Source organism: Malania oleifera, chromosome 12, assembly GCF_029873635.1.
Source record: "Malania oleifera isolate guangnan ecotype guangnan chromosome 12, ASM2987363v1, whole genome shotgun sequence".
NCBI lineage: Eukaryota > Viridiplantae > Streptophyta > Magnoliopsida > Santalales > Ximeniaceae > Malania > Malania oleifera.
Window position 1 is genome coordinate 23,502,644 of NC_080428.1, and position 72,089 is coordinate 23,574,732.

The following is a 72,089-nucleotide window of genomic DNA, read 5'->3' on the forward strand; positions in this document are numbered from 1 at the left end:
AAGGCGCTGTAGACTAACCCTTGCGGATTCACAGACAGGAGAGGAAGACCGAAGGAGAAAAAGACGATAGGTAAAACCAATGAACTTTCTCCTCTTATGTTACATTTCCGTCCCCCTTTCCCTAATCGGCCTCTGTTGGTTTATTTGACTTTATTTCACTTTTCTTTACTTTAAATAACTTCCTTTTAACCCATAAAAAAAAAAATTCATAAAAGACACAAAAATTCAGAAAAATTTTCAAAGAAAATTCAAAAATTTTTAAAGCTTTGAATCTTATTTACCTTTGAAAATTTTTGAAGAAAATCCAAGAAAGTTTCCAACATGTTTGGCAAAGGTTAGATTTGTTTCCCTACATTCAAGATTTTCAAAAATACATTCTAAAGGCATATCTTTAAAACCATGACTTTCGTGATTGTTGTCTAAAATTCTGTTGTATTCAGAAGGACATTGGAAAATCCCGGAAAATCATTGGTCTCGACCAAGACCTTAAACTGGTTTTTCCCCCCTAAACTGGTCAACGTTTGACCGGCTCACCATTCCCAAACTGGTTCACCCCAGTTTTCTCCATTTCGCTTGTATATTATTGTTGTATCCATAAAATTCACAAAAATCATGAAATTTTCAAAAATTCCAAAAGTATTTTCACATTTTGGTTTCAATTGATTTCATTTGTGTTATTTTGAAAGTTCGGGAAAAATCACAAAAATCATTTTCACACTTAGGAAAAATCACAAAAATATCTTTTTAGGCACAAGAAAAATTCATTCCAATCCCGAACAAATCTCAAAAACCTCCCGAAATAGTATTTTTGATACTTAAAAAAAAAAAACCTATAGATTTCAAAATCCCCGAGAGCGTATTTTGTATTATATTTTCGATTTTCCTTCCCGATGATTGCGACCAAGAGCATTGGCTCTTTGGGGTATTGGATTGCCCCGGTTCTGAGGGAATACCTATATAGTATTTTTATTTTTATTTTTACTTTTGAAAGGGAGTAATCTTTAAAGGCTTATTACATTTATTTCGGGAAAACTCGTTATTAATCTGGTACCGTTTGTAAGAACGGGCGTGTAGGGGGTGCTAATACCTTCCCCTTGCGTAACCATACTCCCGAGCCCGACTTTGGTGACGCAGACCGATTCTACCCCTAACGGGGTAGCAATCAAGTGTTCTAACCACACTTCAAAAGGTTAGTGGCGACTCCAACACACATCATTTTCCTCGAAAATTCATATTTTCAAAATACACATTCATTTTTCCCAGTTCGCAAGCCGAACCCATTTTTAAACCAGAGATTGGTTCTCTGGACCGGATCCGGGACGTCGCGACAATGCCAACAATAATTTATCACTAAATAATAAATTAGATGGGATTTTGTGTAGTTTTATTGCCAAACAAGCATGTCTCCAACAAATATTTGCAACTTGTGGACTTCGGAGTCTACTAGCCCATGACACAAAGCCTAAGTAGGTTTAATTGCGTGAAAAGATGCTCGTGCTCTCAATTTAAGTGTCCTTAGCTAGTGCATGGGTTTCATTCATTAAGTCCCTCAAGTATTGAATCACTAACATGAATTTTGAATTTATACATACATACATACATACACACATGTATATATATAAAGCCTAAGTAGGTTTAACTATGTGAAAAGATGCTCGTGCTCTCAATTTAAGTATCCTTAGCTAGTGCATGGATTTCATTCATTAAGTCCCTCAAGTATTGAATCACTAACATGAATTTTGAATTTATACATACGTACATACATACATACATACATATATATATATATATATATATATATATATCAAATTAAATGAAATGATATAAATCTTGAGATCTTAGCAAGTTGAGGTAGGTGTGCAACATAGTACATATTGTTGCAAAGACTAAGTTCACACAACATGCCTTGACACTGTGATGGCATCAAGTCTCAGTTGGTTAAGCCAATGACACAATTTGAATTCATTAGTTAATCCTACTAGTGTGTTTAAAGTAGTATAACATACACAAGCAACAAATGACATATACAATGCAACAATTTATAGGAGCAACACCTCCCAACCTTATTCTTATTCCAAGACAAAGATTACACACACATTACAAATGTAGGAAAACCATAGATGAATAACCTCAAGTGCCCCATGTGACTCAGATGTCATACTAATATAATTGACACCTCCAATTGTCTAGAGTCTATGATTAACAACCTCAACTATCTAAGTTGTGTTGTACACAATCAACATTTGTCAACCAAGCATAATTGACCTGGTCTACAATCCTAGCTAGAAAGATTGCCATATATAAACCCATGAGCTGTCCCTTTAGACAAGCTTGCATATCAACCCCTATGAGGAAAACTACTGCCTTACCTTAATCAACATGTCAGCCCTGTAGCCTTTATCATTGACACTACGTACAACATGGAATTCAACCACTTCTATCATGCATGATTTCCCCTTAACCATGACTTATCCCACGCACCAAGAAGCACCATATGTCATAAGGCATTTGATATATACCCGAGTTAACCATCTGGCAGTGTCAACCAAGACTAGTCATTATAACAACTCGTCAAAGATCATGGCCCCAACCATTTCCATCTCTGACCATATCAAGTAGACAACATCTATGTGGTCCCCTTTAACAACATAGATTGTCAATTCACCGAATGTCTAGATAGCTTATGACTAACCATCTCTACCTTGACACATAACTAGACAACACTATGTATATTGAAGGGTCCGACACACATTAGGACATAAATGCATCATAACAACTTGCAACTGACTTGAAAGCCATGCTAATATATATATTATAATATATTTATTCTTTATAATTAAATTGAATTACTTTGAATCAAACCTAAATAAGAACTTGCAACTAGTTTAGTACAAAATAGTTTCAAAATTTAAATTCCTTAACACCCACCCCAAATCCCAACTGAGTGCCCTCCTCCCACCCCCCCCCCCCCCCCCCCCCCCCCCCCACAAAAAAAAATCGTGGCCCACTGAAAAAACTATACCAAATAAAAATAAAATATTCCTAAAAGCATGAATGTTGAAACAAATTCATTCTTAGGGTCGGAACCTCAAAACTATTATGATTAAAAAATTTAAATTATTTTTAATATTTGGTTATAAAGAATAAGTAAAAAAATAAATGAAATATATAAACAAAAAACATTAATTTGGAACATAACATTTACTTTTTAAAACTTTTATATTAAAAAATGTTATCTTTAACAATATTTGATATAAAGAAAAAAATATATAACAAAAATAGGTTTTCAGATTTTTTTTCCCCCCTTTTCTCAGCAAAATCCTTCATTAGGGGCCCTATAAAAAACCTTGGATCCCTAGTGGCAGGAATATTTACTCATTTTAAAAGCTGAAATGCCATAAACAACAAAGTGAACTCTATCCAAGTGCCGTTGGACGCTACAGAGAGAAAGGGAGAGAGAGAGAGAGAGAGAGAGAGTGAGGATTATTTCAATACAAGAAAAAAAGAATTAAGAATAGAGATATTACTTCAAAAGCATATGAAATTAATTAATAAATCCATTTATTCATCATATAATAAGAGTAATGATACTGAACAACAACAGAAGCAACCTAGGCAGTGAATTGGTCGGCCAAGAGGCAGACATTTTAGAACGTTCCATATGGTGCCTTTCAATGTATCGACAACCTTTTTTCTTTCTCTTTTTTTTTTTTAAATATCTTTATTGCAAAAGCTAAAGCAAAAGTCCCACACCATCTACTCATCCATCAAACCTCCATTATCTTTTACTTTCGTTTTGCTTTTCAGATTTTATTGGTTCTTTCCTCCCGGTGAAATGCTCAAAATAAAAGAACCAAAGCCAGCTGCCTCGGTCATCATCATTCAACATAAGCCTACTAACTGCTTAAACTATGCACATTGCCACATACTCATCTATATATATATATATATATAGAGAGAGAGAGAGAGAGAGAAAATCGAATGAAGATTTATATGCCATATCAGTTAGCATATATATATATATATATATGGAGAGAGAATCAAATGAAGATTCATATACCATATCAGCTAGCATGCCTTCCAGAAATAATGCTGCATCTGTTGTGAAGCTCTCAAATGCCATCAATCCACAAATTTTTGTCCCGTATATAAATAATAAAGGTGGACTTGAATCATGTTGAGAACTTTTAGCATCAACATTACAGGCTGCTCAAGACCCCTGTTCTAAGCAGAAGCCTCTTCAGAAAGCTTAGACCTCGCATCCGTTGCCTTTTTCAACCCACCGGATAGTAGCACAAAACCTGGCCTGCACTGTCAATCAAAAAAAATAATATTTGAGTAAAACATGTAAAAATAGGACTAGTTATATGTCAGGTTACGATATAGCCAATAATCCAAAGAGAAAAGTATATGTTGGAAGAATCATTGAAGGTTACAAGAGAATCTACACCTGCGGACATCCTGGACATCTTTTGTGGGAGACAAGCACTGAACAAACAACGAACATCTCTCTAACTACTTTACCATAGAACCCCATCACATTAACTTATATGCTAAACTGTTGATCCTCCCGTCAAATGTGAAGAAAGTCAAAATATTGTTTTCGCAATCTGTGATTTGAGAATTTATTTACATACATACCCAAAAAAAAAAAAAAAAATGCCATACAAAAATAAGTACGGCTCTTTGTGATGATGCTAATCCAGCAGTTCCACATGTCTAATAGACAAACTTTGATTACCATCAAATCAACTGCCTAATGAATAATTATTAGAAAACAATCATCTTAAACAGTCGAATGACATCTAGCAAGAATCATAAAAGCTAGAAAACTTGTTCAACCATGAGTATCAACAGTCAACCAAGGTGAGCTAATAGATATGATACTACAATATACTGCAAATATTCAACTTCTGTCCCACAGAAGGGATGGAATCTTTAAAGTTTTGAATCCACCCACCTAACTGGTTTTCAATACTTGACCAGTTAACCCAATTTGGTTTTGGCAAAAGTAAATTTCTGAAGAGAGGTCCCATAGCTCCTTACAAACCAAGCTTACCTGAAAATTGATTTATCAAACTTACATATGGTAATGTCGTAATTTAACAATATACTGATATATGGTTACCTTGAAATCAAGCACCAACTCAACTAAAACATCCAAAGACATTTTTTTACAGGATTCGATCAAATTCAATTTTTATGTCTTCGACTTTCATTTAATTCAAGTTTGAATGCCTAACCATAGAACCTACAGTTATGATTAATAAGAAAGTAAAGGGCTAAAAAGGAAAAGGTGCAAAGGATCTAAAGGGGAAGGAGAGAAAGTGCGCTTTCCTTTCCATCCTCTCCTGATTGGTTGAACAAATAACAATGGAAGGAAAACCTTTTTCACTCAATTTGAATGACAAATCTCTTTCCATCCATTTTTCTCCCATTTCCTCAATTTTCCACCATATCAATTGAAGAAGAACTTTATTACGCCACTTTTCCATTGTCCCTTTCCCCTCCTAGGCTTCAGATCAACAAAGTATACCTGCATTCATGGTTCCCTCACTTACGAATTTTCAGCTCATTTTAGTCATAGGCAGCATTGCCATTTTACATACCAACTGGAGTCAGTTTTGTGAGCATTGACAAATAAAAGTGGCTAATTCTTAATGTTTTCATGAAATAAAACCTGAGAACATTATAACTTAAACTATCGGCCAAACCTCATTTTTCACTCAGGATCAGCCTAACCGAATCATAACTAGTTTAGCTCTTCAAACCACTAAGAGAAGAATCCTTTCAGAGGAAAGAACCAGTCCACTTGTTCCCAAATGATACCTTTCATCTAGGTCAGGTTACCCCATTAACATTACCTGACAAACATTTACTCCTTAAATAATTTTTTTTTTTCTTGAACCTAATGTTTCCTTTTTGCTCATTTAAAAATCTACAACCTAGAATAAGAAACATAAGATTCCTGTAATATGTCAAAGTTAATTCCTTGCAAGTTTAAAACTATATCATCCTTTTTTACAGCAGCCCAAACTTTTAATCTCACCTGTCTGCTCTGGTGGTGGTGGTTGGGGTGGGGGGGGGGGGGGGGGGGGGGGGGGGTTGGGATAAGATGCATCCTAGGATAATTTTCATGAAGTGTAACTTTCTTGAAAAAAGTCAATTCTAATAGAGCGCACAACTCAAAACAGAACAAAGGCAAGATATAAGACATTGCTGAAATTTTTTATTAGGAAATATGCGAATAAATAAAGCTGGGTTGTCTACTTTTCCATATGAATATAATAAAGCTAGAAAAAAGCCAAAAAATGTTATTTTCTCCTTAACTTTAGTCTCTAAGCAAATTATAAATGAGCACTACATAATTCATGGATGATATTAAATTCTGCCCGAAAGAATGGTTAAATTGGAAAAAAGAAAATGCCGAATATGTATTACGGCACATGACTATCACTGCAGGAAACTGCAATCCTAACCAGCCCCTGTATAAAAAATAAAAAGTTCATAAATCTCCATGAAAAAGGTCCCAAGCCAAAAGATGGCAAAACATTACAATGATATAGCCAGAATAAAATGAAAAAATAAAAAGATAGAAGTTCAAATATAAAACTTGAGGGTTTAATTCAAAACATAGTGAAACCAAATCAATCTATACCATATCATAGAAAGGCAGCAATTTTGCCATCTTTTGCTATGTGTCCTTCCCCCTACAAGTGTGGCTGCAAAATATGGATGCATAAGGAATGTGAAGTTGTCTCTCACAGACTTTACAAAGCTGCTGGATCTCCTTTCCATGCTTCGCTTCCCAACCTCATCCCTCCTTAATGCTATGAGTCTATTCCTCTTTCCACCCATCCCTAACGCCACAGATTCTGGAAGATTTTCTTGAATTTTTTTCTCTACAAGAAAGTAAGAAGAAAAATCTCTGGGGAGAAATATGCTTCAATTCCAATAATTTGGATATGCCCTGAGTTTTGTGATCTCACTGAACTACCAAGCACACATTCGGTAGCTTAGACAATGTTGGGTTCTCATTTTGTTAAGTTTGACTTAAATTCACTCATCAAGAAAACAAACCCATGCAAAGCTGGGGACACCATATGGTACAATAAACAATTAGAAGCAGCAGAAATCCATCAATTAGAAACCATATATATGCCAAACAACATGATTTTCACATTACAAAGTGATGGAGGACCATCTACATCCCATAGGCCTACCATTCAGCACACATATTTTCGGTGTAGGTTTAATAAGGTTTAGGAAATAGTGTTTATATGACAACCTCTTTGTATTATTTAGTGACTTCCTTTAGTATTTTGTAATTTTGATTTTAGTTGGGATATTTTTGTAAATATGTGTTCTTAGTAGTAGTGGTTTAAGTGCTGGAAATACAAGTTGATGTACAGTTATTGTTTGAATCAGATTGCAGTAATCCCCACCCTTCAATCTGACACAAGCCGGAAAACCATCACTGGAGAAACATCGCCCCATGCGCCGGCGACATGCCAGTGGAAATTTCCAAACTGCTTTCTGCTTCCAAATTTGCAAGAAATTACCTCCAGCCATGATAACTTGTGCTTTCCCTTGAGACATTGAAGCAAAATTAAGAAAAATTCAAGTGCTAGTGCAAGTTACATGTTTGAACTTTAAGAGATTGAGTGGTTAGCTTGAGATATTGGACTCCAATGCAAATTTTAGAATTTTGAAGCCTTGTCAGCATTCATATTGAGGCCCAACTGCTCTTCGAAGGTTGTTTCTTGAGGATTTGAGAATAGGAAGTTGAGAAATCACTTACCATGAATTTGATGGTCAACTCAACTTGTGCTCAAAAAATCTTTCGTGAGCTAACCAACTTCTCACATTTTCTTGACTAACATTTTTATGATTAGGGAAAATTTGTGATTGCATAATTCCAAGTTTCTTGTTACCATTTAAAAAAGAAATGCTCTTTTTCTTGTAAATTCTCCATGTTTATTCATCATTTGAATCCTTGTTCATACATGTACCTAGTTCATTCCTTGTTACATGTCATGTAAGACCATGTCAATTCATATGCACTATGTTCAATAGCTTCATGTGTGTGCATTTTAGTAATTTTAGGATTCATAACACCTGTAGTCAAGTTTAGCCTTTCTAAACATCCTTGCACCATATTGTGTTAACCATGGTTACCGACAAAGAAATTGAAACCAATCCCACTGAACTTGCACCAAATGTTACCCAATCCTTGTTTGTCCAATTAGACAATCTTCAGAAGTTGGTGAACAAAAATTTGAGCACCTTGCACAACAATTTTCCCAAGTCATGAAGTTGTTAGGTAAACACCCTATTGTAGAGGACATAGCACAATCAGTTAGGCTCCCTAATGAATCCCTATATTCAATAGGGTCAATTGAGGGTATTTTTCCTACTCTAGGCATTCCTCTAGCACCTAACAATATGAGTCAGGCTCCAAAACAAACCGATAGATCAATTCAACCCCTCTAGCCTCGGGTCAATCTAGAGTCTAGGTTAGGGGAAGGTAACTTTGAGCAGTTCAGTGATGTAGGATACCAACCTAACCCTAAGCATGCTCCACATTCCCCTAGGAAAGGTTGGGAGGACTATGTAGATGCTACAGAAAGGGGCAAGGTAGATGTGCATGCCTATAATGGGAAATTAGACCCAAGTAGACTCAGTATCCAAGATAAATGATTTCTTTAATATGTACCATTTATAGGTTGAATACAAAGTTCGGTTTGCCAAGATGAAACTAGTAGGACCAGCAAAGAAGTATCAGAAAACTGTGAAACAAACTTTGGAAAGGTTAGGAGGTTACCTGGTGGGAAGCGAGGAGACAAAGATTGAAAGAAAAGCACATCCCTCCTTCCTTTAAAGGCCAGTTGTTCTAAAAGCTTTTGAACCATAAACAAACAACTACTATAGCCAGCCACATTGGTTGATTTGAGGAGTTGATGCTTAGGAGTGATATTGTTGAGGTCACACCTCACATTGTGGCTAGGTTTGTGAATGGTATTAAAGAAGAAGTTCGACGAGAGGTTGAATTGTTCTCAGTAGAGCCTTTAGAGGTAGCTTATCAGAAAGCTCTTGCCATCGAAAGTACCTTAAGAACTCCCATAGGTCTTCATCTCAAGTGAGTGAGTCTTGTCAACCCAAATCCTTTCCTTAGTCTAGGTCACCCATCCCTTAGTCTACCCATAGAGAGAGTTCTACAAAGCAATAGTCACATCACGTTGTTCACTCTAGTGGACCTTGTATTCCTTAGGCTAGTAGCTCATCTATGTAGTGTCATCATTCCCACACTAAAAGGTCATATTGCTGCCCGTTGTCACTAACAAGTCTTAGCTTTAGAGTGTTAAACTGATGATCTCATTGTAAGCATCCAGCTGTATATGTTGATGAGTACTTGGGAGATGAGGGTGAGTTTGTTGATGATTTTGAGTAGGATAATTGCCATGCTAGTGTGGTTAGGTGTGTCTTATCCACTACCATGGATAGTGAGAAGTGTCAACGGACCACTATTTGTGTCTTATGACTCTTATCCACTACCATGGACAGTGAGAAGTGGGAAAGGACCACTACTTTCCACACTTTCACTCATTGTGGAGATAGGACATGTAAGTTATTGATAGGGGTAGTAGCATGAATGTGATGTCCAAGGCTACTCTAGGAAGATTGAACTTTAAAGGAGAGCCACACCCTCATCCTTTTAAGGTGAATTTGTTAAATAGGACAAATCCACCAATTACAGAGAGGTGTCATTTCCATACAAGAGATTACAAGGAAATGGTCTATTGAGATGTACTCAATATGGATGTGGGCCATGCCCTATTAGGGTGATCGTGGTTATATGATCATGATGTGACCAATTATGGTAGGGAAAACTATGTGTTTACGCACAAGGATAAGAATATCATCTTAACCCCTACTAAGCCCACTCCCAAGGATCCTAAGTTAAAGGAACAAGGTAGCCCTTGAAGTCCCATTTCAAAGAAGCCTTCACTTGCTTGATCATAGGGTTTTTGAGCAAGAGCTCAGGAAAAAGGGTACATTTTAGCAGTCATTGCTCAAGAGGTTCCATCTAAGGATCAAGAGTTTTCATGTGAATTCTCACCTGAGGTAGGAGAGTTGCTAGTTGAGTTCTTTAATGTTGTGCCCAGTGAGTTAGCTAGTGAGTACCACCTACGCAAGACATTTAGCAATATTATTGATGTCATTCCAAGTTCACAATTACCTAATTTTTACCACATTATAGAGGATGAAACCTAAATAGCTTTAGTCCTTGTGTTGTACTAGCTCTTCTAACCCTGAAAAAGTGTGCATCTTGGAAGATGTGCATGGATAGTAGAGCCACCAACAAATTCACCAAGTTCCCTATCCCTAAACTTGAGGATATTCTTGACATGTTAGCTAGCTCTAGTTGGTAATCCAAGATTGACCTGAGCATTCAGTATCTACAAATTAGAATTAGACCAGAAGATGAGTTGAAAACAGTTTTTAAGACTCAAGATGGTTTTGAGTGGTTTGTCATGCCATTTGGACTCCCCAATGCCCCCAACACCTATATGAGGGTTATGGCACATGTTCAACAAACATTCATAGGAAAGTACTAAACAGTCTAGTTTGAACATATTCTAGTCTACAATAAAACCAGGAGGAGCACTTGAAACATCTTCACGAGGTTCTTGTCACCTTAAGGGAAGTGACATTTTTTTCTAACCTCAAGAAGTGTAGCTTCGTATAGTCTAGTGTGCTCTATTTTGATTTTGTAATCTCCACGCAAGGAATAGAGATTGTTCCAAAAAAGATTAAAGCCATTAGAGAGTCGCCTAAGCCTAACACTGTTATCGAGGTTTGTAGTTTTCATGGCCTTCCTACTTTCTATAGGTGGTTCATAAGGAATTTGGCATCATCATGGCTCCTATCATTGTGTTGTTTGAAGAATAAAGAGTTTCACAGGACCACATCGACTGCTAGAGCTTTTAGAGAGGTTAAACAGAAGATGACTGAAACACATATACTTAGGCATCCAAACTTTAGTAGTGTATTTTAAGTGGCTTGTGATGCCCTTGGGGTAGGCAAAGGAGGGGTCTTAAGTTAGGAGGGACATCCTATAGCATTTTTCAGTGACAAACTCTCAAATGCTAAATAAAGATATAGCACAAATGATAAAACGTTTTTTATTATAGTGCTCTCTCCAACGTTGAAGACACTACTTGTTACCTCAAGAGTTTGTACTCTTTTCTCACCACCTTGCTTTGTGATATCTAAGCTCACAAAATAAGTTGAGTGTGAAGCATTTTTGTTGGGTAGAGTTCCTCAAAGAGTACACTTTGTTCTTGAGCATCATTTCAGTGTTGATAATATAGTGGTAGATGGCCTAAGTAGGGTAGTCATTATTCTGCATATCTTGAGAGCAAAGATCATTGGGTTTAATTGTCTAAAGGATGAGTATTCTACTTGTCCTAATTATAGGCTCATCTTTTAGGAGGTGAGTGAGGGACACTGTAGAGATTTTGTAGATTCCGTCATCAATGACAGATACCTGATTAGAGGTACTAGATTATGCATTCCCCGTACTTCTTTTATAGATCTTTTAGTTTGGGAATTGTATACCGGAGGGTCAGTTGGTCATCTAGGGAGGAATAAAACCATTGCCTTAGTTGAGGATAGGTTTTATTGGCCTTGCTTAAAGATGGATGTTGCTAGGATAGTGTCTTAGTGTCGCTCGTGACAATTAGCCAAATCTAAGAGACACAATAACGACCTTTACACCCCTCCCTCTGCATCGCCACACATACCTTGTAGAGACTTAAGTATGGATTTTGCTCTTGGACTCACCAGAATAGCCCGAGGACATGATTCAATAATTGTTATTGTTTATAAACTCTCCAGATGGCACATTTTATCCCATGTATAAAGACTCGTGCACCTCATGTAGCTACATTGTTCTTTAGAGAGGTCATCAAATTGCATGGGTTGCCAACCTCCTTAGTGTTTGATAAGGATATTAAGTTATCTAACTATGTTTGGAAGATGCTTCGGAAAATGTGTGGGATTGTTGTTTTCTTCCATTTACTACCCCATATTGATCGTCAACTTGAGGTTGTTAATCATAGTGTTGGTGACCTACTTAGGTGTGTTGTGGGAGAAAAACATGACAATTAGGACCTGGTGCCACCTACTGCTGAGTTTGCTTATAATAATTCTGTGAATAGGTCCACAAGTAGAAGTCCTTTTGAGTGTGCATTTAGTTACAAATCCCATGCACTCATTGATCTTGTTCCTTTGCCACCAAATGCTTGTATTCAAAAGCCTGTTGAGTCTTTTGCTCATTACATTCATGAGTCGCATGCTAAGGTTAGGCAAAAACTTGCAATGAGTAATATGGATTACAAACTTGCTGCAAATGTGCATCATAGAGCTAGATATTTTAATATAGGTGATCGTGTCATAGTTCACATAAGACCTAAACGCTACCCTAGAAATTTATTTATAAAGCTCCATGCTCCATGCTCATGCCATTGGCCCTTTCTCATCCTTAATAAACTTGGACCTACTGCATATTTACTTGATTTGCCTATTTATATGACCATTAGTCCAATTTTTAATGTAAAGGATTTGACACCTTACCTAGGCACTTTTGAGCCTTTTGGTTTGCCATTTGGTGCTCAAGCAAGTTTAGCAACTCCTCCAACTCCTTCTATTTCTCAACCACATTAAACAATGGAGTCTTTCTTGCATGATGAGTTTGTGACATATCCTCACAACGGATTTCGTCACCACTTTAGGATTTGACACCTTATCTAGGCACTTTTGAGCCTTTTGGTTTGCCATTTGGCACTTGAGCAAGTTTAGCAACTCCTCCAACTCCTTTATTTCTCAACCACATTAAACAATGGAGTCTTTCTTGGTGATGAGTTTGTGACATATCCTCACAACGGATTTCGTCACCGCTTGGTTCAGTGGAGAGGTTGTCCCAAGTTGGATGCTACATAGCTTGCTGAGGATGATGACCTTGATAGCGCTCCTAATTTTCTAGGGTCATATTTGCAGTCCCACTCTTGAGAGTGGAGTTCCTTTCAACCAAGGGAGAATGATGGAGGACCATCTACATCCTATAGGTTGCCCATTCAGCACACCTATTTTAGGCATAGGTTTAACTAGGTTTAACAAGGTTTAGGAAATAGTCTTTGTATCAAGACCTATTTGTATTATTTAGTGGGTACCTTTAGTATTTTGTAATTATGTGTTTAGTTGTTAATTTTGTAAATATATCTTGTTAGTAGTAGTGATTTAACTGTTGGACATGCAAATTGATGTACGGTTATTTGAGATTGCAGTTTCCCTCTCTCTCTCTCTCTCTCTCTCTCTGGTTCCTGCCATTCTTCTTCTTCTTCTTCCTCCTTCTTCCTTCTTCTTCTCACCTCTGCTCTGTTCCTTCCCCATTCTTCTTCATCCTTCTTCTTCTCACTTCTGCTCTGTTCCTTCCCCATTCTTCTTCTTCTCTCTCTCGGGTCCCTGTCGTTCTTCTTCCCCTGCTTCTTCCTTCCTTCTTCTTCTTCCTTATTCTTCACACCTCTGTTTTGTTCCTTCCCCTTTCTTTTTCTTCTCTCTCTCAGGTTCCTACTTCTTCTTCTTCTTCTTCCTACGTCACAAAGTCCATGAATTATGAAGTACGGACAGTAATTGTTAAATTGACACCACATTCTAACTGTAAACACAATGATCTCCTCCAAATCAGTAATTAAATCATGACTGTTAGGCTTCATTACAATTTTAAAATGCTTTGAATTATCACAAAAGAAGACAGATATGCTAAAATGGCATTACTTGCTTTGCATGTAAAGCACCCAAATTCACAAGTATTTCCATGTTTAAAATTTAGAAGATTTATTTTAGCAAATGATCTTTCTCAACATTAAGGCAAAGAGATTAATATTTTAAACTAAGCAGAATAAAGCTCTTAGTTTGGAATGCAAACCCACAAGTCTTTTTAGCATTGTCATGACAATGGGTAAGACTAGATAGAGGTATAAGAAAATTAAAGAAAAACACCAAAATCTAGACTGAAACTGAAGCATTTTCCATTTCAGCTCAGTTCTTCGGTTTCAGTTTTTTTATTTTTTAAAAAATCCATGTTCTGATGAGGACATCTACATCCTTCAGACTGCCCATTCAGCCCAGCCATTTTATGTGTAGATTTAGGAAATTGTGTTTGTATTAGGATTTTCTTTGTACTGTTTAGCAACTTTCCTTGGTATTGTGTAATTTCATGTTTAATTGGGGTTTTTATGTAAATATATGTTAGTAGCTGTAGTGGGTAAAAGTGCTGGACATCTACGTTATTGTACAACTAATGTTCTGAATCAGATTGCCAGTGCAGTTTCCCTCCCTCTCTCTCTCTCCCCCGCAGGTTCCTGCTGCTTCTTCTTCGTCTTCTTCCCTCTTCTTCTTATTTTTCTTCTTTCTTCTCGATCTTCCCTTCCCATCTGTGTTTTGTTCTGTTCTCCCTCTTTCTGTTTCTCTCGTTGTTGTTTTTGGTGTTCTTCTTCTTCTCTCCCTCAATTCTGTGTCTCACTTTGTTTCTCTTGTTGTCCTACATCAAATTGGCATCAGAGCAAACCACAATCACCACACAGCCACTGTTCATCAGCATGCAACTTTTCCATGATATGACAGTTGTCCCGCTGGTTTCAAAACCATAATTTCCAGGCAGAACTTCACTGAAGCTCTCTTGATACTCCGACACAGGCATTGGAATCCCCATCCCTCAAATCTACCACCAACTTGAGCCCCATGCGCCAGCAAACTGCAAGTGAGACATCTGCCAGAGTCTTCTCCTGCTTCTAGATCTGCAAGAAATTGCTTCTGGCCTCGAACTGTTGGGTTTTCCTTGATATTTTGAAGGAGAATTTAGGGAAAATTCAAATCTAGCCTATGAAACATGTTTTGGAGGAAAATCTCAAAGCCAACATTGGGTTTAGATCAAAGACTTCAAGAATTCAAAGTTTTAAAGTCTAAAGGAAGTCTTATGTAAGTACTTCAATTTAAAGTTCAATATGAATACATTAAAGCTCTTTATGAATAATAAAGACCTAGAGACTTATTTTTAAAACCTTGAAAAATGTTTTTCCAAGTTATAAATTAAAAGGCCCAAAGAGCAAAAAGAGTTTTTGAAATAAAAGTCTTAAAAAACAAGTTTTCCAAATGCTCAAGCGACAGACCTTTTTATTTTTTTTTAAGATTGGCAGATAGAAGGGTGCCAGGTGCCTCAACTTACCCTGGCAGACGCCTAACCTTGTCAACTGAAGCAACTAACCTTGTTTTGCCAGGAAACTAACTGTACACTAACTTTTTAAATAAAACTGGATTTGAACTAGACAGACGCCTGACCCTTTTAAGACAGACCACCTCCATTCGAAACTTTTTAAAAGATCAGTGCGGGAAAGTTTCTAAATTTGGTTTCTTGGGATCCAAGCTTCGTGCAAACCTTGGAAACACTCCAAATAAACTTGGTGAACAAGGAATACACTTTTTTAACTCTATATATAACCCCCAAGGCAAAAATTTTAAAATACGAAGAAATTATTCAGTGATTAAATACTCTTAAGTGCTCTCAATTCTTAAAGGCTATCTTGCTCACATCTTGCTGATATTCTCTACTGAATTTTTTCTGAAATTCTCACACCGAAATTGAGCATAAATTTTGAATCTTTCAATTGTAGAAAGAGCATACCGGTGATAAGTGTACTTTGAGCTTCAATTTCATTGCATATTGATATTTACTTTGAAGTGTAATCTATGCTTAAAATTGTACTAATCTACTCTTTTGAGAGTGTCATTGTACACCAGATTGTTTCTTGTTTCTCTTGTAGTTTTTTATGGTTCAAGGTTGGTTGGATCGTTGTACTGAGTGTGGGGTATCGCTATAGTGGAATCCTTAAGTGGTCTTGCTGCACATATATAACTGCGTGGTTGTTTATTGCAATTATATAAATTGTGTGGATTGGATATTAAATAAACCAAAAATTAATTTGACTTTGGGATTGCGGAAACCAAACAAGAGTGTGTTGGTTGATCAATACTTTTTGCGGAAACCATAAGGGAGTACGTTGATTGATTAACACCGAAGACTCATTACTTAAAAGTTTATTTAAAATCTGAGTTTTGGAAAAGTGTTGGAATTTTCAATTGTGCGAATCTTGTCTTGGTTATCTTGTTGAGAGGATTGAATTATTCAAAAGCTGAAAGCATTGCACTGTGAATCATTGGTTTGTGTTGATTGAATCAATCTATTGGTTGGGTGTTAATTGACACTACTGCAAGATCAAAATGATTTACTCATTCTTAAAGTTTTAAAAGTGAATATTGATTTCTAACTGATATTGTAATTCAAATCATTCTTGTCGGAGTACTAAACTTACAATAAGTTGAGAATCTATAAAAGGAGTTAAAAGAAACTTTTATAACCCAATTCACCCCCCTCTTGGGACTACACCTTAGTTTTCAATTGGTATCAGAGCAAGATTGTAGCAAATCTTAACCTAGTAGCTACACAAAGATCTTTATGGCACACCTAGGCGTAGCTCCCTTTGCTAAGGGTCAATCCTCATATAGATCTCCTCTCTTTTGCTGAGTCAACTATACTTTTTGGAAACAACGAATAAGAATATACCTGCAAACCATGGATTGGAAAGTTTGAAAAGTTGTCACACATGGTGACCTTGTCCCTACCAAAAACATAGATAACAAAGAAATACCTAAAGAGGAACAAGAGATGACCGACAATGACCATAAGATGTTGCAAGTAAACTCAAGTGTTATGAATGTTTTATATTGTACTCTCAATGTAAATGAATTCAATAGGGTCATGGCATGTAAATCAGCTAAAGAAATATGGGATAAACTAGAGGTAACCTATGAAGGAACGGTTGATGCAAAAGATAATAGAATCGACATGCTGACAAGCGAACATGAGGCCTTTAGGATGAACCCGGCTGAAACCATCACTAGTATGTACACTAGGTTCACCTATATAATAAACTACCTCAATGCCTTAGGAAAGAATTACTCAACTTATGAGATGATCTGAAAAATTCTTAGAAGACTTCCACCGATTTGGGAACCTAAGGCCACTGCTATAATTGAAGGAAGAAATTTGAAAAACACCTCACTTATGAGATGGAAATAAACGAAAGAAGTGGAAAATCTAAAAACAAAGAATCCATTACATTTAAAGCCTCAAGTGAAAGCTCTAGTGATGAAGATGAAGATGAGATGGATGTAAATGAAATAGCTTTCATAACCAAGAAACTTGCAAAAATCCTTAGAAAGAAGAATAAATTTATAAGAAAAATCCGGAACTCAAAATCAAATGAAGATGAAGAAAAGGAAATCAGTAAGAAGAAAACAAAGGCTGAACTTCCAACATGTTATAATTGTAAGAAAGTTGGACACATAAAACCGGATTATCCACAACTTAAGAAAGATTCCAAAAAGAAAAAGAAAAGGACAATGAAAGCAACTACATGGGATAATATTAGTACAAGTAGTTCAGATAGTGAATCAAATGACCAAGAGATTGCTTGCATTATGGCATGGGACGATGATGAAGAACAAAGCTCCTCATCCAAATCATTTAATGATTATAGTGATGATTCATTTAATGAATCCAATGATGAGACTATGTCATCTTATGAAAAACTACAAAGTGAATTATTCAAAGCTCATAAGATTCTAGTTAAAGTAACAAAACGATAAACTTCATTGAAAAATAAGAATGAAGTTGTTATGAAAGAACTAGAATCTAAAAATCTTGCTGAAAGAGAAAAGGATTTAAAAATCAAGAAATTAGAAAGCAAGAATGAAAAGGTGATAAAAGAATTAGAAGATCTAAGATCCCAAACTTCCATTGATAATGAGAAAGATCTATACATTTCTGAACTAGAAACAAAATCAGCAAGGTGTCTCAAGATCAAGCAAAGCTGCAAGAAAAGGGTAAAAATATACAAAACTCAGAAATATGTGATCTTAAGAGAAAAATTGAGGATCAAACCAAAATCATGTACAACTTCACTAAAGGAAAAGAAAATCTTGACAAAATGATTGGCACATAAAGAATGTCCTTGAATAAAGAAGGCATAAGATTCAATGGAGTTGAGAATATAAGGAAAAAGAACCTCTATATGGGGTACTTTGCAAAAGCCTCCAAAGATTATGCTAGCACCTCCTCAAATGCTTACTCACATACCACATGTTTTCTATGTAAGAAGAAATGAAACATTAAGTTTGAATGTCCATTAAAAAGAAAGGGTGCTAAAATCAGACAAGTTTGGAGAATAAAAGAATCAACTCTTGTTAAACCATCCGAATCCAAGAAAGTATGGGTACCTAGATAAAAGGCCTAGTTCACAAACTAAGTTCTTTCCAAAGATATTAGGAATAGTCTACAAGATTCAAGATAGTCAAATTTAAATATAAGAAGAAAATTTCTCCTTGTTCAATACATGGAAAGTCACTTAATCCCAATTAATACAAGGATATTGAACTAGTTGAAATGGAAAATCTTAAAGAAGAGTTTATGAGATTATTGACAACTATAATATCGAAACAAATAAATACAAGAATGGCATTGTTGGCCACAAATCAAGAAGGCTTGGATTGTACAAGGCTTAACTTAAAAAGTATTGAGATTTGAAAAGCCATATAAATTTTGGTATTCATATGCAAAAGAATTATCTGAAATTAAAAGAAAGAAAATCTAAAGCAAATTGAGCTTATTGCGTAAGAATTTCAAAGAAGGAATAAGGATAAGTGTTTGAAGAAAGTATGAGTATAAGCATGAGCATGAGCATGAGCATACAAATCTAATGGTAATGCAAGATGCATATATATTTTGTGAAACTAAACACTAAGCTGGGTTGAAATATTATTTTGTTGTACTTAGTTCTTTCATTTGTTTTTCTCTTGACCATCTTAAGTTCACATGCTGATGTTGGATTATGTTATATATTTTTTGGCATGATGAATAATGGATGACTTATTGTCTATCTTTTTATGCATGATGAATGCAAAGCTTCTGTTTTGTGCCTTCACTTGACATATACTTTTGCTTATGGTTGCTCTTTGCCTTAACATTTATATATTTTTCTTGATATCTTACTCTTTTTGATTGATGTCAAAAGAGGGAGAATTTTTGGGCAAAAATTGAGCATGACACAAGTATGACATACCTAAGCATGTATATTGGCTCAACCATGCAATGATGTATATGAGCATGATAATTGATCTTGATATTGCAAATATTGTTAAGTTGATGCTTATTGTAAGGGGGAGTCTTTTTTTTAAGGCTTACTCATTTTTGCTCCTTGTTTGTCATCATCAAAAATAGAGAGATTGTTGGACTTACAAGGCTTAAAATCTTATTTTGATGATAGCTAATCAAGGGAATTTAATATGCTTTCAAAGTGGTGATGTTTTAGGAATCAAGTAATCACAAGAGTACATTGTACACCTACAAACAAGTGATTCAAAGAAAGCTCCGATTAAAGTTTGACAAAGCTCAGATCAAAATATTATGAAAGCTCAAGACAAGATGAACTCAAAGCAAGAACATACATGAAGACTTCAAGAATTGAAAGTTTTAGAGTCTTAAGAAAGTCTTATGTAAGTATTTCAATTTAAAGTTCAATATGGATGCATTGAGGCTCTTTAGGAATAATAAAGACCTAGAGACCTATTTTTAAGACCTTGAAAAATGTTTTTCAAAGTGATAAATTAAAAGGCCCAAAGAGCAAAAAGAGTTTTTGAAATAAAAGTCTTGAAAAAACAAGATTTTCAAATGCCCAGGCGCTTGACATAAAACAGACAGGCGACTGACCTTTTATGTTTTTTTAGGATTGGCAGACAGAAGGGTACCAGGTGCCTCAACTTACCCTGGCAGGTGTCTGACCTTGACAACTGAGGCAACTGACCTTGTTTTTCCAGGCGACTAACTGTACACTAACTTTTTAAATAAAACTGGATTTGAACTAGACAGGCGCTTGACCCTTTTAAGACAGGCGTCTGCCATTCAAAACTTTTTAAAAGATCAGTGCGGGAAAGTTTATAAATTTGGTTTCTTAGGCTCCAAACTTCGTGCAAACCTGGGAAACACTCCACGTAAACTTGGGGAATAGGGAATACACTTTTTAACTCTATATATAGCCCCCAAGGCAAAGATTTCAAAATACCAAGAAATTATTCAGCAATTAAATACTCTCAAGTGCTCTCAATTCTCAAAGGCTATCTTTCTTACATCTTGTTGATATTCTCTACTGAGTTTTTACTGAAATTCTCACACCGAAATTTAGCATAAATTCTGAATCTTTCAATCATAGCAAGATCATACCGGTGATAAGTTTACTTTGAGTTTCAATTTCATTGCATATTGACATTTACTTTGAAGTATACTTTGTGCTTAAAATTGTACTAATCTACTCTTTGAGAGTGTCATTGTATACCAAATTGTTTCTTGTTTCTCTTGTAGTTTTTGACGGTTCAAGGTTGGTTGAATTGTTTTACCAAGCGTAGGGTATCACTTTGAGAGAGGGCTTCACCCTAAAGGAGGGATTGTAACGGTTTGTTTCGCTCGTAAAGGAACGCTATAGTGGAATCCTTAGGTGGTCTAACCTAAGGTGAGGACGTAGACTGGGTATAAGCCGAACCTCGTAAAAAACTTGATCTCACTCTCTTTCCCTAAACTCTCTTTAATTTTCTGCACATATATAATTGCGTGGTTGCTTATTGCAATTATATAAATTGTGTGGATTGGATATTAAATAAACCAAAAATTAATTTGACTTTGGGATTGCGGAAACCAAACAAGAGTATGTTGGTTGATCAATACTTTTTACGGAAACCATAAGGGAGTACGTTGATTGATTAACACCGAAGACTCACTAATTAAAAGTTTATTTAAAATTTGAGTTTTGGAAAAGTGTTGGATTTTTCAATTGTGCGAATCTTGTCTTGGTTATCTTGTTGAGAGGATTGAATTACTCAAAAGCTAAAAGCATTACATTGTGAATCATTGGTTTGTGTTGATTGAATCAATCTATTGGTTGGGTGTTAATTGACATTACTGCAAGATCAAGTTGATTTACTCATTCTTAAAGTTTTAAAAGTGAATATTGATTTCTAACTGATATTGTAATTCAAATTATTCTAGTTTGAGTACTAAACTTACAATAAGTTGAGAATCTATAAAAGGAGTTAAAAGAAACTTTTATAACCCAATTCACCCCCCCTCTTGGGACTAGACCTTAGTTTTCATCAAGTTTAACCTTCTTTCCATTGTAACTCCTTACATAAAAACATAGTCGGTCTTATAGCCATCTTATAAAACTTTCCCATTTAATTTCAAGGGTATTCTACAATCACACAACACGCCTGATGCAATCCTCCATTATATCCAACCTATTTTTATTCTATGCACTACATCTTCTTAATTTCCCCTTTAGCTTGCATAATAGATCCAAGGTATCTAAATCTATTAGGGTTGTTAATCTCTTGATTATCAAGTTTAAACTTCTCTCCATTGCAACTCCTTACATTACTGAAATTACATTTCATATATTCTATCTTATTTCTACATATCCTAAACCTTTTAGACTCAAATGTGGCTCTCCAAAGTTCTACCATAGATTCCACTCCACTCTTACTATCATCAATCAACACAATATCATCCGCAAACAACATACACCGAGGGATCTCGTTTTGGATATTACTAGTAAGTTCATCAATTACTAAAGTAAAAAGAAGTGATATGCATGATTCCAAGTTTCTTGTTACCATTTAAAAGAAAAAAAAAAATCTTCCCTTTGTCTTGTGAGTTCCTCTATTTAATTCATTGCTTCAACCATGTTCATAACCATACTTCCTTGTTGTCAAGTGTCATATTATGTTCAATAGCTTCATATGTGTGCATTGTAGTAATTTTAGGATTCATATCACTTGTAATCAAGTTTAGTCTTCCTCAGCAATATTGTACCAAATTGCATTATCCATGCCAGAAAAAATTTTGAAAACATCCCCACCAAACTTGCATGAACTGATACCTAGTCTTTGTATGTCTAATTAGACACTCTTCTAGAGTCAGTGGGCCAAACATTTGAGTGCACTGTAGAACAATTTGCCCAAGTTATGAAGTTGTCAGGTAAATGCCCTGTTGTAGATGACGTAGAACAATTAGTTAGACATCCTAATGAATCCCACTATTTAGTAGGGTCAGCCCATGGTGTTCTTCCTACTCTAGGAGTTCCTACAACAAGATGAGTCAAGATCCAAAACATACCAATACACCAATTCAGTCCCTCTAGCCAGGGCTACAAATAAGCCAAGCCGCTCGTGAGCTACTCGACGCTCAACTTGATAATGACTCACTCAAACTCATTTATTAAGTTAAAAAATCCAAGCTCAAGCTCAAATTTTGAGCTCATCAACTAAACAAGTGAAGCTCGAGCTAGTCATACACTCATACTCAGCTTGTCAGGCTTGTAATCTAGCTCATTTAGCAGCTTGCGAGTCAGCTCATCTACTAGCTTGTTTACTAGCTCATTTACCATTTTGTTAGTAGTAGCTAGTGAACTAATTCAATATTAGGCTCATGATATTAATTAAATTAAATATTTGATTTTAACTTTAAAATATATTTTTCTCTAATTATCTTTATTAACTATCACTTAATTTAATTAGTCTAGTGGCTTGGTTTGTTTATTATTTTGAAACAAGCTTCAATCAAGTCGAGTTTGAGCATGAGCTCGACTCATTTTTTAATGCAAAACGAGCTTCAATCAAGCTTATATATATGTTAAACGAGCCAAACTCAAACAAAAAACTTAAAACTCAAGTTGAGCTATCTTTCAAATAAATGATCCGAGCTCGAGCAGGCCACAACTCAACTCAGCTCGGCTCATTTGCAGCCCTACCTTCAGCCTTATGTCAATCTAGAATCTAGATTTAAGGAACATGACTTTTAGGAGTTTGACAATATAGGATACCAATCTAACCCTAGACATGCTCCACATTCTCCTAGGCATGATAGGAAGGACTATGTAGATGCTTCAAAATGGGTCAAGGTTGATGTGTGTGCCTACAATGAGAAATTAGACCCAATCTTCTTTTTAGATTGGGTAGAAGAGATGGAGGATTTCTTTAATTGGAACCATATATGGATTATGGGGTGAGGAAAAAGTTTGGTTTACCAAGATGAAACTTGTCAGACCAGCAAAGAAGTATTGGCAAATTGTGCAACAAACCTTAGAATTGATGGGTGAACCTCCAATCACCCGGTGGGAAGCAATAAGACAACGACTGAAAGAGAAGTAACCCCATCCTTCCTATAAGAGTTAATTGTTCAGTGACCTTTTGAACCATCAAAACACCACTACTATAGCAAGCTATATTGAGCAATTCAAGGAGCTAATACTTAGGAGTGGTATCGTTGAGGCCACACATCACACTGTGACTAGGTTCATGAATGGTCTTAAGGAAGATGTTAGGAGAGAGGTTGAATTGTTTTCACCCAAGTCTTTAGAGGCAGCTAATCAGAAAACTCTTGCCATCAAAAAGTACCTCAAGATCTCTCGTAGGTCTTCATCTCAAGGGAGTAAGTCTCATCATTCCAAATCCTTTATCAGTGTAGTGTCAAAGTCATCCTTAAAGAGATTGAATCTCAAGCCCCAGCCTCCCCCTTGTCTAGAATTCCTTGCCAATTTCTCAGCATTGTAGGGTATCTCTCCAAAATGACGTATGATCCAATGTACGAATGGTCTGATGAAGAGTTCAAGAGTTATCAAGCTAGCCCACTAGAATGTTCTTATATCCAACTCATTAACAATGAGTGCTGCCCGATAGCAACAAAAGAAGAAGTTCACAACCTCTATTTCATCCAGGAATCATTATCAACACAATTTAAGAAAAGAGATTATGTTTCACCCTCTGCTCCAGTCTAGGTATTAGCTGATAAATACTCAAAGCCAGCTAAAGTCATTGCTTTTTTCAACATAGGAGCAGCTTGCAATTTCCTTAAACCAAATATTCTCCCAAAAGACAAATGGAAGCCTTGTAATCAAGGTTTCAAAGCAACAAACGAAGAACATTTCCAGGTCAAATTAAAGAGCATACCCATTTATATTAAGTTTCATCCAGAGTGCTTAATCACGACTACATTTTTTGGGTCAAACCTTCCAAACAAAGATCTTCTCATTGGATTCGATATCATTCAGTACTTAAACAAGCCCCAGTGGACAAAATAGGGATTAAAATTTAGATCATATTTGTTACAATGGACAAAGACCCCTAATCTTTTCCAAATCACCCAGTCTTTGGAGGAAATTAAGGCTCAATTAATTCAGGAAAATTGTGCTAACAGTCACAGTGAGTTTTTAAAAAAGTGCTCAAAGCCATTATGGAAGAATTCAGAGTTCTTTGTCAGCGCCCCCCCCCCCCCCCCCTTTTTTTTCTTTTTTTCAAAAAGAATGAAGATATCAACCCAACTAAAGTCAATCACAAGGGGATGAATCCAGAGCACTATTCTTTGGCCCAACTTCAAGAAGGGCTCATCAAACCAACAAGGTCATAATGGGCTTGTGAAGCTTTCTATGTCAACAAGAGGGTTGAGCAATCTCAAGGAAAGCTTAGGCTCGTCATCAACTACCAGCCCCTCAACCATTTTTTTGCTAATGACAAGTTCCCATTGCCAAATAGGATCAGCTTATTTTCACAATTATCGGAGGCCCAAATTTTTTCAAAATTTGACTTGAAAGCAGGCTTTTGGCAATTGGGCGTCCATCTAGATAACACGCCCAAGAAGGTCTTCTACATACCTAATTTCTACTACCAATGGACTATTATGCCATTTGGGATCAAAGTGGCCCCGTCCATATTCCAAAAGGCAATGATCAAGATATTCCAACCCATACTTCATCATGCTCTTATCTATATTGATGATATCCTTCTATTTTCAAAGGACACAACATCACATGCTAAGCTTCTGAATCAGTTCACAGATATTGTGGAGCACTACGAAATTATGCTTCCAGAAAAGAAAATGATTATTTGTGTCGAAACAGTTGATTTTCTTAGGATGAAAATTAGTCAAGGGAAATACAAGCTGCAACCAAATATTGTTACACAGCTCAACACCTTTCCAGATCGCTGAATGACGACAAAACAATTGCAGCGGTTCCTTGGTATTGTCAATTATATGGCAGACTTTGTCCCAAAGCTGGCAGCTTACACAGCACCACTTTACCAACTTTTTAAAAAGAAAGATGTGCCCCCTTAGGAAGCTAAACATACAGAGGCGGTAAAATCACTCAAAGAAATGACCATAAAATTACCACCACTCCAGATTCCCGACAAAGAAAAGAAAATCTTGCAGATTGATGCTAGTGATTACTATTGGGGAGCGGGAGCAGCCTTAATTGAGGAAAAAGAAGACAAGACTAGACACATCTGTGGATACAAGAGTGGAGCATTCAAAGAATCAGAATCGCACTATCACTCCACCATCAAAGAAATATTGGCGATAAAAAGAGGGATTGAAAAAATCGAATTCCATCTGATTGGACATGCTTTTACAATGAAATGGATATGTCTTCCTTTCCAAAAATGATCCAATTCAAGCAAAATGTTCTCCCGCAATGACAACTTGTTAGATGGGCGAACTAGTTCTCACAGTACATTTGAATTAAAACACATCAAAGGGAAGCACGACATCTTTAGTGACTTCCTGTCAAGACAAAAAATAGCCAAACTCATCCCCAGGTTCTCTTCCTCATAGCATTCTCATCTTCCTCATCTCTTTCACAACTTGTCCAAACCCTTCCCAGTGAAATCCAAGATAGCATCCTTAGCCACACCATTGATAAAGGAAATCACAAAATGATCTAAGGTCTCCAATCCCTTCTCCTCTCAAAAAATGGATCAGTTGATGCACCAATAAAATACTTGGACTGACACCCTCTTTTTCCATACATCAATGGCCTTTGGGTCCCCACACTCTCTCATTTGACCTTCCTTTAAGGAAGCATTCCTCCTTCTCTGGTACCTTGCAAGGACCTACTGTCTCGGTACGATCTTTCACAAATCCTGGACCTATGTGATGTAGGATGGGATGGATCGACCTATGTCCTACAGTTTCAACCCTCACACAAGCACATACACTCAAGACACATTGATTTAAGAACTCAATTAACTAAACATAAACACAATAAATCAAGCTTCATTTCACATGTTGGGAAATTTTGAAAAGGTGTATGATGATGTCCAGAAAATAAGTCCCATGAGTTCTTTCACAAAGAAATCAAATTAAATGCGGAAAGATGCTATTTCAATATCTCAAGAATAAAAGTCCTATGATTAGCACAACAATATTCCCATAATTGATTTAATGCTAGCAAGTATCAATATTGCAATCTATGGATTCAAAGGGCCTATCAAATATGGAATTTCAAATTTCCAGCAAAGGCTTACAATATAAAATAAGGGTTCAAATAAGTGCTGAGATTACCAAGAGAATTGTTTGGATGACTTGACGTTGTTCAATACAAGTCTTAGACCACGCTAGAAAATTCCTTGGAACAAGCTTTGAAATGTAATGATGAAAGTGGAACTGTTGTAAGTATGTAATGATCCAAATGAATGCTAAATTTACCACTCAAAATGATGGTTGACTTGATGATATTCTACACAAGATAGAACTCTCCTGAAGTCCTTCGTGCAAACTTTGAAATGTAATATGTATGCTGCAATGGAATGGTGGATTGTTGGCCTTGGGTGTAACTTGGTGGTGGTCGTGTGGTTGATGGAGGGAAGTCGTAAAGGTGGGTTAGGGATGGAGTCGCTAGAAAGGTGGGTTAGGGATGGAGTCGCTGGATAGAATAGTGGTCTCTCACCACCTGATCTCCAAGGGGAACGATGTAGCCTCTCACTACACAATCACAAGGATTGGACAAAACTTAACAAGCTTCAACAAAGGAATTTCCTTTCAATATCAATACTTTTCTCTCTACATAGTTCTTACAATGAAGGAGTATATATATAGCTAGCATAGGGGGACAAAGCATTAATAAGCTTAGCTAGCATTGGGGACACTTAACAATTCCCACACAAGCATGGGAGACACAAATAATAAAGACACCAACTTACTAGACACATTAATTACTCTTACAAGTTACTAACAAAATAAATGCTCCAACTCTCTAGACATAATAAATAATAACACAACTTACAACACACACAACTTGCTAAGAGATGCACATGCAAGCAAGTTGTCTTGTAAGAATACAAATTAAATATAAAACAAAAGTCAAAGAGAGACCCAATTCGTGTGGGGCCCAATGGGGCCATGTGTGGCAGCCCACAAGACCGTGTGGGGCCCATATGGGTCTTGAACTTGGACTTGCTTCGTCATCTCTACTTAGGTATTTCATACACTAAAAAGTCTTCAAGCATCTACAAAATAATTATGAGCTGATGTGGACATCTGGAGGTCGTCCATGTGTCAACATATCATTAAAGGAAATGTGGACATTTGGAGGTCGTCCACATGTCACAATGTCTAAAAATGACATAGGTAGGGCATGCTGATCCCCATCATCTATTTCCTTTCAATATCAATACTTTTCTCTCTACATAGTTCTTACAATGAAGGGGTATATATATAGCTAGCATAGGGGGGCAAAGCATTAATAAGCTTAGATAGCATGGGGGACACTAACAATTCTCACACAAGCATGGGAGATACAAATAATAAAGACACCAACTTACTAGACACATTAATTACTCTTACAAGTTACTAACAAAATAAATGCTCCAACTCTCTAGACATAATAAATACTAACACAACTTACAACACACAACTTACTAAGACATGTACATGCAAGCAAGCAAGTTGTAGTGCAAGATTACAAATTAAATATAAAACAAAAGTCAAAGGGAGGCCCAATTTGTGTGGGGCCCAATGGAGCCATGTGTGGGGCCCACATGGGTCTTGAACTCAGACTTGCTTCAGCATCTTTACTCGGGTCTTTCTTACACTAAAAAGTCTTCAAACATCTACAAAATAATTATGAGTTGACGTGGATATCTGGGGGTCATCCATTTCAGCATATCATCAAAGGAAATGTGGACATCTGAAGGTCCCCATCACTATACCTTCATAACAAATTAGAGACAAAGACCACGCCAATATAGTTACTTTAAAGATTGACTATTGTTTTTCAAACAAAAGCACAATGAGTTGAACAAAAAGATTTCATTACTGGGTCCCCATATTTACTGGTTATTTTCCACCTCCAAGGTGAGATCCAAATCCAAGATGGGAATAGGTATGTTAATATCTCTCCTATCTATGAAAGGATACGGAGCTTCAAAGAAAATCCCTTTGCGGATCCGCACTTATCAGCACATAATTGGATTGATACAAGGAGAAGCCTATGCTACATAAATCAAATTGACCACTCATCTCAAATGGTACGTAATGTCCAACTCATGGAGGTAGCAAGTACATTCCTTGGTCTTCCCTTGATCTATGACGTTAATGCCCATACCTTTGGGCCAGAGAACACTTATGTGTTCAAACATGACCAAGAGACAGTAACCATGTGACCTACTAAGCCATCGACAAAATTTTTGACTTTAAGGATACCTCCACAATGTCTAGCACAAAAGTGTTCCACATTTGACCCATAAGAAATTTGAAAAGGAGAGAAAAGAGCCAAGATTTGTGTTAGCATTAGCATCAAAAGGAGAGTCAAAGTTTGACTCTAAGAAGCCTTAACCTTTTGAGATTACTCCAAGACGTCACCTCTGAGGAAATGCCTGATGAGTTGCCTCCTTTACGAGACATCCAACATGCTATCGAATTTGTTCCTAGGTCCTTGTTGCCTCAAATGAATAGGCATATAGAAGAACTGCTAAGCAAGGTGCACATTAAGCTTAGTCTAAGTTCTTCGTGCCAACTCTTCTAAATCCAAAAAAGGAGGATGGCACCTCGAGAATGTGCACTGAAAAGTCAAGCCATCAATAAAATCACAATGAAGTATAGGCTTCCCATTCCTAGTTTGAATGATATGTTAGATCAAGTTCTAGGGTCTATTCGAAATTGGATCTATGAACCGTCAATCTCCAAATTAGGTTACAACCTAGGGATGAGAAAAGGACCACTTTCAAAATCGAAGATGATCTTAGTGAGTGACTCGTTTATCTAGATAGAAACACTTGAACCATCTTCATGCAGTTTTCATTCCGCTTTTAGTTTACTAAAATGTATGCTAACCTTAAGAAATGTTCCTTCCTTAAAACTCATCTCATTTTCTTAGGCTATGTCATGCTGGCACTAATCATTTTTGTTGAAATTGAGAAAGTGAAAGCTACATTGAATTGGTCAGAACCCAAATCTATATCTAACATCTGTAGTTTTCATTGGCTAGCCACCCTCTATGAGCAGCTCATTAAGAACTTTAGCACCATCATGGCTCCCATCACTAATTGTTTAAAGAAAGGAAGGCTCCATCGATCTATGACAGCTACCTAGAGCTTTCAAGGAGATAAAGGTCATAATGTCTAGGCAACTATCATATCATATCTAGACTTCTCTAAAGTCTTTGAGGTTGCATGTCAGACTTTTAAGCCAAAAGGGTCACCCTTTAGCCTACTTTAGAGAGAAATTCAATGATGCAAAGTTGAAATATAACATATAAAAGTTGAAATATGACATTAATGACAAAACATTTTATGTTGTACCACATAGGCATTGGAGGTAATATCTACTATCCCAAGAGTTTGTCATATATTCTAATCACTTAGCTGACTCGTTCTGAGTTATGCTTCCAAGTGCAGAAGTGTCAAGTTGTATCAAGGATGAGTCCAGGATTGTATTCCACAAGGACCACTAAGTATCAAAGTATTTATGAAAGGTTAATGAAATCCTGTTGCTGCAAAATGTGGGTTGAAAGTCTTTTTGGTCTTTTATGATTTTGAAAACAGTAAACAAAATGAGAGGAGCTTGAATAAACTATCAAAATAAGACTGAAATTTTATCAATTTTTCAACAATGTAAATCTAATAGCGTGACCAAAACTAAATAGATTAACTAAGACAATTTTACCAAACACTTGGGTTACGGGTTCAATGTCTGTTTGCTTCCACTGTTTACTAATTCTTTAGGCCTTACTCCTCTTCTTGTTAATCCAATCAAGGCATTAATAAGATGAAATTTTATTACTAAAGCTCGAGTAAATTTGCCACATCCAAATGGAAGAAAATATAAACTCCCATTAAGCATCAACCGAATGTCATACAAAAATTAGTTGATGAAAATCCTAAATTAAATCAAGATTTTGATGTGCCTAACGTCAACAACAAAACAAGAAATAAGAGCCAGCGATTTATCAACAATGCCTTCAATTTTCGGTTTTAACCAAATAAAAGTTTAGCAATAATATCATAGGAGAATTAGCAAACCATGGAAAGCAAACGACATTGACCCACAACCCAAGTTACCGAACTTAGCCACTCATGCTTGCAATAGCCGAAAAAATGGAAACCCTACGTCTAATCAGGCAAGTATCGAAACACACGCCAACTAAAGACCGTAACTTTAAACACGTATCTAAACATACACGAATGCAAACTCAATCAAACACATACGTAGACAATAAAAACCAGATCTTTAATATGATTCAAGAACTCGAACCAAAATTTAGTGCTTTAAAAAAAACTTAAACAATACCCACACACTATAAAAATATGAACTTTAACAAAGAGGAACCTAACTAAATCAAGCTTCAATTAAAAATTAAATTTAAAGAGAGGAAGACAACTAATTTAATAAAAACAATTTTTTTTTTTTTTGCTTTTTTTTTTGTATTTTATTCTCTCTTTTTTTATTTCAGAACTAAACCGGATCTTAAAATCATTAAATACTACGAATAAAATTCACTGCTAAACCACTTGAGAATTAAAAAAAATTAATTGAGATATAATAACGCTAAAACAAATTAAATGAGCACTCAAAATCCAATTTTGTTTCAATTGTCTTCAGTAAACTAAACAAGAATAGTAACCAACTTAATAAAGAAAGAAATAGAAAAGAAAGAAATGAGAGAGAGAGAGAGAGAAAAGGAAGGCCGTGGTGCTCTGGCCTCTTGGCTATGGGCTGCGGCAGAGGCTGTGCTGAGATCTTCGGGTGGCCTGCTAGTGGAGAAACTGGTACTGTGCAGCAGCTGGAGAGGGAGGCTCGGGGATGCTGTGTTCGGGCACAGAGGCAGAGCAGCGGCTGCTCTGTTTTGAGGAGTAGCCGGAGAAGGTGACTGAGGCTGTGGCCTGCTGGTGGACTGGCTGGAGGTTGTGGTCGTGGCTGGAACGCAGAGGGGAGCAGAGGGAGAGAAAGGCTAAGGAAGAGAGAAGGGAAAGAAGAAGAAGAAGAAGAAGAAGAAGGTGAGGAAGTTGGTGCGCGGGCACGCTTCAGAACAGGGGAAAAGAAAGGTTAAAAAGGGAGGGGAATACGGCTACCCTAGACCCGGCGAGCTGACCTGACTGGCTTGACCCGACCCGGCTGTGCCGGGTCACATCAGCCAAGATTTATATTTTTTTTCTTTCTTTTTTTTTTCATTTTTGTTCACCGCGTTCACAGTCCGTTTTGACCTTTCTTGAGCCCGTTTCTCTCGAAACTCGAAACACGGAAGTTGTAGATAATCATTTCATCTTTCTCTAGAAATTTGAATTGTCTCGATCAGAGCCCGAACGGAAAAGTTATGCATGAATTACAAACAGGTGCCAGTTTTGGTTCCCGGGAATTTTTTCTGCGATAAAAAATTACCAAAAATTCATGGATTGTCCAATAAAACTCAAAAATGATAAATACGACACTTTATTAAAATATTGAATGTAATTAGACATTTAATTAAAAATAGAAGTCATAAAGCCCGGGTTAAGATGCCCAATTACGCAGTTTTGGGGCGTAATCACTAGCACCTAAGCATCGACACCCAAAAAAAAAAGAAATTTAGTGCCAGGCATGCTAAATGGGATGAATTTCTACAAGAATACTATTTTTTTTCTCAGGCATGGTGTGGACACTAAGAATAAGCCTGCTAATGCTCTAAGTCAAGTTGTTGCACTTTTATACTATGTAAGTGTTCACATAGAGGGCTTTGAGAGTATAAAGGATAAGTACACTTAGTTTGACTTTGGTGTCATTTTCAAAGAGGTGCAAAATGATAACTATCATGCTTATATTGATTTTGCGCTTGGAGATGATGTTTTGTTTAAAGGGACAATACTCTGCTTTACTCGCACTTGCTTGCACGACTTTTTGGTTTGGAAGTTGCATGCTAGCAGCCTTGCTGGCAGTTTTGCAGGGGCAAGATTAGTCTTCTAGTTGAAGATAGGTTCTATTGGCCCTCAGATGTTGTTAGCATAATATCCCAATGTCGCATATGCCAATTAGCCAAGGCTAAGAAAATCACAGCCAAAATACTCCTCTTTGCCTTCCTCATACACCTTTGAAGGATCTTAGAATGACTTCATTCTAGGGTTGCCTAAAATAGTTAGGGATCATAATTCCCTTTTTTGGTGGTCGATAGGTATTTGTGGCCCATTTCATTCAGTTTTGTAAAATTAGTAATGCATCACGCATAGCCAAGCTCTTCTTTTGCGAAATTGTTCGGTTCCATGGGTTGTCCACATCAATAGTTTCTCATACGGATCTAAAATTTGTTTGGAAGACCTTATGAAAATTGTTTGGCACCTAGCTAAAATTTTTAGTTGCTTTCCATCCTCAAACTAACATCCAAACTGAGGAGTTTAATCATAGTTTTGTTTACTTAGGTGCATAGTAGGAATTTTTTGTGCAAAACTTGCATATAACAACTCTATGAATCGGTCTACTGGAAAGAGTCCTTTTGAAATTGTCCCTGGTTATTCCCTCACCAGCCTATCCACCTTATCCCCTTGCCACCTGATGCCTCCCCATTTGATGCTCATCATAGGCATGTAAAATTAAATGAGTGTGACTATGTGATGGTGCATATTCTTCATGAGCATTAACTCAAGCATTCTTTTAAGAAGTTGCATGCCCCAATAGTCTTTTTTTTGCATTCTTCATCATTTGGGCCCTAATGCTTTTTTCCTTGCACTACCATCCAATATGAGCATTAGTCCTATTTTCAATATTGAAGACTTAACCCCCTACTGAGGCACCTTTGAGCCTACCCTTGTGCATGCCGATATTCACCTTTTGGAGCAGTTTCTCCATCAAATCCAATTCCAACATTTCCATCTCTTCCGCCCTCTTCACATGTTGAGCATCCTAGAAGACGAGCATATCGCATCTATACAAGTCACCAAGGATGAATTGCATTGCCTAGATCAGAATCTATTGGAGCAATACACCTGTCTGTCCTCACCAGCAGCAAGTTTCTATCATCATGGAAGAATTGACGCAAATCGCTCAACAAGTAGACAATATAAAGGGTCTTTATGAATATCTACGGTCTTTATAGTTATCTAGAGTTTTATGATTATGCATTGGTCTAAATTTTTAGGGATTTGATATATGTTTCATGAATTAGGATTTGATCTTAAATTCTTAGTCCTCGTTTAGTATTAGGAGAAAACCTATGTAAAGGCTTAAAGTGTAACCATGAAGGCAGATTGGAATATTGAGCATTTCAGCCCTAACTGAGTTTTGAATTCACTTTTATTCTCTCTTTTACTTCACTGTTTGTTTTCCTACTATTTTCTCTTATTTTCGTGCATCGATCCTACATAACAATCAATGCATCTTCCTGCACCCATATTACTTTCGGCTTGTCTTCATTGGGTACACAAGCATTTGGACTTACCTAAGCCTGTCAAATAGATTCTGACAACCTTGGACCACTGTCCATTCAACTTCTCAATTGTCACAAGCAGTAACAAAGAAGGAAACATAACTTTGGGATTTATGGACTCCATCGCAACACACACAACCAGCACCACCACAAACACGATAAACAACTGGAATAATACAAAACACAGAGACATAACCCTGTTGAGTCCCAATGAACTCAGCTACCATAACAAACAGCCTCCAGCAGTAACATATGATCGTTACCGGGTTGCCACACATGAACAACTTAAATGTTGGATCTTTGGACAAAACTCCATCAACAAAAATCAACAGTACGATTTATAGAAGGATTCAAAAAATATAGGACCAGTACAGACCAAAAACATGGTTGTATGAAGCATTGAAGACTCTCATGTGCTGGCACATAAGACTCAGTGCTGCCAGCATTTGACCAGTGCATGAGAGCGCATAAGGGAAGCTCAAGTAGTGGGATTTCAGTTCTTGGCAAATCGGCATCATCTGTGGACGGCTATGATGTTGGTTTTTCAAGATCTTAGGGTGTTTTGGTATTCCTAAACAAGCAGCATCATCCAGGAAATTCTGGAAACTACTGTCCCCAGAAGCTAACTCTAATACCATGTTAACAACATCACGTAAAGTGGAAAACCTATCCACAGTGGATCTACTCTATTTAGTTAAGCAGAGAGCTTGCCGTGCTTCACATGCTACACAGCTTACTAAGAATGCTATTCATGAGAGTGCTCATGATCTATTAGAATCATACTTATGGTTACATTTTTCTTGAAGTCAAATTCCTTCTAGCAGAGGGAGTATGACAGAAAACTGCTTACATGATTTAGGCCACCCATTCAGCATACTTATTTTCAGAATAGATTTAGGACGCTATGCATGTATTGGATTTTTTTGTTTTTGTTCTATGATTTTCTGTTATGTTAGAGTTAATTTTTTAATTAGGTGTTTTAGCTAGATGTAGGTATAAATAACTCTCTCTATTCTAGTGCACTTATTGTCCTACAGAGTAGTGAGATAATGCATTCTCAAGTTTTGAACCAAATAGAACTGGACAGGGGGACTCCTTCCTTTTTCATAGTGAGTTCGCTTACAAGTTACAGAATTGTTCCATGTGAAACAATTTATAGAAATACTCTGAGACACTATCTAGACTTTGTCCCATACTAGAATCACTTTCATTTAGGCTAGGATTTTGCTTTAGCAGTGGCAAGAGTTCATCAAGACCTGAGAAAGAAGCTTGAAGAAAACCATGAAAAGTAAAAAAATGCTGCCAATGCTCATAGGCAAGTAAAAATATTCAATGAAAGTGATGTTGAGTGGGTTTATTTGAGGAAGAAGAATGTTTCCGTGGTTCTTACAACAAACTCAAGGAAAAGAAGAATGGACCATGTCAGATTCTCAAGAAGAACAATGACAATGGTACAAGATAGAGCTTGCTACAAAACATTCACACTAATCTCCTTTCCAATGATTAAGATTTGTTGGAATTTAAAGGATAACGGCAAGAAACCTGTGGGCCAGTTTTCTTTTTCTCCACTTGGGAAGTATAATGCCATGGCTAAAAAGTTGAACTTTCAACCAAGGTCTTAAATTTTGATTTCAACTCAAATTTTGAGGCTCCAAAAGTACGGAAATTTCGATTTCGATGTCAATTTCAATTTCAATTTGAAAAAATAATGGAAATCATCAATAAAATATGGAATTTTTTATGAAACTTTAGAAATGATTAATAGAAATAATAATGTAAGTTTTAGGACTAATATATTACAAGTAAATACATTTGTACTGTGTATAAGGTGGAGAAGTTGTAATATAATATGTGCGTAAAACATATTTGTAAGATAATGTACATTAAACATATTTAGTGAATCAGGCCATACAAATGAAATACATAAATCATTTAAATATTATTTATTACACAAATAATGATAATTTAGAAATGAATGGTTAAATAAAATGTTGTTGTAAGTTTATTTTTTTATATAATTTCAAAAGCACTTGTAATAATCAATTGTTTTATAAAAATAAATAAAATAAATTAAAAGAGAAATTTCATTTCACTCATAAATCTCTCATTTGAATTTCGAGAAAATTTCATTGCATAGTTCAAATTTCGACAAGTTTCGCTAAAATTTTGAAATTTCGATAAATTTCAGATGATTTGTTGAGATTTCGATGGAAATTATGCAAGACGGAAATCGACTGCCATTTCGATTTCGAGGGTGACGGAAACGGAAAATTTTGATGGAAATTGCGAAAATTTCATGGAAACTTAAGACCATGCTTTCAACTGGCTACAACTTCCAGGATGAATAAATGCTCATTTTGTTTTTTGCAGACACCTCATTGCAGTTTTGGGAGAATTACTATAGATTTCTCTGCTGTTGTAAAGTTAGAGATGGAGAGGAAAAAAAAAAAAAAAGGAGAGGAGAAGATGAGAAGAAGAGAAAAAGAGACAAAAACTAAGCAGCAGTTTCCCGGAGTCTTCGTACAGCTCCAGGTCTCCCTCGTATATTATTACTAATAATAAAGTCTTAAGGACAAAAATACCCACATTAACACAACCTAATTACTAAAATAACATGTCCTCTTCTAACACCCCTTCAAGCTTGTGGTGTACAAATATCATCTAACCCCAACTCATAACAACCATTAGACAAGGCAGGCTTAAACAGAGGCTTCATAAAAAACATCGCCTAATTGATTTTTATATTTCACAAAGGGAGTCCTCACAATCTTCTTCGACACAGCAACCATAACAAAATAACAATCAACTTCTATGTGTTTTTTCCTCTCATGGAACACTGGATTGCTAGCAATATAAATGGCAGCTTGATTTCACAAAATATACCTACAGGCTTTGTTATCAATCTCATCTCTAACATGAGAGACTTCAACCACGTAAGCTCACTCACAGTAAGAGCCATAGCTCAATATTCTGCTTCAGCACTAAATCTTGCTACAGTACTTTTTTTTTTTTTCCCTGCTACACCAAGTGACAAGATTACCTTCCACAAATGTGCAATATCCAAAGCATACCTTCGATCATCAACAAAGCCAGCCCAGTCTACATTAGAATATCCCATGATCTCAAAGCTTTTATTAGATTTACATATCAAACTTTTGCCAAGAGAGCCTTTGAGATAGCACAAAATCCTAGAAACAACATCGCAATGTGGCTGTTTAAAATTTTCCATAAATCAGCTTATCACTCCCACTGCAAAAGACATGTCTAGTCTGGTGACAATCAAGTAGATCAACTTACCAACCAACTGCCTATATCAATGTTTGTCTTCAAAGTCCAGTCCAACATCCCTATATAACTTCAATTGGGACCCATAGGAGTATCAATTGGTTTAGCTCCCAACAAATTAGTCTCCCTTAGCAAGTCCAATGTATATTTTCACGAGGATAGATTCAACCCTTTCCTACACCGTACAATCTCAATACCAAGAGAGTAGCACAACATACCCAAGTCCTTGATTTGAAATTTTACTTGAACCCATTGCTTAACATTTGCAATCCCGCTCTGTGATCACTGCTTGTGATAATGATATCATCAACATAAACTACTAGAAGTACCACTCCACACTTGTCTCCTCTTTGTGGACAAAACCGAATGATCAAAGCAGCACTAGATAAAGCTAAATGCAGAGAATACAACACTAAAGTTGTCAAACCAGGCTTGAGAAGATTTCTTGAGACCATAGATGGCCTTATGCAACCTATTTACTTCACCATCCTACCCCTGAGCAACAAACACAAGAGGTTGCTCCATGTATACCTCTTCCTCCCCGTACGAAAAAAAAAAAAAAGGCATTCTTCATATCCAACTAGTATAAAGGCTAGTCAAAATTAACTGCCGATGAGATCAATGCACAAATAGAATTTAGTCTAGCAACAAGAGAGAATGTCTTAAAATAATCAATACCATATGCTTGGGTGTACCCCTTGGCAACCAACCAATACCTAAGCCATTCAATAGAGCTTTCAGAAAGATATTTGATGGTAGACCCAATGACACCTAACCAAATCCTTTCCAAGAGGAAGATCCACTAAGTCCCATGTCCCTCGGCTGGTCAAGACATCCATTTCTACATCCATTGCATGCTTCCACCTAGTGTTAGCAAGTAATTGAACATGCGAGGAAGGGATAGAATTAGAGGATATAGACAAGGAAAAAGAACACATAGGACTAGGACGGTGAAGAACTTAAACATAATGAGCAATAAGGTAAGAAATTAAAGACCGCTGAGCACATGTTCAAGTACCTTTTGCCGTGAGATGGGCCAATCCAAGTCACATGGGATGCGTCTCCAAAACCAGAAGTCGAAATAGTGATGGGCAAAGGAGGCACCTACATGGTCATAGTGATGTTTGTGCTTGCTCTCCATAGTTCATAAACCCTGATCAATATTGAAAAGGAGAGGGGAAGCATAAATCATTGATGGAATCAAATAGATTCATTCAAAGAGTACCTAGCACAAGAGGAATAAGGTGTCCACACAAAAAAAGGTTACATTGGCACTAACATATTTCATACGAGTGTGGAGATCATAACATCTATATCCTTTCTAAGTTCTCGAGTACCTAACATAGACACATTTAATAGCACAAGGAGAGAACTTGCCTTAACTAGTACATGGAAGGTGAACAAAACATGTGCACCCAAAGACACGAGGCACAACAAAGAACATGAATGTTTTCGAGTACATGATGGAGAACAAATTTTGTCCCCTTAGAACACTTAAGGGCACCCTGTTGAGCAAAAATCAGTTTGTAAGAAGAGCATCAGTCCAAAAGGTCTTTGTGAAGGAGTAAAGACCATGCTGTGTGTCACGAGCTAAGCTTGTTCAGGGCATTATGCTTGCCTGTGACCGCTTATCTCGTGTGCTTGGGATGGGTTTCCATCATGTAAATACTAGTGTAGGGTTATTTTCTGCTAGTAGTGTCTTTGTATGCCACATAAGGTAGTATGACTCCTCAGTCACTTTGGTGTTTCATAGTGCTGAAGTGGGAATGGCCTACAAAGCTCTTTAGGGGAGGGTGAGTGTTTATCGGTCATTGTAAAACTCACTAGCTATTGTCAACGTGTTTAGCCTACTTGCCTCCCTCGCTGAGCACACAATGTCAACGGAGGTATTGTTAATGAATTACGTTTGCTTCAATGTTTACTGCTTGCTTGCCACAGCTTTCATGAATTGATTACTGTTTCCGCTGCTATTTGAATGAATGTTAATGAAAGTGCTTCGTGGATGAATGTTGGTAAACAATAGGCTAGCTAGTTAAACAAGAATGCTTTAGCTAACGCCGCACGGCCCTTCACAAGGGTGTGAAAATAGTCGGACCGTGACACTTGGTATCAGAGCTAAGTTCGTGACACTTGGCTTCAGAGCCCAATGTTGAGTCGCTACGTGAATTCGATTGCCTTCATTGTTGGATTTGGAAAGCTTTGGTAGGTGACCATGGCACCAAACAATGCTGAGAGGATCAACGTGCTGAAGCACAGGTTGAAAAAACAACCAATACTGTGGCCACGAAGGTGGCCCAGATGAGAGAAATTGTTGATGAAGTGAGGGGATCACAAGAACATCAAGCAGGTTTGATAAGCGACATGTCAGAGGACTTTCGCCACACAGTTGAAATTTTGCAGTCGAGGATGGCTGATCTGGATGCAAAGGTGAATCTGATGGTTCTTGCTATGGGGAACTCCAACACTCCAGGAGTTAGCAAGACCAAGGTACCAGAACCCAGGACGTATGGGGGTGCCCGAGATGCCAAGGAGTTAGAGAACTTCTTGTTCGATGTGGGGCAGTACTTTCGCGCTGTGAGAATGGCCTCAGAACAGGCAAAGGTGAATACTGCAACCAAGTACTTGGTTGGTGATGCCAAACTGTGGTGGCGTACCAAGTACAGAGAAATTGAAAATGGAAGCTGTGTAATCGATAATTGGGCAGACTTGAAGAGAGAGCTCAAGGCCCAATTCTTTCCTGAAAATGTTGAGTATAATGTCAGGAGAAAACTGAGAGATCTCAAGTACGGGGTCGATCAGGGAATACGTGAAACAATTTTCTGCTTTAATGTTGGATATCAAGGATATGTCGGAGAAGGACAAGTTGTTCTATTTTCTAAAGGGGATGAAACCATGGGCAAGAACTGAACTTCATAGACAAAGAGTTCAAGACTTGTCTACTACAAAAGCTGCTGCTGAACACATGACTGACTACGTTGGGGAGAATACCACTTCGTCCAAAGGATCTGGCAGAGAGGGAAACAATGGGAAGTCTTTAAAGAAAGACAAACCCAAGAGTGGGGGAGCCGACTATAAAGCATCAACCTCAAAGGAAGCTTCATCGTCTCGAGGGTTCAACACACCCAAGGGAAAGGGTAAACTTGAGTGTTGCTTGTGTCGAGATCCTCATAGAGTTTTTGAGTGTCCTCACAAAGCAACACTTAATGCTTTACAGGCTTTCATTGCAAAACAGGCAGTGGAAGACGATGGGGAACAAGATGAGACCCCGAGGATGGGTGCAATGCGGTTGGTGAGCGCATTGGAAAAGCAAGCTAAAGCCCCAAATGTTACATGAGCCAGAGGGCTAATGTTAGTGGACTTGAGAATCGATGGGAAGAGTACCCGTGCTATGGTGGATACAGGGGCTACTCATAATTTTGTTCCGCAGTTAGAAGCATGGAGACTCAACTTATCCTTAGAGAAGAATACAAGACACATGAAAGCAATTAACTCTGTAGCCCAGCCTACTCTAGGAGTAGCCAAGCAAATGACTGTAAAGCTTGGACACTAGGAAGGTCATGCAAATTTCACAGCGGTGCCATTGGATGACTTTCCAGTCATTCTAAGAATGGAGTTCCTAAGGGGGACGAGGGCAATGTTGATGCCTTCAACTGGTTCCCTATGTCGAATGGGAGATCACTCGTGCATGGTGCAAGTCGTTGCAACAAAAGGAGACGACGGGAAGTCCCTTTCAGCCATACAACTCAATGAAGGATTGGGTCAGGGTGAGCAGACACGTCTAACCACGGTGGTGGTAGACAAAGAAGTAGGCCAAAAGCTGGAGCCTACGACCTACAAGCGGTGTTGGATGAGGATAAGGAGGTGTTGTCGGATAAGCTACCTCACAATTTGCCTTCACGACGGACTGTGGAGCATGAGATCGAGTTGTTATCAAGAGTGAAACCACCTGCTAAAGGGCCATGTCGGATTGCGCCTCGAGAGATAGTAGAGTTGGGGAAACAACTTGATGCATTGGAAGCGGGAGGTGTTCGCCCTTCCAAAGCACCATTGGGAGCATCGGTGTTGTTTCAGAGGAAACATGAAAAGCATCTACAGAAGGTGTTCGACAGGCTGAGGGGAAATAGTCTGTATGTGAAGAAAGGGAAGTTCTCTTTCGCTCAACAGAGCAACAAATTCCTTGGTCAAGTGGTTGAACAAGGTCGTATCCGGAGGGGTATGGAGAAGGTAAGGATGATTCAAGAACAGAAGATCCCCACGATAGTGAAGGAGTTGTGTTCCTTTCTTGGCCTTACTATATATTGCAGGAAGTTCGTTGAGGGGTATTAGCGGAGAATGACTCCAATGACAGAACTACTGGAGAGGTATTTTTGGCCACACACACGGGATGACGTGGTTGATTATACCAAAACTTGTCTCACTTGCCAACAAGACAAGGGGGAGCGGAAGAAGTATGGTACTTTCATGGCCGTACCAAAGTACTATTTGGCAAAGGAGACGACACAATTGTTCCTTGCGACTGTTGTGAAACATTAGGGTGTTCCCCAAGTTATTATTTGTGACCAAGACTTAATATTCACTGACAACTTCTTGACGGAATTTTTCAAGATATTCAGGTCACATCTCTTTGAGTTATCACCGACAGACAGACAAACAGATGAAGAGATTCACAGAGCTACTAGATGAGTACTTGTGCCATTTTGTCAACGACAACCAAAAGAATGGCATGCAACTACTTGATGTGGCTCTGTTTTGTGGCAATGCCCAAAGGAGCTCAACAACCAACAAGAGCACTTTTGAGCTTGTTACAAGCCAGTTGTCGTTGTTACCTCACACAGTGGACAAGCCGTACAGACGAAAGAGTCCCAGGGCGTACATCTTCATCAGAGAATGGAGACAGAATGCAGGGTTTGCCCAAGCCTATCTAGAGAAAGCTTCTAAGCAGATGAAGAAGTGGGCAAATCAGGAGAGAAGACTGCAGTTTCGTGTCAGCTACCTCAAGCCATTCAACGCCGACACCAATGGCCTGAGCAGAAGTCAGTCCAACAAAGCAGAGTTGAAAACAGTGCAACCTAACAGATGTGAAGTTGAAGACATCCTTGCAAACAGAAAATTCATATCCTCAAGGAAAAAGCGGCAGAAGTTCCTAGTGAAATGGAAATGCCTTGATGACAAAGAAATCAGCTGGATTTCTACGGAAAATATTCAACCGTTCATGGACAAACTTGAAGTGCACCTATCGCCAAAAGTCTACGAGGACGTCGACCACATAAGTGGGGGAGAATGTCACGAGTTAAGCTTGTTCAGGGCATTATGCTTGCTTGTGACCGCTTATCTCGTGTGCTTGGGATGGGTTTCCATCATGTAAATACTAGTGTAGGGTTATTTTCTGCTAGTAGTGTCTTTGTATGCCAAATAAGGTAGTATAACTCCTCAGTCACTTTGATGTTTCCTAGTGCTGAAGTGGGAATGGCCTAGAAAGCTCTTTAGGGGAGGGTGAGTGTTCATCGGTCATTGTAAAACTCACTAACTATTGTCAACGTGTTTAGCCTACTTGCCTCCCTCGCTAAGCACACAATGTCAACGAAGGTATTGTTAATGAATTATGTTTGCTTCAATGTTTACTGCTTGTTTGCCACGGCTTTCCTGAATTGATTACTGTTTCCGCTGCTATTTGAATGAATGTTAATGAAAGTGCTTCGTGGATGAATGTTGGTAAACGATAGGCTGGCTAGTTAAACAAAAGTGTTTTAGCTAGCGCCGCACGGCCCTTCACAAGGGTGTGAAAATAGTTGGACCATGACACTATGTCAAGTAAATGTTTATTTTTTTGTTCAGCTTCTCCATTCTGCTTGGGGGGGGGGGGGTAAATATACAAGATGTTTGATGAATAATCCCTTGGGCTAAGCAAAAAGTTTAAAGCTCATTTTGAACAAATTCAAGTGCATGATTAGATCAAAAAATTTGAATATCAATACCAAGCTGAGTTTTTATTTCCCTGCAGAATTGAGTTAATACATTCACAAATTCAGAATTATTTTTTAACAAATAGATTCAGGTCATCGACACAAAACATTGATGACTAGTCAAATTATTTACTCTACATGAACCCTAAATATCTGAATGAATAATAGAAAACAATGATTTTCTATGAGGTTCGACTCTGGAGTCTAGACAAAAAAGATGTCCTAATATGCTTTCCTAACTGACACGTGGAACACTCAAAACAAGAAACAAATGTGAACATAGGAAAAAACTTGTTATAGTTTTTGAATGGATGGATAACCCAAATGAGCATGCCACTAATCAAGAGAAACACCATGAGTAGAAATTGAGGAACCAATATGACAAGAATCGGATTCACCATGACCATCATCGAAATAATATAGGCCATCCTTCTCAAGCTCTCCACCAATCCTCTTCTTCGTCCTAAGACACTAAATAACAATGGAAAGAAGGTCACTGAACAATTATAAGACTTAGATAATTGACTAAGAGCAGGTTCAAGGAAATTTAGGAACATATAACATAGACGAAAGAGGAATAAAAGGAATTGAAAGAATATTGCCTGAACCAGAAATTATGTAATCAAACCATCAGCAAGAGTAGCCTTAGTGTGTGTAAAGTAGTGGGGTTTAAAGACAAACAAATCAGAACTACCTGTCATATATGAGGCACTAGATTCTATAACCCAAGATAAGGAGAATGAAGCAGCAGGCTGCAGGAAGCTCAGTTGTACCTAAATGGGCCTCAGTAGCACTAGATATAAAAGCCCAAGTTTGGAGTTTTTGAACCATGCAAAAAAGATTGTTAAACGCCTCTCGGGACGCGGTGGATAATATACTTAACTCCACCGTGGAGTGGCTAGGTGCATCTGAAGTGTAAATAGTAGAATTGCCCCTTTTCGCAAGAGATTTATTGGCCCAAGTTGGTACCCCAGGGAGATCCCAACAGCGATCAATGGTATGAATTTCTTTGTCACAATGCGTGTAAATGTGAGAATCGCCACAACAAACTCTTTGTCATAATACACAATCGCTACCACGACCACAATCCAAACCTTGTCCTCATCCTCATCCTCAAAAACTTCTCCTAGTACAGTTAGAGGTAGTTTCCATGGCTGACATATCAAGGGAAGGAGCTTCAGAAGTCAGCCAGCACACACTAGCACAAACAGCACTTTCAGAACTCTTAAAAAAAAAACCAGAACTTACAACACTTCAAACTCCCCAAAATCCAGAAATTCAGTAGGTAGCTATTGCAACAGAACTAAGCTTACAATATCCTAGGAGGAATTGCTTAACCACCAAGAACAAGGCAGACACAGCAAAGTGCTGCAGGCATTTAATAAACAACCTGGTAACAGCTCCAGGCAGTATGGCTGGCACCAACTGGAAACGAATGCAGGAAAAAACAGGAAATAAACATTTGAACACCAATCAAAACCAACCAGCAATCAGCACAAGATTGCAAGCAGTCAATCATGAACATGCATCATCAAAACAGAATCATCAGTAAACCAGAGAGTAACAGAGGAACCGCAGCAGCAGCAGCAGCAGCATACTAGAAACAGAGTATTAACCAACTTCACATCAGCAAATCACCATGAAAATACACAGCTTCCTGCCAACAAAGCTGCACACCCTAACCCAGAGAGAGGATGACATTAAACTACTCTCCAACCAACCAAAAATCAGATTTGAGGACTGATTAGGAGAGGATAAAGGGGGGGGGGGGGGGGAGAGAAAGCAGAAACAAAGTATCCAAACCAATTCAGATAAATCAGATTTGGGGAGATCAATGCTCTTATAGCATATTGAAAGGTCAGAGATGGAGGAGAGGAGAAGAAGAGAAAAGGAGAAAAATCTGAGCAGCAGTTTCATGGAGTCTTCATACACTCCACTCTCTAGGTTTGCCCTCTTATTTGTTAATAATAATAATAAAGTCTTTGAGGACAAAAATACCCCCATTAACACAACCTAATTATAAAAGAACATATTCTCTTCTAACATCTACAAAGCTTCAAGTTTCACTCTATTTGATGTCTTGCAAAGAAGATTCATAGACCTTTCCAATAGCATATAATTAGCTTAGACAAACTGTGCATTTCATTAGCTTTGTTACCCCAAAATCTGACTCTAAGGAGTAGTAGTCATTCCTAAGTCTAGCAAGTTGTGTTATTGATTATCTTGTAATTTTTCTGTAATTTATGTTGTTGCAGTAGTAGTTAATGCATTAGAAGCCTATATAAGAAGGCATGATGTTTGAATAAGCAATATTTTTCCACAATTTTCTTTTTTTGTGAATGAAGTTATAGCACATAGCTCTTCTTCTTTTTTCCCTTCTATTTGTTGTGTACTTCGAATTTCTTTACTTCTCCTTTTACCTCTTCCTTCCTGCATCAATGTGTACAGAAATACATAGGCCTGCACATGTCAGCATGTGTGTGTGTGTATACATCTATATATACGTGTATGCATGTGCATACACATGTAAAGCACATGCATATGTGTGTGTGTGTGGGCATGGATGTGTGCATATACATGTAAAGCACATGCTGTATACAGGTATGCATACATGCGTGATTATGTGAGCATGGTCATGAATGTGTGTATATGTGCAAATGCATGTATTGTGAGGCTAGGCTCTCAAATTCTTTTATGACTCAGCCATTCTTGCTGGAGGTTAGAATTGGAATCAAAAAATGGACTAAAAAGGAATCTAATTTTGGAAAGAAGTAGGAATTAAAATGAGGGATTCCCACAAACCAAACGCTAAAAACTGGAGTATCCATTTGATTCCTGTTATCAATTTTTAATTGCCAAAGACAACCTTAGTTCTATCCTCCTGAATGTAAAAATAGACTAAAACCTCAGCCCAGATGCAAACATTCCCCTCCACCCCTCACCCTTTCAAAAAAAAAAAAAATCATCCCAAAGCCTAAGGTGTGGTAAGGGTGTTAATATTACTAATACTACTATGCTACTACAAATAATAATGATAACAATCTTCATAGATGTGCTAAAAAGAAACTATATCAGTTTAAGATACAAGCTTACAAGACAAAGAATTAAAATATTGATGAAATTGAAATCAGTCATGTAGTTTAGATAGCATCTGAACACACCAGACGATAGTGAAGTGAGGAAATATCACCCTAGTCAGCAAGAACCCAAAAAAGGGATATTTTATTAAATCCTATACACAACTTGTGTAAGTGATATATAAATATAGCAAACTCATTTCAAGAGATAACCTCATTTGTATTTCACAATTTGAACCACTGATTGAGGGTTATATTTTCACATAACACTATCATATTGTTGGTGCAAATTCTATGTAACAATAAGCCATTTCAGTTACTATCATGCAACCAAATGTTCCCACACTTGTGAAGTCATAAAAATGTATATTAAATCGATGCAATTTTTCTTAAAAATATCTTCCAATTTGGATCAACAACAATTTTATATTGGATCACAGCTCTGGAGATGATCCAGCAATGAGCTCTTTATTAGGTATTTTGGTGCCCTCTTTTTGTCTATACCATAGGCTTGGTCTTGTTTTCACAGCATGCAGGTGATTACTACCTAATGTAAATTATGTCTAAATGCAACCAAATCACTGCAAACACATGTGAGTAATGGAATAAGTCACTCTCCATGGATGTCCAAACATCCCAAAAAGATTACAGCAGGATTCTCCACACAGATGGCAGCACATAAAAGAGTGTTAGATTACCAATTTACCTACAAGCTAAAGCTGTTAGGTTTTGGGCTAAAATGTATATTGAGCCTTAACACTCCCCTGCACATCCAGCCTGGTTGCACATGGAGACATAAACAAGTGATAAATAACACCCATCACACGGATAAGATAATTTTTAACAACCAAACAATAAGCACGGGCTACAAGTACAAAAAAGGATGAAAATTTTACTATAACAGAATAAAATAGAAAATAGACAACATTATCTTACCAGGACTGAAGTTCTGGAAAAAATAGACCCAAAAGCAAATAATGCTGTTAGGAGAAACCAAATCAATCTGTTCCAGTCCAATACAGAAGAACCCTCACTCACTTTGCAAATCTTGCTGACATGGAATTGAAATGCATCCACGCTCAACAAACCGTAACATAAGCTTATCTGCCTCCTCTGATTTTCCTTCTAACAGCAATCTCTTGCTCACTTTTTCGCATATTTTAAGATCAGGAATCAGATTCCTATTAAACATTCGACAAGAAACTTTATATGCCAATAGAGGAATTCCTTTGCTTAAACAGCTATTCATAAGAACATGGCAAGTATTAGCATCAATCCTTGAAGCAGTCCGCAAAACTTGCCCTAAAAGTTTATAGGCCTCATCAAGTTTTCCTAAAGCACAAAGCTTTTCAATAACTTGGTTATATGCTGTCTTACACGCTTGCCTTGAGAGCATCTTATCTAACAATCTCAACAGATCTTCCACCCTACCATTCTGACAGTACTGATGGATGACTGTGCGATATGTGACAGGTGTAGGAACCAAGCCCCGCCCAAGCATTTTAATTGCAAGTTGAGTAGCCTCTTCTATTCTACCTTTCTTTCCCAAAGCATCAATCATTGTTGTATATGTGATGGCATCCGGGTGTTTGTTACTTAGATACATGTCATCAAGCAATGAAAAAGCAGCTTCTAGGTCATCCTTCTTGCAAAATCCATGAATAACAGTGGTAAAGTTCACCACATTAACAGCACATCCCTTTTTCTGACACTCCACCATAAGCCTTTTAGCCTCTTCCGGTTTCCCCTCGCGGCAGAGTGACTGGATTATTAAGTTTATTTCAACCGGGGTTGGGAGGAAGTCCTTCTTAATCATTTCTCTGACTAAATCACAGGCCGCAGACAATTTTCCTTCTCTATGAAGCCCATGCATTATGACACTGTAGGTTATGGCATTTGGCGTCCACCACTCATCTTCACACATGTTCATCATCTTTCTTGCCTCAGATGAGTTCCCATTCCGACAAAGCCCATTTAGCAATGCTGTATATGACACAGTGTTTGGTTTACAACCATACTTCTGCATTTTGTGAATCAAATTTTTAGCTTGATCCACCTTTCCTACCCGACAAAACCCATTAACAACAGCAGTGTAGGTCACTACATCCGGAATGCAACCTTTTGAGAACATTTCATTCACTATTTCTTTGGCTCTATCAATGTCTCCTTTCTTACAGAAAGCATGAACTACAGCACTATAACCAATCTTATCAACCTGATATCTCCTCTCTTCAGCTTCCCTGATAAATTCAAGTGCCTCATTTCCATGACCATGCTTGCAAAGCACATGGATAACAGTATTATAAGTAACCTGGTCTGGTAACAAATTACTATTCTCCAACATCTTCTCCATCAACTCTCTGACTTCTTTGATCCTATTCTCTTTACAAAGAAAACTCATAACAGTATAGTAACTAACTTTATCTGGGGAGCATCCCCTAGAAGGCATTTCCGCAATCAATGCTAAAGCATCTTCAACCCGATGCAATGCACAATATCCCTTGATCAAACAATTATATGTTATGACATTAGGTGTAACTCCAACAAGTTGCATTCGATCGAAGAACCTCAATGCCTTTTCCAACCTGTTTCCTTTCACCAAAATGTGAATTGCAGTATTACAAATTGACAAATCAAGTTCTATTCCAGCTTTTTGCATCAGTGTCAAGATCTGCATTGCATTCCTCAATTTATCTGCCCGGCTAAAAGATACCATAACATAACCAAAAGCCTCAGGACGAAGCTCAATTCCCCTTCGGGCCATGAGCCGGAGAATTCTCTTGGCACCCTGGCACAGTTTGGTATTACTTAAGACCTCAAGCATTGCATAGTAAACAATAGTATCATGCTTGTACCGCCATTGTCTGTCAGCCCAATAGAAAATTTTCAAAGCAACACGTTCATCAGCCTGCACGCGCAGAACTGCACAAACTTGTTGAGGTTTGAGGCTTCTAAATAAGTGCCTCAATTCCGCTTCAAGCTTCGGAGTCCATGCTGATTGAAATTCAATTAACCTACAAATTTCTCTCACCAAAGGGTGTCTAAATTCATCTTCATCTCCTTCATCTCTACTAACAACTTCTACATGTCTATAATTCCCATTAGACGAATTCAAAACCAGAAGATCATCATTATCAGCCGCTTTTGCACCATCCTCAAATGTTTCATCCTCATCAGAATCAACGAAATTGACACGATTTTGATAATTTACATCACCACTTCCAGACAAATTCGAAACCCTCGGTCCCTTGGGATCCATTTGTTTAACTCTCCCATATTCATGTCCACCATCTCCAAGACATTCTTTTTCCCCACACGAGGCACGCAAATTAGGGTTTAAAGAGACACAGGACCTAGGATTTCGTTTCGATGAGGATGAAAAAAAGGCAGCAGGACCAATACAGCTCGATGCATGTACGACGAAATGGCTTCTGAGTTTGTAGCTGAACTCTTGTCTACAAGATTGAAGGTTAAAGCCGTGAAAACATGTATTAAACTGCAAGAAACCCCTAACTTTAGGGGGTTTAACTGAGGTTTTTCTGATTCTGAAGTAACAGTTGCAAATGAAGTACATTCCGGGGGCAGAGAGCGGAACGAAAATTGAACAATAAAAAGGAAATTGTTATCACTATCGAGTGTGCAAAAGAGTTTCAGAGTTTAGACTGCCTCTCCCAGATCAATAAACCACGCATTTAGCGTTCAAAATTCAAAGGCTCCCTCCCCTCAAAAGCCAAAACAATGGCGTCGGTCGGAGCGGCCAAGCGGACCCGAGGATGAACATGGGGGAGGCTCCAGATAGCCTCTCCATCCAAGGAGGACACCGAAGAGGAAGAGGAAGAGGTGCAGAATGCAGATCATGCCCGGCGGCTACCAGTTTCTAGAGTCTTTTACAAAACCATTGTCAGTCATATAAACGGAAATAATTAACTTCCAAAAAGACACATGACATTTTATGTATGGCGGCTAATTTTGTTCAATTTAGAACTGACTATTGAAAGGTGATCCATTTCTTAAAAGTTAATTTATGTTCAAATTTAATGTCATCAACTTTTCAATAATTGATTTTTGTTCAAATTGAGATGCATCATTTATACTGTCAATATAAGTAAAATGATTTTTCAAAAGTCAGTAAACAGTAAATTAGGTAGCTTAATTTCTCCTCCTCGTCGCTCCAGTTCTTTGTAATTATTCCATGCAAGCATTTGGAGATTTTGGTTCATTTCACCTTGACTTTTTCATTATTGAGGTATTTCATGAAAATTTAATTTATAATTTTGTGGGTTGTTATTATGTTTTGAAATATTGTGTTCATTATTTGACCATTTATTTTAGAAGAAGTTGGAATTTGAGAATTCTTTTATGAAAAAAAAAATTATTTAATCATAAATCTATAACGTAAATTAAGATTATTCCAGGTAAGTGAAAATTATTAATTTGACATTTATTATATATTAGTGATGTGTGTTGGTATGTGTACATGTTCAACTAGGTAAGGCTAGAAATAAGCCACAAACCATCACAACTCAGATGTTACAAAAAGCCTGTAAAGAGTGGAGTTCAAAAATTAATGCTTATGTAATATGAGTACTGGTTCGAGCATATTTTCAGGACAACATTTATTTTTTAAAAAAAATTGGGCAGCATGCCATTTGTAAGTAGTTCATTTTTCAATTATGCAGTTCAACCTAATCAACTACCAGCATGCATTTCAAAAGTCTAAACCAACCATGCAATGGGTATACAATATAGCCAACATGAGTTCAACCTAATTTCACTACCAGCATACATTCACAAGGTCTGCATCAGTCATGCAGATGACATTCAATTCAATCAGCATGCAAGTATCCTAATCATCTCTATAGCATGCAGACGATATCTAACTCAATCCATTATATCCCAATAACAGTTCATGCCATAATAGAAAAAATTAACTATCCATCAGATAAAATTAACCATTCAGCAGAATATAGACAATAAATTTTCAGAGTTGTACAAGGGCATAAAACGTATACAAAATAATATAGTGTTTTAAAAATAAGTATAATATCATAAAGTATTTATCAAATGAATTTTAAAACTGTTGCTCCCCCTCAATAATGCAACCTAATCATCACCACCATTATGCTCTCAATTTTCGTTGACTTGAATTTAGCTTTGTGTGCTTAGGCTTAAAAGACCAAAAAGTCTCAAGTAATATTTCTTCAATGTATTAAGCCTATTTTGCCTCTTTTCTTATGAATTGCAACATGTGAGAGGCTCAAGTTCAAATGGCTTTCCATTTTAATTGCTTGTGCATAAGTCTCTTTGAAATTTGTTCATTCTTCTAGATTGAAACCTATTGCAACCATCTTAACCATTTAATATCATTCTAAAGCACTAATTGATTTGATTTATAGCTGAGAGCTTATGAAGGGGTGTGGATAAATACTCTTAAAAGGTAAGCAATGAACTCAGAAAAGTATTCACATGAAGTAGGACACTTTCATGCTAGTGAGAGGACCTTTTATATTACCATTTGTCCAGAGAATTATTGTTGATTAAGCACAAATGAAGTATTTGATTTGATTTGGTGAACGCCTTGAATCCCTTTCTAGATGCTTCTAATTTAGTTATGAAGGGATTTATTTTAATAAGCACTAGCAGATTAAAGATTGATCATGATGATATGTTCTTGTGACTAGGTTTGAGAATGAATTACTTAATAGAGTTTGATATGTGAAATTGTAAGTGACAATCGATTTTTCATTTTTAAATGTCTTTGAATTATGATCAAGCATTAAAGCTCCAAGATGAGTTTAGAGTTAGATGATACATAGTAAAAGATTAATTCCCTAAAGTTCAATTCTGTGCAGTGGACAAATTATGCTTAACTTTAGATTTTCATATTTAAGCATTAAGAAATATTTATCAAGTAAGGATATCTTTGTCCATTTGGAAGTGGATTTATTTGAGCATGCTTCTAAGATTTTATTTATGAGTTGATGATTTATGTTATTCATCTCAGAGATACAAGGTATCAAATATTGTAGCTAGTTATGCCCTTAACCTTTACTTTGAACATTTCGGAGGAATGATATGGATTGTGTGGAGACAAAAGTGTAACAACCCGAGGAATTTTTCAGCTCCTCGTCGACGAACACAGGGGATTCGTTGACGAGGCTATAAAAGGAGCTCGTCGACGAGGATTGGATTTGTTGACGAGAAAATACCGAGCGGGGGTTTGGGGATTCTAAATTTCGTCGACGAAGAGAGAGGGCTCGTCAACGAGTTGTCTTCATGACCTCGTCAACGAGATGACGTGGCTCGTCGACAAAGGCCGCAATATAAATAGTTCTAAACGTGGATTTTTGGCAAATTTCACACAAACAAAACTCTCTCTCTCCCCCTCCCTTCGGTTCTCCTTCATTTTCTTTCAATTTTCGGGTCCATTTGTTATCGGATCGACGATCCAAAGCCACCACGACGCTCTTGGGAAAGTTCTCTACAAGTCAGCCAGAGCGGATCGTTGGTGGGGTTGAGTTGGAAACTATCTTAAATCCAGGGTAAAACTTTCTACTCAGTATTTGATTTCTTGACAGTTGTAGGAAGTGTAATACGCGTAGAAATACTGAACTTTAGTTCTGGGGAATGTTGTTTTCAGGGTGTTGAATGGGGAACCCTGCGAGTGCGAGCCTATTTGTTTTAGGGGCTTTTCAAGAATCAGGTAAGGAGATAAACTAAGTTAGTTATTTTATGAAAATGTATGTATGTTATTACAGCATCTGATTTCAGGAAAATAAATATATTTATATATGTTTTATGTTTGGAAAATACTGCTGTAAAAGATGATATGTTTAAATATGTATGAAACCTTTGTATGGCATGAGTAGAATTTGTTATGAATAACTGTTTTCTGGGAATATGATAAAGATATGGATTTTTATAATGGAAAACCGATGTACGGGCTGGGATTTTTATATGTTTTGCCAGCGTACAAGCTGAGTTATGTATATGATTTGCTGGCATACAAGCCATGTTATGTATATAATTTATTGGCATACGGGCCAAACTATGAATATGATTTGTCAGTGTACGAGCTGAGTTATGTATATGATTTGCCGACGCACGAGCCGAGCTATGGATGTGATTTGCTAGCGTATGGGTTGACCTATGGATATGATTTGCCAGCGTACGGACCAAGCTATGGTAAAATGTGAAATACCGGCGTACGGGCCAATGATTTTCATAATATATGTATATATGTAAAATGATATGATTGATTTGATAATTAATGGGATGAAATATCCATGTATCATAGTTTCAGTATATGCTATATGTTATCAGAACCTAGTTGGCTTGGTCTAGGCTAGCACTTGCACGGTACCGATGTTGTGTGTTCATGATTTATCATGATATTTGTGTTAATGTCATTGTACGGAGTGGTGTGAGATTGGATGGTCGATGTGGTTTTTAAAAAGTGTGTGAGCGCCCCTGGTGTACGGACCAGGTCTAGCAGACTCATCGAACTTACAGACTGTACTCTTGACTTGGCAGTGGTTGGCCAACCATTGTTAGGTCCCGCCTTCAGGCCACACAACCCAGTCATGCGAGGGTAATGTATGACATTAGCCAACTAACCTATTAGGATTGTTTTGTATTATTATTTATATAAGATGAATTATGCTATGGAAACCATTATGTTTTGCCATGTTTTGATTATATATGTTTTTCCCATAAATGACATATATATATATATATATATATATATATATATATACAGTTTTATTGGTTATATTTATGATTATATGTATACCACAGAAATGCTCATGTTGCCACACACTAGTGTTAGTTTATTTCCCTTACTGAGAGGTGTCTCACCCCGAATTTCATAAACATTTTAGGAGCCCCTGATAGGAGAGTAGGTAAAGCTTCGCTGATTTAGTACTATTGATCTACCCTCTCTGAAGGGTAAGTTTTGGTAGGAACGATTGGATTTTTGTGAGAAATGTCCTTAGGACTTTCTATTTGGGAGTATATACTTAAATATAGTGGATGTAGTAACTCTGGTATTATAATGGATGGTTTTATATTTATGATATTATGATTGTATGTTTCTTGCTGCTTAGGCTTCCGTTACGTGTTCTGATGTATCATTGGTACCCACGAGTCCAGGTGGATTATGATCTGCTGAGTTTTGTGATATTGGTTTTATTATATAAAAAAAATGTGGAAATTAAGCAGGTCGTCACAAAAAGTCTCATTCAAGTTGATATTATCTCATTCCTTTTCAGTTTTAGGTTAGCATGCTATAGCCAATATTTTTATATTTTAACCAATCATTATGATGTGTATATATATATACGTTAAGCAAACAAATTGGATATATCACATGAATTTTCATATTGGCTTGATTCTCTAAAGTTCTTAGTATAGTGAATGCGTATGCTAAGATTTGACATTTTAGACACAAACCACTTCCCAAGCAATGTGTAGGTTCATTTTGTCATCATTGTCATTGGGGTTCATTTTGGTATCCATTTTTCTTTGAGTCTCGATGGGTTAAAGCCTAGTGGTTCTTTGACCCTCCAAACTTATTTGGGTTTCACACCTTTCCTTTTAAATGGGCAATCAAATTTGATGTGACCCTTCTTTTTACATAAAAAGCATGTGGTATGAGCATATGTACTAAAGGAGGTACTAGTATAGTATTTGGAAGCTTTTACAAAGTACCCCATGTAGAGGTCCTTTTTCTTCTTGTTTTCAATTCCATTGTATCATATGCCCTCTTTGTCTAAGGTCATCTTTTATGAGCCTATAAGCTTATCAAAATTTTCTTTGCCTCTAGTAAATGTATAGATGATCTTAAATTGTTCCTCTAGTTTACTTTCAAGGCTTAATATTTCTGAATTTTCTATGCCTTTGCAATTTGCTTGTAATCTTACAAGTTCTTTGGTCATCTTGTTAATTTTACAATCAAGTTCAGAAATATAAAGATCCCTCTCATTTCCAATGGAAGTTTGGGATCTTAGATCTTCTAGCTTTTTCACCAGCTTTTCATTCTTGTTTTCTAATCTCTTGATTTTCAAATTTTTTTCTTTTTCAACAAGAATTTTAGATTCTAATTCTTTCATTGATGCCTCATTCTTGTTTTTCAAAGAATTATATCGTTTATTTATTTTAACAAGAAACTTATGAGTTCTAATATATTCTTTTTGAAGTTCCTCATAAGTTGACATGATATCATCATAGGATTCATCACAAGATTCACTACAAGATTTATTATAGGATGCACTACAAGAATCATTGCACAAATCATTTAATGAATGTAAAAGGAGAGGAATGTACCTTTTCGTTAGTTAAAGCAATAAAGCAACCATTTTCTCCTTCTTGATCTTTTGAGCTCGAGTCATTTGGAGTGGTAGCCTTCATTTTCTCAGTTTCTTCATACTTCTTTTCAAGATCTTCCCAAATTGCTTTAGCACTTAATTCATATCATTCCTCTGAGTGGTTCAAAGTAAAGGTTGAGGACTTAGCTATCAAATATATCTAGAACCTTTCATCTCTGAGATATAAACCATAAATCATTATCTTGAATAACATCTTAGAAGCAGTTAAATTTGAAAGTCATTCAAACTTGAGCCTCTCATGAATTGAGATTCATATGAAAAGAGGCAAATATAGGCTTTGAAGAAATACTCATTGTGACTTTTTGGTCCTCTAAGCCTAGGTACTTAAAGCCAAGGGGTTTTTTTTTTTTTTTTAATAATTGAAAATCTTAAGGGCTCTTGGTTAAAATTTTGAAAAGAACGAAAAAAGCATAAAATGAGTAAATCACATAACTCAAAGGGAGCATTATCTTCATAGTTCTATAAATTAAATGCTCTCATAATTATACTTTATGCCCATATGCCTTTATGAGTACAATACTATAGCATACTATCCAAAATGTTATGAATGATGAAATGTCTTTAATGGGTAGTTCATATCTTGAATTTTTTTTTTTTTTTTTTGCATGAACTATCATTGGACTATACTGAATATTCTAAATTGATTATCTACTAGAAATGCATGTTTGTATTGAATGCCACCTGCATGACTGATGCAGTGATGTGATTGTATGCTAGTAGATATTTTAGGTTGTTGCATGCCTTATATGAATTATTTACCAAAAACAATTAGGTTTTAGGTACATGATAAAATGAGAAAAGGTTCAATTTACAGACGGCATGCTGCTAAAATTTCATTAAAAATTTTCCCAAAATAAAACCATGTGCTAAGATGATTATGTTAAAATAAATGTTAAAATATTTTTGAAAGAATGAGTGAAAGTTAAATGAATATTAAATTTTATCATTACATAATCATCGCATATTCATGGGAGCTGAGCTCCATTCCTAGAAGTAAGAACATAAAGGACTCACATGCATCACTTCGCTTTTTGAATATTGAGGTTCTTCTAAAATCCTTGAACATCATATCTAACTTTTAAAGTTTTATGATTAGATATGGATTGTTCTAAGGTTCATGAGCTTTATAGAATGCCTAAATGTATATTTTTGGATACATGTGTGATCTATAGGGAAGACTATATTGGTCAAAAGATAAAATGCCTTGATAGATATCTAGCATAGTTGATTGAAAAAAGAGTGCTAATTCTATTTGGTATACTTAGTGGAATTAATCTTTGATTAGTATAAGCAGTTATTCCATCTAAGATTGAATTCAAATCGAAAGGGGGAGACTTCATAAAAACCTATTTAATATGCTCACCCAGCCTTTAGCTTAGACCTATAGCTTACTGTGGTCCTTGTGTTTAGAGTAACAAATTTCTCTCTCCCCATGGTAAATCTTAAATTCATAGCATCTAAGCATGTATTCAGCGTTGAAAGGGGGAGCTTTTAAATTTAAATCTCTATCTTGTGTTCTTTACCAAACTTTTAGCTTAGATATGCTTTGAACTCACTGCGGTATGTTCTTAATTGTAATGTTTTCATTGAATATTGAAAATTAAGGTGTAGTCCCAAGAGGGGGGTGAATTGGGTTTAAAAAATTTCTTTTAAATTCTTTTCAAGAATCTTTAACCTCTTTTAATTCTTTTAATAAATTCTTGACTTCTTGTTGATTTATCCAATATATAACAAATACTTGAAAAAATATTTAATCCGCAACCATATACCAACAAAGTAACCAATACAACACAAGTAAATAAAACTTTAAACAATCAACCAACCATTCAACAATCAAAATGTTCAATCCACAAACTTTAATATTCAGCTTTCAGCTTTTGTTAACAGCCCTGTGTGTATGAAATTTTATGCAAGCCCTGTAGAGAATGAAATTGATTCTTCAATGCAAACCACAACTCAAATTCCCAAAAACTCAAAATTTAAATAAACTCTTAGTTAATTTATCTTTGAGTGTTAACCAATCAACGTACTCCCTTTGAGGTTTCCGCAAAGTATTGATTAACCAACGTACTCCCTTTTGATTTCCGCAATCCCAAATCAAAATTAAACTTAAGTTTACTTAATTTCCAAATTACGTAGTATATAAGATTAAGAAATTAAGTCATCCACGTAGTTTATATGTATGCTGGAAATTAAAAAGAGTAAGGGAAAGTGAGAGAGATTGGGTTTTTATGAGGTTTGGCTTATCCCCAGCCTACATCCTTGCCTTTGGCAAACCACCAAGGATTACACTAAACCAGTTCCTTTCCAGGCTGAACAAAACCTTACAAGCGATACCCCATGCTCAAACACTCCTTCACTAGGCTAGAGCAATGTCTCTCCAAGCGATACCCCACACTTAGGCAACGATCCAAACAATCCTTGAATCGTCAAATCTACAAGAACAAGATCAATAATTTGTGTACAAAGAATTACCCTAACATAAGGTGGTTCAGTACAATTTCAAATACTATATACTTCAATCAAAATATCAATATGAAATACAATTGAAGCTCAAAAGAGATTTCACCAAGTTTTCCTTCTAGATGAGAATCAACAATTCAGAAATGCAGAGAAGGATAGATCAGTTGCTTCTAGAAAATCTCAACAATTCAGATATGTAAAGATGAGAGCATGATAAATTTAAAAGTACGAGAGTTTCGGCTTTGAAAATTGATTTTCAATTGCTTGGTATAATTTGATTTGTAAAACCATGTATTTATAGAGATTTTAGAGTGAGTTTCCTTATTTCGCAAGTTGCTTGGAGTGTCCCCCAAGTTTTTATAACGTTTAGATCTGAAAAACAAATTTTTAGAATTTTCCCATTAAAGTTCAAAATTTAAATTTCCGTAGGGTCAGTTGGCTGGACAAGCGACTGGGTAAGTGTTTATATAGGGTCAGTCGGCTGGACAGGCGGCTAACACCTCTCTATTTGTGCAAGATTTTCAAAAAATAATGGTCAGTCAGCTGACTAAACATAGTTCAAATTGGTCAGTCAGCTGACCAGTCAGTTGGCTGACACAACACTCAGTTGGCTGACCAGTCAGTTGGCTGAGGTGTTGATAACTTTGACCACCTTTTAGTATTTTGGTCATAGCCTTTTCTCTATATCTTCAAATTGGATGTTCTTAGTATCAATGTAAGTCTAAGATAAAATACGATAACTTTCATTATGAACACTTTTTAAAATAAGGAGTGTTTGATTGAAAACAATGCTCATCGATACAGATATAGAAAAAATAACAGAATTTGAAAAATCCTGTTTTAGTGCTTCTCAATCCAAAAACAATTTTAACCTTTTTGAAATAACTTCTGACCTTATAAAAATATTTTCCAAGTATTTTAAAATGTATCTAGGTCCAAGTAATTAACTTAAGAGCTTCATGTATCGATATTGAAATCGAATGAAGTACTTACATAAAGACTTCGTAAGACTTAGACATTCTAAGCGCTTAAGTCTTCATGCTTTATTTGGCTCCATCTTGTCTTCAAACTTTAATATGCTTTGAGCTTTCTCTTTAATATTTAGGCTCTTATAATCTTCAAGTTTTATTATATCCTTTTGGAATCCATGCTTTAAGCTTCATATGATCATTCTTCTTTGAAATATAAGCTTTTATGAATCCTTCTGAACACTTGACCTTGCTTTCTCAAACTTGAGTCCTGAAATGTCATCACTTAACCAAACATGTTAAGTTCCACTTATTTGTTAGCATCAAAACAAGATGTTAGGCCTTGTAAGGCCAACAAATACTTTAAGTGAAAAATATTATACTTAGCCACATATTCTTTGGATTTGCCATATGATCATTGTATTTAATTTCCAGATATCATTAGGATTTATATGGTTTTTTTTTTTTCTAGTTATATTAGGAATGTACTTAAATGATTACCACAAAAATTGGGATTGCATGATCTTTAAAGTTTCTTTTTCAGCAAGCATCATTCCTAGTATTTATTGATAATCATAAAGGGATATATATATATATATATATATATATATATATATATATATTTATTTATATTTATATGTATAAATATATTTTGGCAAGAAATGTCTTTAAACTAAATCTCTTTATATCTTGCCTTATTATTTATATACGTTTTTGAATTGCTAAACTAGTTCGAAAATCATATATGGAAATGCATGTGAACGACTTAGACTGAAATTATGCTCAAACCTACTCTTTACTTTCATATGCAGTGTGCTTTGAACTCAAATTTTTCACGGGTCTTATGAAATGTTTCAATTGCAACGGTTTGTATATTTTTATGGCCTAACCAAGTTTAACATGTCATTTTAATCTTTTAATGACTAGTTGTACTATTTTCATGTGCTTAATTGCTTTATTCTTCAAACAGTTGTACATTTATTTATGGCCAAATTTTATATCAGAAAGGGGGAGTTGTCTTAAGCTAAGTTTGTTTTAAATGATCAAAATCATTTTTTTTAGCCTAACCCTTTTGCTAATGCCAAAAGGGGGAGAATTTTATGAGCAAAATGATAAAAATGATAAAAGGTGAAAATTTTCAAATAGAGTAAATATTTTTAATAGGGTAAATTTCAGAGCTTTAATCAGCTTCATTGGAAAATCTAAATGCATGATTACTTTAAAATGTCTTCAGTATTTTGATATGCCTGAGCTATATTGCTTATTTTTAGTTATGCATATTGTAAGGGGAAGCCTTTTAAAGGCTTAACCCATTTTTTGCTCGTGTGTGTTTGTCATCATAAAAAAAGTGGAGATTTTTGACTTTTTGTATCCAATCCCATTTTGATTATGACAAACCACTCGTATCTCATGTGTGCATTTAGTGTTTGAACAGGTTCATGTTTTAGCACATACATGAGGTGAAGGAGAAATGGAAGCCCAAAGAACTTATATATTAAATTGTCTAGCGTATTCCATGAAGAACGAGAAGAGCAAAAGAAGAAGAAGAAAAAAACATTTTTTGTTTTATCTTGTATTGCATTTAGGTTTTTGGTTTGTAATAATGCATATCACATATGATGTGGATGAAAGCTCAGAATGACCGTAGATAGACCTTAGGGACTAACACTATCACCAAAAATCCTTTTCATAAAAGCTAAAATCATACAAGAGTTTTGGAATAACTTTAGGGTCAAAATCAGGGCAAAAACCCAAGTTTTCAATTTCCTTGGTCAACCGACCTAAACAGATTATAATCCCCTCAATCAACTGAACCTATGAAGGTTTAGAAATCACCTTTAGCTTAGCTGATCGGCCACTTTCTCAGTTGATCGAGCCTCTCATAATGCGTTGACAATTACACGGGTCATCCGATCGACGCTTTTGCTAGATGACTGACCATTGTAGAAAGGCGTGAGTTCTTGTAAGCTCAGTTGTCCGACACCTTGGTCAGTCAACTGAACCTCTTGGGTTGCCTTATTTTTCAGCGCTAATTAGGCTTAATTTTTTTATTAAATAAATTTAAAAATGACCTATGTGTCCCTAAACAGTCAAATTTTTGAAAAGTCTATAAATACCCCATTCATAAACATAATTAGGTAAAGGTTAGCATGAAAAATTCTCTCAAATTTTTTACTCCCATTTTTACACTTTTAAGTAAAAATTTCTTACTCTCTCCATTATTCTTTTGAAAAATCATCTTGAAAGAGAGTATTTATTTTAGGCATATATTTTCATATCAAAGTGCATTTACTCTCATTCACTAGTTCATCTTGAAAATCATTTCTTTTGAGAGTAAGACTTAAGTTTTTCCATATATTTATTTGATAAATATTTTTGGAGGAAACTCTTGGTGCTTTTGAATCTTGCACATTCATTGCAAAATTCAAAAGCTCATATTGTTTTATTGCAAAAATCTTGTTGAGCAAAAACCCTTGCTTCCCTTTGAACTATTTTCTTGAATATCGTTTTTAGGGAAATTATTTGAGGATTTAAGATCTTTGAAGTTTTCATTGAATACTCAAATTTTGGTCAAAGATCATATATTTGCAAAATACATTTTGAAAAGAAAACACCCTAGGTTCTCCTACACTTTATTTGAAAAATATTTTTGGGAGAAAATTTTTATTAGGGATTGAATCTTTGAGGTGCATTATCATATACATTGTTTTCAAAAATTACAAAATCAATTTGAGAAATACCATATATACTCACTTAAGCTTATTTCACATCATACGTGGGTGCATTGTGCTTCAAATTTATACACATTTTCTTACTTTAGAAGCAATTTATTTGTACAAATATTTTCATATTTGTTGTATTCCAGGCATGGCCTGAAAATGGAGACTCGCCCTGTAAAGACTCATAGATTGGCTTAGACTTGGTTAGGAAAGTTAGGATTTGCACCATCTTGCAAAGTGTGCACAATTTGGCTCAGCCTAGTAATTGAGCTGAGGTGTCTTCATCTTGTAAGGAAAATTGGTTATGACTCAGCCCCGAAAATTGAGTTGGGGAGTCTCTGCCTTATAAGGAGAGTGTAAGTGGTGTCACTCCGTTTAGTTAAAGTGAGCACTAGTCGAATCCTCTTGTTTGTTAGCTTGAGGCGGGAACGTAGGTAGGATTGGTAGAACCCCGATAACAAATATTGTGTCTATTGTCTTTATTTAAATCCCACACTTGAATTCCATATTTATATTATTGTTTATGATTTAATTTTTACATATCTGATTATCATCGGAATTGATATTTGCATAGAAAGACCCTAGGTTGTGAAATACTGATTGTGATTTTATTTTAACCTAGGAAGAATTTTTATAATACCCAATTTGCCCCTCCTCTTGAGAATACACCTATACTTTCAGAGGGCATGTGACAACCCTAGAGCTCTGATTGGATTCATAGAGTAGTTGGTTCTTAGTTGTAATCCCGATTGATAGTAATAGGCTTTCGAGCTTCAATTGATGCCATTTTCAATACTTGCCAATTTACAATGCTTTGATTTCAATTTTGAAATTTAAATACTATGTCTTTAATTTCCATGCACATTTAATTCTCCTGTTGTGATGAAACCCTAGGGGATAGGACATCATAACTAGAGATTTAGTCAGTTGTGCGTAATAGGGTACGATTCCTATATATATACTCTGGTTTTCGATCATGCTCTAGATGCTTGATGCACCCTTGCTACCATATGACACTCGAGCAGATTGCTTGATCGTTGACTATAGCACAGATAGATGATCCGACATAGTTATCACAAATGATAGCCTAAGTTGGATTCACAACTAAAGGCTTTCTTTCTAGAAGTAATTTCATTTTAATTTCATTCCTTGTGTAATTTAGAAAACAACCCATAATCCCATCTTTTTTCCCTTTTTCTCAAAGCCTAGTAAACTATATTAAAATTGGGAAATAACTGCATTGTGTCCTTGAAGATCGACACCCAACTCACTCCTTGTTCTACTGAACTTGGGATTAGTTAGGTTATAAATATTATTTTTAATAGTTAAGGACCCAAGCCTTGGTGAGCCTACCATCGACACTAGGTTCAATTGAACTATTTTGGTTGCCAACATTTTGGTGACCGTTTACAAATAAAACATGTATAGAAAATCAAACTATTGGTTCCATAACTTGTATACTTATTTTACAAAATAGATTCGCTAGTTTATTTTAGTTTTGAAAGGGTAAAATAAAGGAAAACCTTTCTGAAAAAAGATTAGGTTTGAGAGTACTTTTGTGAATAGGGAAGGTAATTCCTTAAATTTCTTTTGTTCGAATTCAAAGAATTAGACTCACCCTATAATACCCATTCTATGAATGATTGCTAACTTATCTTGAGTGTGTGTGTGTGTGTGTGTGTGTGTGTGTGTATCTCCCCTTTTTTAAAGCAATTTCTAAAAGAAATTGTTGAAACATGAAAAACATTTGACAAATCAAACTATAATTTTCTTTGTTTTTTCTTATTCCTTTTAGAAATCTTCTAGCATTTAACCACTTCGAAAACACTTTCGTAGGATCTGTACAAAGGACTAAACCTCATGAAAATCCTACTACTTAATTCCTCTTCAAAACAAATAGACAATCATGCAACATTGAAAAATAAAGAAGAGAGGAGAGAGAAACTTCATTAGTTTTTTGGGTTGGTATGGTTTGATATACAAAATAGACTGCCTATGTATCCTCTAAAGATGAATCAAACCATCTATAGTTCCTAAAAAACATATTTAGTTTCAATTATAAAAATATTTTTTTGCATTATTTTATGAAAACTCTCGAATTTGAATGATTTGGTTTCTTTGGAAGGAAAATCATAAAACCCAACTGGAAAACACTCATTTTACCTTTTTAGAAAAGAGGCTTTTTAATCCATTCATTGACCACATTATAAACGTTTATTAAAAAGTTAAATTTTCTAAAAAAAAAAAAAAGGAAGCTTTAACTTCTTGAAAAGGAATACTATAAAACGTAACTTGAAAAAATGTTGATTTTTGGTGGGAGAACCACAAACCCGTATTTAAATCTTGTTTAGAAAAGATTTGGAGGACATCCAAAATCCACATCGTCAATGTATGACCCCCAATATTGCATGAAAACTTTGTGAAAACATCACATGAATACATTTATTGAAGAAAATTTTTTTTTTTTACTAGAAAATCCACAAAAGCTCTATTAAAATAGCATTCATATTTGACCACACATACTCTACTGAGTGTAAAAACCCAAAAACGCTTGAAATTCTAAAGAAAATCAAGGAAAAAAGTGCAAAAATATTGTACTCTAGGGATTTGGCTGTTAACCACTTACAAGGGATGGCCAAGTGCCCGGTAGCCCAACTACTACTTTTTCAAAAGGCAAGGAGGATGGTTGACCACCTAAATGGACCGGTCAATTGCCTATAGACTAATCTCATGAAAACATTGCATTCTTAAAAAAATTCTTAGAACATGTTTTTTCTTATGAAATTGAAGCAAAAAATGTCCTATTACCACTAAAATACAAATATTAACATGAAATGATAACAAAAACATAAGACATCTAACTATAAACACTCAAAAGCCTCCATACATCTTGCATGCAACAACCTATGAAAACTAATGAAAACCAATGAAGAGAAGGATTAGGCACAAACCTAAATGAAGAATTTTCTTCTATAGATTAAGTGGAGGTCCACTGTCTTTCAAATTTACTCCCCAAGTGCCCCAAAGCCAAAGATTAGATGTAATTATCTCTCTTTATTTTCTTTAATCAATTTCTCAATGTAAACCTCTTAGAACTCTTAGAAAATCACTTTTTACCCCACTTGGGTGTGCCCCTATGTCTCTTCCAAGAGGTCTTTTATAAACCTCCAATGAAAAGGAGGGAAATGCCTCTTTGAATTTGAATTTAAAAAATTCAAATTCAAAATTAACTACCAATAACTACCAACCAACAACTATCATTAACCACCAATTTCCAATGTCATTGCTTGACACAGCATTATTAGGACACATGGCATGGTCAAATTTCCCAACCAATTGCAAGAGGACAACAAAAAATTTCCAATTTTGTTAGGGTTGGTCGACCACCTAAATGAGTCAGAAAACTGCCAATTGGTGGAACCAAGCAACATAAGTGGGGGCAAATAGGCCATATGACAGTGCAAAAGGGTCTGTTGACTTCCTAGTAAAAAAAACTTTGTTTTCTATTTATTTTTTATTTAAATTTAAATTTCTTCAATTGGGCTATTGTTTTTTTGGTAAAAAAAAATGACTGTTTATATAGCTACCCCTCTTTTGCTAACATATTTTGACTCAATCATTGTGTTAGCCAAGTGCCTCTTCAAGAGTTTCCAAAACCATCAAACTTGTTCGTGAATTCTTCTCATCTGCTTCATTGAAATATATATTTTGCATTTGCATCTTTGACAGTAATGATGTTGCCAATCACCTTATAAACAATATAGGTTTTGAATTCCAAATGATGACAATAGGAAAATGAAAGTGAAAGGTTGTTTGAAGCTGGGCTGAAGCAAAATTTTGGTTATAATGACAAGATCATTGTTAATTTTTCTAGAAATATCGTTACTATGCTTCATGAAATACAATAAATTTTGAGCACAAAAGAATGAATTTTAAAAATGATATCCATTCCCTCAAAACTACCCCAATTAAAATTTCTTGGTATTTGAAAGAACTTCCTTAACCAATTTTGATTAAATGAATTTTTGTTCAAAAATTTGAAGTCTTCACTTAATTGTAAGCTTTGATTTCTAAAACCAAATAACAAGCATCAAATTCTCATTGAATACGTCAACCTTGTGATTGTTTGGACCTGTTGGCCTAACAAGGTTTAGAATCTATTTTTGATGATAACAAATCAAGGGTTCTTAACATATTTGGTTAAGTGAAAGTTTCAAGGCTCAAATTTTTTGATAAAGGATCAAGATCTCAAGTGCTTAAACGAGTTCATTAAAAGCTTGGACTTAATGCCAAAAGATTTGATGAAGCTAAAACTCAAAGAAGATAATGAAGATAGAAAGCTTCAAGATGGACATTGAAGGCAAAAGCAAGCAAATGCATAAAGACTTAAAGTGCTTAGAATGTTATAGTATATAAGAAGTCTCATGTAAGTACTTCACGATTTCAATATAAATGTTTGAAGCTCTTAGGATCTATTATTGACTGAGAGACCCGGTTTTGAAAACCATGGAAAATACTTTTAAAAGTCTCATTTCAATACTCCAAGTTTAAAATTTGAAGAGTTTTGGAAACAAAGTTTTTGAAAGCCTAAAAATGGTAAGCTCAGGCAACTATCATTGTTTAATCAGGCGACTGATCTTATTATGCTGATAAAATTAAGCTAATAGAACCGAAATAGGCGACTGACATTTTTATGCTGCTAAAAGTTAAATAGACAGAAATGAGTCAGGTGACTAACCACTCAGGTTCAGGCGATTGATCCCATTCTGTGTTTCAAAATATATTGATCTATAAAGGCACAGACGACTGACCCTCAGGTCACAGTCGATTGACTTTCGTGTTTTTAAATATTAAAAAGCAAGGGAAAATTTCCAAAATAGATTGCTTGACCCCCAAATTTTGAGAAAACTTGGGAAATTTTGCAAGCAACTTGAGCAACATGAAAGTAGACCTTTTATCTCTATAATTACATGTTTATTTTAAGAATTAATACAACAATAATCAACACTCAAGCATATTCTCACACGTTCAAAGCTCTATTGCTGAAATACTGTTGCTAAAGTTCCTACTATGTTCTTGCTGATTCAACTCACGGTTTTTGATCAATTTCTACTAAGATTTTCAAATTAAATTAGAATCCCAGTGATATTCTATTAAGCTTCATTCTTTATATTGATTAATTGCTAAAGTATATTGTGATTTTAATTGTACAAATCTGCTCTAACTGTGAGTTTTCTTGTACGAACCAAAGTTGTTCTTATTTTTCTATTGTATTGGCGATTCAGGTTGTTGGATCGTTGCCTAACAAGAAGGGGTATTCTTGTTAGAGAGGGCACTTGACTTGATTAGGAGGAGGTTGTAACTTATCCTGAAAATAAGTTGAAAAGGAAAATCCTCACAGTAGTTGCTTTGGGCAAGGACGTAGGCTTCCAACCGAACCTTGTGAAAAATCTAGTTCTCAGCTCTTCTCTCTACTCACTTTAAATTTACTGCAAGCATATAACCTGCATGTATGATCATTAAATACTTGGTGAATTTAGGAAGTTGCTGAAATTACTAAATTGGTTTTATATTGGAAATCAAAGAACATATTGGTGATTATTGATTGGGTTAACTAGTTCTAAGTTTATATTTTGATTTTTACTTTACTGCTGAAGTTAATCTTGCTCAGAAAATTAAAGGAAAGTTTCAGAATTTATTAAATCAAATCTCTAAAATTATATTTCAAGGAATAAAATTTGATTTTGAATATAAGAGGTTCTGAGATTTTTACTTGGTATTCAGAATTCATCAGCTAAACTTGAATATCATAAAAGAATTGAACTTGGATTGGTTGTTGAGATATAAGGTGTACTCCCAAGAGAGGGGGTGAATTGGGTTTTAAAAATTTCTTTATAAATCTTTTTATTCAGTCTTTCCCAACTATTTTATATTGAGCAATCACACAAGTATAATTGATTTGCAATCACAAGTACCACTAAGAACCAATTTAAGATTAAATCTTTATGAATGAAAAGATCAACTTGAATAAAATTTCAGAGATTTTATTTTACAACGCTTTGCAATTTTATCAATATTCATTTAACAATTTAATTCAAAATCAGAACTCAATTTAGCTTTTGAATATGTCAATCCAATCAACAAGGTAAGCTTGATTTCACAATATAAAACAAAATAGAAATTTCAGCAAGCTTCCAAAATTCAGACTTTGATATCAAATAATTTACTTGAATTTAAGTATGTAACTAATCAATAAGTTAATGAGCTTTGATATTTATCAATCAACGTGCTCCCTTTAATTAAGGTTTCCACAATTTCCAATAACAAATTAATTTCCAGAAATTACATCCATGCATTTTATATATGCATAAAATTAAATAGAGTAGGGAAGAGAGAGATACACCAAATTTTTACAAGGTTCAGCCCAAGGCCTACGTCCTTGCCCTAACTAACCCCTGTGATGATTCCAACTTTCTATATTAGGCCAAAGTTACAACCTCTCTTATTCTCAAGTGGAGTTTCCTCTCTAACGAGAATCCCCTCTCGCTAGTCCAACGATTCAATCCCCTGAATCGTCAAAAACAACAACAGATATAAGAACAATTTTGTGTACAAGAAACACTCTCAAAAAAACTTATTAGTACAGTTAAAATCAGAATGTACTTTAGCAATTTATCAATATAAAGATTTTGAAGCTCAGATATATATCACCATGGATTTATTCTTAGATTGAAATCTTAGTTGAAAACTCAGAGTACTATGAGAATTGATTAGCAAGAACTCAGCAATGATGTCACGACCCCAAAATCATTACCATTTTATTTATATACTTAATAAATACTGCAACAATATAATATTACTCTGATACCTATGACAATATCCACTATAACGTCTTAGACCTCAAGTGGTACCGAGGATACCTGTTCACAAAACTCACCATCTATGCAGCTGAAAACATAAAAACACTTTAACCTTACTTACAATACTAAAGTTTCAGTATTTCCTAAAATATACATGTACATCTCCCAAAAGAAATACAATGTCCTAGGGGCATACCCAAAAATACAGCTCCCAACTCAAAAATTTACCCTGTAGCTAGGGTAGTACTAAAGTCCCCTCTATCTTGGAGCTCGCTCCACACATCTATCTGGATCACTTGAAATGTTTTGGAATTATGGGGTGATACACCTCTTAGTAAGACAGAATAAATTACAACCAGTGTGTGGAAAATGAGTTTTACTTGAATAACATAATTATTAATTCAACTGTAGCTATGATAACATTTTGAGGTAAAACATATCATAACTCATGCTTATGCCTTTTAAAATAAGCTTTCTACTTGAACATACTTTTAACTGTAGTAGATAGTTCCTATTCTTTATAGAACTATATAATTTTATTTATATATATAACTATGAAAACTTCCCTGGATGGATAACTGTATGCATGAATTAACCTCATACGCTTGGGTTGTGCGGCCCGTGGGCTGGACTTAACTCTGGCTGGCCTACCAAGCTAAGTCAAACTATAAACCTCTTTAGTCCGATTGGCCTCCTCAACCTGGACTTGACTGCCAGGGAGCCTTCATCTCTCCTCTAGGCACAATCAACTGTCAATTCCACACTCTATCTGAGATGTGTCGTTGCACTATCTATACTGTATAGCTACGGTACCGTGCTCTGTGATCTACTCTAATCCATCAGGGTTCTTATACTATATAATACTATTTCTATATATTACTGTTTTACCATAATTTTGTATAAACTATATACCATGATTCTATATAAACTGTATACCATGATTCTATAATAACTGTATAACATCATGGTTCTATAAAAGTTGTATATAATAATGGTTCTGTAAAAGCTGCATATAATCATGGTTCTGTAAAAGCTGTATATAATCATGGTTTTGTGAAAGCTGTATATAATCATGGTTCCATAAAAGGTATAATATCATGGTTCGATAACAGCTACATAAAACTTTGTATTAAATCTTTGTACTATATCTGATATTTCTCATGCCACACAATTTTAATGAAACTCTTATACTATAATCTGTACAGGTAAAACTAAATTTTCCTACTATATAAAAATAATACATATCATTTGTAAAACTTTCCTATAACCCAATTTCTGAATTTTCACAAATATACAACCAATGTAAAATTGAAACTTCATACTCTAAATTTATATTCTATAATATTTAGTAAATCATATGCTAAAATCTCATAAACACATGTTATACTTTAATTAATAAAATTGCTGAATTTATCTAACTTAACTTATTCCCCTTACCCGATTATCAAGAGGCCTGCTAAAATTATATAATCATGCCTGCGGCGTTCAAAACTCAAAAACCTTGAAATTATGTATTTCCCCAGATTAATATCACATTCACATTTTCCTAGACCCACGTACTCCATTTAATCAACGAAACATCAAACAAGCAAGTGTTTATTACTCTTACCTCATTCCCTGAGGAAATGCCCACAGGGACCTTAAACCCATGCCTACGGTGTTTGCACCAAAATCCTGGAATTTACATTTTTCCTAGTTCAATCAACTTTAACCTCTCAATTATAATCATTTAATAAATCAAATACCAACTTTTAACACCCTTACCTCGACTTTGGAGTGGTGCATGGGATCCTCAAAACATAATTATGCTTCGTTCAAATTGACGAGGATCGTCGCTAGGCCTTAAATATGAAGTCTGATCGTTGATGGGGCGAGTTTAGAGTGAGAAAATGAGGAGAGAGAGAGAGAGAGAGAGAGAGAGAGAGAGAGAGAGAGAGAGAGAGAGAGAGAGAGAGAGAGAGAGAGAGAGAGGTTTTGAACTTTTAACAAGAAAATGACATGCAACCCTTATATACCATTTTGTCCTAGGCAAAAATTGTCGATGGCTTTCTTAGGCTCCTAGAAAACAGTCACCGGTTTTGTCTTTAACCAAACCAGTTTCACTGTTTACCCTTTCATCTAGGTGATGTAATTATATATATAAAACCTTCGACGGTTTTCTTAGCAATATAGAAAATCGTTGCCGGTTTTCTCCTCACCAAACCATTTTCCTCTTTTCTTATATTTTTCTTATCTTTTCTATTTTTCGGGTCTCTACAAATGAACTTTCAGTAAAGTGTATTCATTAAGAGAACTTTGAGAGTATGAGGGTAATATTGGATGCTGATTGCTGGTTATGTAATTGTTGAAATCAAATTATATTTATAGAGTTTAAAAAGTTATTTTCGTATTCCCCAAGTTACTTGGTGTTTTTCCCAAGTTTTCTCATTGTTTGGGGTCCAAGCAATCAATTTTGGAAATATTCTCTTGCTGTTTTAATTTTTAATTCTCGAAGGTTTGTCGTCTTATCCCAAAGGGTCAGTTGCCTGTGCTTTTAAATCACAACGAATTTTCAAACGTAGAATAGGGTTAGTCGCCTGAGCCTGATCGGGTCAATCGCCCGATGCTATTTTGTTTGCTTTCTTTAAACAACATTTAAATGATTAGTTGACTGAGCATGCACAGTCAGTCACATGAGCTTGCAATTTTTATGAATTTAAGAAATTTGTTTTTCAAAAGCTTGTTAGCTTTTAAACTTAGAATATTGAATTAAGATTTTGAAAATATATTTTATGGGGTTTTCAAAATCAGGTCTCTAAGTCAATATTAAATCCTAAAAGCTTCAATCACTTATATTGAAAAATATGTGAAGTACTTACATGAGACTTTTAAACAACTATGTTGGCCTAGTTAGGCTTACAAACTCTTAGTTTTGATGATAGCAAAGTAAAGTTATTTAATGCATTTTCAAGTGATATGACTACAGGAAAAAATGATTTGCTCAAATTACATATACCCTAACATGAAAGCTTACAAGGATCAAAGAACAGAGAAAGTCATGTAAGAACACCAAAGATCCACAATAAAAGCTCATAGAAGACTGAAAGATTGAAGAAGTAGCATTGAAAGGACTTGAAGCAAAGAAAGTGTCAAAATAAGCTTAGGACAAAGTCTTTGTAAGTAATCCTAAGTATATTCAAATACGAATCTTTCATTTTGAAGCTCATTAAGCAAAGACACTTAGAGACCTTACTATTAAACTTGGAACACGTTTTTCAAAGTTAAACAAACTCATATTCCAAGATTAATTGAACAAAGAAGAGAGAATTCAAAAATATGTGGAAATGGGGAAAATCTTCTGACAGATGACTGTCTGTTTAGAGACAGATGACTGGCATGTTTTGAAGTGTTTTAATACAAGTGAGAAGAGTGACAGACGACTGCCAGTGACTAGTAAGCCATCTGTGAGTGTTCTGCCAGACGACTGTCAACCTTCTG

At 36.0% G+C, this 72,089-nt stretch overlaps 1 protein-coding gene across 2 annotated transcripts; it reads right to left on the bottom strand.

The window, feature by feature from the left end:
• Nucleotides 1-3,977: 3,977 nt before the first annotated feature.
• On the bottom strand, nt 3,978-50,159 carry LOC131145032 (pentatricopeptide repeat-containing protein At5g41170, mitochondrial). Of its 2 annotated transcripts, none has more exons than XM_058094063.1 (2): nt 47,152-50,159; nt 3,978-4,306 (listed from the first exon to the last, which is right to left on the bottom strand). In XM_058094063.1, exon 1 carries the CDS (start codon nt 49,787-49,789, stop codon nt 47,246-47,248), a length of 2,544 nt encoding a protein of 847 aa, XP_057950046.1. In that variant the 5' UTR covers nt 49,790-50,159; the 3' UTR covers nt 3,978-4,306; nt 47,152-47,245. The 2 variants fall into 2 exon arrangements, with proteins under 2 accessions (XP_057950046.1, XP_057950045.1); XM_058094062.1 differs by having other exon boundaries at nt 3,978-4,311; nt 47,152-50,151.
• Nucleotides 50,160-72,089: the final 21,930 nt, after the last annotated feature.

Bases quoted from the DNA above. Each gene is read 5' to 3' on its own strand.
- LOC131145032 (XM_058094063.1), bottom strand. From the start codon at position 49,789: ATGTACTTCATTTGCAACTGTTACTTCAGAATCAGAAAAACCTCAGTT.